The sequence below is a fragment of the Phacochoerus africanus genome, chromosome 2 (genome assembly GCF_016906955.1).
Source record: "Phacochoerus africanus isolate WHEZ1 chromosome 2, ROS_Pafr_v1, whole genome shotgun sequence".
In the NCBI taxonomy this organism is placed as follows: Eukaryota; Metazoa; Chordata; class Mammalia; order Artiodactyla; family Suidae; genus Phacochoerus; species Phacochoerus africanus.
The window spans coordinates 40,072,824-40,144,912 of record NC_062545.1 but is presented as its reverse complement, the minus strand read 5'-3'; the positions used below and the strand labels follow the sequence as shown (position 1 = coordinate 40,144,912).

The window sequence follows — 72,089 nt, the reverse complement described above, 5'->3', positions numbered from 1 at the left end:
AAAAGGAAGAAAGGAAGGAAGGAAGGAAGGAAGGAAGGAAGGAAGGAAGGAAGGAAGGAAGGAAGGAAGGAAGGAAGGAAGGAAGGAAGGAAGGAAAGAAAGAAAAAAAGAAAGAAGGAAGGAAGGAAGGAAGGAAGGAAGAAGGAAGGAAGGAAGGAAGGAAGGAAGGAAGAAAGGAAGAAAGGAAGAAAGAGAGAGAGGAGGGAGGGAGAGAGGAAGGAAGGAAGGAAGGAAAGAAGGAAGGAGAAAGGAAGAGAGAAAGAGAAAAGACAAGAAAAAAAATACAGCTCAAATACATTTTCACCTTAGTGATGTTCTTGGAGAATTGCTACCATCAAGGAGAAGTTTCAAGGGTTTTTGGAAGAAGTTAGAAATTTAAGATTTCCCAGGAGCACAGAACTAATTCAGTTGTAAAGTACTGATTCAGTACTATTTCAAAAGAATAATTCCCCATTCTAAACCGCCAACATTAATGCTCTAACAAGCTGAAACTCATTTTGTGTACAGACTTCAATTCCATTTAAAGATAAATTAAACAAGCAACAATAAATGCTATAACCCAGCACTGATTGTTGCTACAAAAAAGCCAAAAAAAAAAGATAAAAGTCATAGTAGAATTCCAGAGTCTCAAATGTACATCTTGTTCCAGCAACAACCCACATGAATTTTGTCCTTCCCCACTGAAAACCAAAACACTAATTTAAGTGTTTCAAAGCTAGCATGGTTTTGTGCAAAAGAGCTATTGGATGCTTGACAGGGCAATAAATCAAGAGATATTTTTTTAAAAATGTTTTGCATGAAAGAGTAAGGATTCAAAATCCAGGTCAATGTATTCTTTTTCTTTCCCTTTTCTATTTTCCATAGCAAATCCCAGAGGAAAAGACTAGGCATAAATAATAAGATGGGAAGAATAAAAATTTGAACATCTAACCTCTCAAACCCTCAACAGAGATATATCAATTGAAAAGAAAATTAAAAGCTGAGGCTTGCTTGTTTCTCTCAGGAATGGGTGCTCCTTTTTGCATAAACCTTTTTATGTGTGTATCTTTAATAAGGAAAATAGAAATAGAAAGAACAAATCTTCTAATAAAATGCCTTTATAAAATTAACATCAACTTCAATCAGAAGAATTATTAGCTTCCTTTGCTTTGAGGATTATAGATACTATACAGACTTCTGAGCTAATGAAAGGTAAGAAGATATTTCATATGTATGTCCAACTTCAGAAATGACTGTGTCTCTGTTGGATGTTTTCTCCATCAGGAAGTTAGAGTGGCATGGGTGGTCTTTTATCTTAGTTTTAGTCACTCAAATATTCACAGTAATGGTAAAAAGCCCTAGCATAAGTCATCCCTCTTGCAACATTTTTGAAGATCTCAGGAGGAAAAGTAACCCAATTAACTGAACAACTACAATGTTCCTGTTTTGATGCTGAGTTCATTAAACACAATATTTATGGTAACTTTAGGAAGCAGATATTATTGACCTTCTGTTAAAGACTATTGTTACTCAGACTGAGCCAAAGGGGGAACGAGAATTCAAATCTAAATTTTTTTGACTCCGAAACTCACTCTCTCTCCACAGCACTGTGCTGCTTACTAATAACTGCAGGTGATCGACCAAATATGTTAAATTAGACAATGATTTATTGTATATACTGCAGAGACCATATAAGCTCCTTTAACTGCATTTACTGATAACTGCATACAAATACTTATGTAATTATTTTAACTGTAGGCTATCCAGTGCAAACAGTGTAATTATTGTTTTCTTAAAATATCACTGATGCATATACAACTAATAAATTCTTCTAAGTAATTTAGAAAAATTCCCCAACTATTCAGTGCATCATATTTCTGAGTATGCATTTAATTGCCCTCTTATTTCCCCCTACACTTCCCTACTAGAAGGAATAATTAGTAATAAGACGATTTCACATATGCAGTTCCAAAGAACTATCACAAAATGCAACTTGAAGTTGATTGCTATTAATAGATGTGTTTGCTCCAACCTTCAGTTTTGAACAAGCATCTAAGGAATACCCAACCAGAAACTTGAATATAGTCTGTGGCTAAGGAACAATGTGTGACACTAACCAGCACATAGAGAGGGCTAAGTTATGTTGACCTCACTGAAATCAATCTGTCATCAAGTAAACTCTCTGGGTAGAATGATCTATGAACTCTTGATGGCCCCTCCAAAAACCCAAGAGTTAACTATATGCCCTAGCTCCAAATATAGTCATACGCCCAGTTACCAAAAACCTCAGTCATGCATAAAAATATTAGGGAAAAAACTTCAAATCTACTTTCCATCCAGATTCACTTTATGATTAAAGGTAAGAGAATGAAAGTATGGGTTGCTCCTTATTCATACTGTTATGGCATAAATCCATATAACATTCAATTATCTGAAATATATTAAAATCAGTTATCCACTCTTTTAAGACTCTGAACTTTGCTTTACTTTAGAAAGAAGTGTTTGGTATTTGGCTCCTCTTGCTCACAGCCACATTACTGCTGAGTGAAATAACAAAACTAGATTATTTAAGCATGGCAACTTGCTCGGAAGCACATTTCTGAGTGGTTATCACAGACCATACCTCAGGTGGCTGTTGTAAGCCCTGAGGCCAAAAGCAAAGTGATTCACAAGAACTGCATACATCAACTAGAAATTATTTTGCTTGGCTTTCCCATTGCCATTGTAAAATGGAATTAATATAGTCTAATAAATTAAAATATGTTAGGTGCTAAATTCATCCTGTGCTTTTTCCTCATGTTCATAACAGCCTTTGTTTTAAAATGTACCAGAAGACAGAAACCATGGATATAATTCTCCAGCTTAAAACAGAAATTCTGCAGCTTGTACCTGGTTTCTGGCCATGTACCAAGTAAACAGGAACCATGTCAAAGTCACACATGTGACAAGTGAGGCAAAGAAACCATGTGGTCAGTGAGGTAAAGAAGGGAAAGGTGTTTTTCATACATTCAGAAGTAAATGTTAGCCTCAAAGAACTTTCAGAGAAGGTTAATCACCAATTTCAACAGGTAATTTTGAGTTACCTGTTTGGGTAGTTCAAGAGAGTTACTCATGACAACTGTACCTATTGCCAAGGAATTTCAGAATTCTGCCTATTCTACTTGAAATTTAGTAAACTTCAACAAAGAATTGAAAAACCTTAGGTATAGGCCAAAATGATATACTGATAATATCATGAGTACTTGTTAAGTGACAAGAACTTAGCATGCATTACCTCATTAAGTCACAGTACCTTTATTTTAGGAAAATTCTACGTTAGATACGAGGAAACTGGAGTTCAGACATCAAATAATGTCTTCATTCACTTGAATGTTATCTCCACCAGGGCAGATATAGTATAATTCACTAATGTACCCTCAGCTCCAAAAACAGTACCAGGCACACAACAGATGATTTCTCAATAATTGTTGGTGGATGGTTTGAACAATTACAAAGTTGAAGGCACTTTCTCTGTCCATGCTACTTCTTTGGAGACAGAGGAAGACAAGAAGAGGAGAGGAGGAGAGGAGAGGAAAAGGGCGAAGAGGAAAGGAGAGAGAAGGAGAGGGAGAGGAGAAGAGAGGGAGGGGAAAGGAGAGAAGGAGCATGGAAGGAAGAGGAGAAGAGAGGAGAGGGGAAGGGAGAAGAGGAGAGGAGAGAAGGAGAGGGGAAGGGAGAGGCAGGGAGAGGTGAGGAGAAGGGAGAGAGAAGAGGGGAAAGAAAAGGAGAGGAGGGGAGAGGAGGGGAGAGGAGAGGAGGGGAGAGGAGAGGAGGGGAGAGGAGAGGAGGAGAGAGGGAAAAAGAAAGAAAAGAGAGACAGAAGAAAAGAAAAGGAATATCATTTTCTTGGTGTGAAAAAAACTACATTTTCAACTATTTAAAACCAATGGGCAATTTTTAATTGAAATGACTTACAATATTATGTTAATTTCAGGTGTCCTGCTTAGTCATTTAACATTTGCATACATTATAAAATGATGACCACAATAAAGCTAGTAACCATGTGTCCCCATACAAAGTTCTTAGAGTAGTATTGACCATATTTCTTATGCTATATATTATATCCCCATGGTTTACTTCTTTTATAATTGGAGTTTTGTACTTCTTAATCCCCTTCACCTATTTCTCCCTACCCATCCCTCCTGCTCTGGCAACCACCTGTTTGTTCTCTGTATCTATGAGTCTGTTTTGATTTTGATTGTTTTGTTTCTTAGATTCCACATATAAGAGAGATCAATGATATTTATCTTTCTCTGTCTGACTTATTTCACTTAGCAAAATACTCTTTAATCCATTCATGGTATCCCAAATGGAAGTATTTCAATTTTTATGGCTGCATAATATTCCATGTATACATATACCCCATCTTCTTTATCCATTCATCTATTGATGGACACTTAGGTTGATTCCACATCTTGGTTATTATAACTAATGCTGCAATGGACAGTATTGTACATGGATCTTTTCAAATCAGTGTTTTTGTTTTATTCAGATAAATACCCAGCAGTGAAATTGCCAGACAATATGGCCATTCTATTTTTAGTTTTTTGCAGAAACTTCATACTGTTTTCCATTGTGGATGCACCAATTAACAATCCTGCCAACAGTGCATGAGGATTCTCTTTTCTCCACATCCTCATAATGGGCAATTATTTTTGTATCCCATCCCTGTCTATCTCATGAACAACTTCTTACTAGTAAATTCAACAAGTTATATGAAATGGATAAATTCCTTTAAAAATATAAATTACTAAAACTCACTTGAAAAGAATTTGATAACCTGAATATCTCGTTATCTTTTAAAGAAATAAAAATTAACTTTCCCACAAAACTAGATTCCTTTGTTACTCTCTTGCTCCCCTACATCTAATCAATAACCCATGCTTATCCATTTTTCTTTACAATTTATTCTTATGTCAATCCCTGTCTTCTACCATCAACTAATCAAAGTCTTTTTCAAGTTTTGCCATAGCTTCTAAGCTGTGACTCTGCTTTCTGTCTTTCCTGGTTCAATCTCTATATTATTTAAAGCATTTCTTTTATTTACCTGCTTAAAACAATCTTAGAATTCCCTTTTGTCCTCAGAAGTGGTTTCAGTTCTGTTCAATTTTCCATAGTTACCACAGGTTCATCATGTGAAGCAAAGTACTAGCTACCCTTTGTTTCAGATTATCTTTTCAAGGACGTCTATATGGAAGATAGAGATAGTCTCTTTTCCGCTGGAGCAAAGGGTAGGCAGGCTACTTTCCAGGATAAAACATCCAGGTCCCCTAAATTCATGAATCCTCTTCTGTAATGACACCTACTGTGTGTAAAGGTGTCACCTGGCCCTCTTTGTATCACCCTATGAGAATCAAGGCTCAAGGAACCAGCACCAAAAATGCAGATACTCTGGCTACTGATATCTCTACAAGTAATAAGTTGTCCTTTATCTCTAACTAAGGAATATCATGTTTTAGGCCAGCATCCTTGAAAATGTGGCAGACCAAGTTTTTAGCTAGCAAATAGAGTAAAATTTCAGACCCCTCACTGTTCTTGAGAATTAGAATCATCTTGAGAAGACATTTTAAAAAATACAATGTCCAGTCTCCATCAAATAAATTAGCTCAAAATCTCTGGAAATGAGCCCTCACTTTTGGCTTATTTAAAGCTCCTCAAGAAATTCTAATATGTAGCCACATTAGAGTAATCTATAGCCCAGAGTTTGCATTCAAGTCCCTCTAAAATTTGACTCAAATTTGCCTTTTCAAACTCATTTTCCAAGAGGAAAATTGGACATAAAAGAAAAGACTAAGCTAGAGCAAGAGAGACATTTTCATGAGAAACTTGAAATATAGAAGAAAGGATAAACAAATGCAACAAAAAATGAGATTATGAAAGCCAGAATAGAAACATATAAAAAGGAAAAAGAGATCTACCCAGGATTGTCTGCTGTTAAAGAAGTCATTAGAAAATAGATGATTAGTGAGAACCTACTATATAGCACAGGAAAATCTACTCAATATTTTATAATAACCTATATGGGAAAAAAGAATGGATACGTTTTTATGTGTGACTGATTGTCTTTGCTGTACACCTGAACCTAATAAAACATTGTAAATCAGCTGTACTCCAATAAAATTAAATTTAGGAGTTCCCATCATGGCACAGTGGTTAACGAATCTGACTAGGAAACATGAGGTTGCAGATTCGATCCCTGCCTTGCTCAGTGGGTTAGGGATCTGGCGTTGCCGTGAACTGTGGTGTAGGTCGCAGACGCAGCTCGGATCACGCGTTGCTGTGGCTCTGGCGTAGGCCGGTGGCTACAGCTCCGATTTGACCCCTAGCCTGGGAACCTCCATGTGCCGCAAGAGCAGCCCAAGAAATGGCAAAAAGACAAAAAAATAAAATAAATAAATTTAAAATAAAATATTGCAGAGTTTAAAAAAGAAAGAAAGAGAGCTTATGGCAACTAGAGCCCAATAACATCTAATATGCCATACAGTAGAAAAAAAATTGTATTGGGGAAATAACTATTAAAAATAATAATAATAAAAAGATATTTTAAAAAATAACATCTAGTAGAAGAGAGAGGTAAAATCTCAGAAAAGAAAAAAAAAGGCCAGGATCCTGGAAACTATTAAGAAGTGATTTCTTAAGCTAGAAATGCAGGCTCCATTGTAAAAGTAATTGGGGAACAAAGTCTTAAGTTTAAGACAGCAATACTAAATTGCAAAAGAAAATAAAATCTGCCTAAATTTGATGGGAGAATGTCAGGATTATCACGGTAAAATACTTCAAGAATTAGTAGGTGAATTTCAGAGTGATACCCTGGAAGCACATGGGTGAAATTAAGACTCTAAGTGATGGCAAGCAAAGAGACACATTAAAGTGGAGCCAGGCAGGACGAACGCAGATGGAGTCTGAGTTAGATGTTGGATCCTAAAACATAAATTGGGCAAGATAACATTTGACAAGTTCAGGTTTTGGCAATCCCAGGATCTCGCTGTACCACTAACAGCATCTACATGTAATCTGAAGGAATAGTGTAGAAATAGAAAGAATAACTTAAAGGAGGAAAAGTAAATAGATCAAGCAAACAGTGTTAGAGAAGAAAAGGAAACAACCTAAGAAGCTGATTAAAAATTCAGTTGAGCTTCTCTGAAGACGTAGTGAACAGTAGGGATAACTGAAACTAGAGACAAATATTCTACAGCTACAGAAAAAGATTTGGGAGAAAATAATGTTACTCAAGACCTGGACATTTAAAAAATTTGTGCAATGCCTTAAATAGCAGCCCCCTGGAAGTACAGATTTTAGAATTATCAAAAGGGTCTTCAGTTGAAAAATCTATTAAGAGTGATTCTCAGGTAGGTACCAGGGACAATCTTCCCTAGTAGCAGTTTCTAGGATTAGGCAGTTGATGTAAAAGAGGAAGAACAGGTACAGGTCTGACAATTCCTGCTGACAAGACATTGGATGACCCGATCTCTAGACAGAGTCCACATTCATTAAGCTCTTGTGTCAGAAGCGTAAGATTCAGAAATAAAAAATGGAAATTGAAAGGGTTTAAATACCCAAAAGGAAAAGAAAAACACATCAAATAAGACCCATGGGCCAAATTTACCACCATAACTTCTAAGCTTGGAAGAAAAAATATACAGTACATGGGTACATTTCCCTGCACAATTCTGGCCATGGGATTGTGCTAAAATTACCTCTTGCTGGGAGGGATCTCAGACATTCAAGTTCCCTGGTTGTGGATTTGAAAGAACTGACCATAGACGGGAATTGCAGCAAGTCTGAGAAGAGGAGAATCTAACTTTTCACTTTCAAATGCAGCTTGGACTTGGGCAAGACTAAGTGAAAGGCCCTGGAGACAGACCATTGCTTGGGGTCAAGGAAATGGGAACTGGCCCATTTTCTAAGTTGGGTGAGAAAGAGATCAATGCTCAGATGATATTTTTGTTCTGTTAACTACTTGGACACTTTTTTAAAGACAATGATGTGAAAGATTTAACTCTTACAACTGAAGGAACTACATGTATTTTGGTGAAAAACCCTAGCCACAGATGCTCAAGAAAACCTAACTCCACCCAGACACCAGAAAGAGAATAAGAAATTGGGGAAGACTCGAAGTCCTTTGATTTTAATTTAACCTAAGCAATGTAATGTGATGCGAGACTCTCAATCTTTGGAGTCTCCCTGGAAATGTTATGGGTAAAAGGCACTTGTATTCAGATTTGGGACATCTCTATGTTGATAGCAGTTACTTACCAGGGTATCTTAATGTTTGCATTTGCTCTCACTGAAAAGCTCTGCCAAGTGATTGTGGATACTATAATGGTCAGGTTTGGTCACAAAATGTTTATTGAATTAGTATACTGTTCTCTCTCTCTCTCCCTCTTTTTTTTTTTTTGCTTTTTTTTAGTGCTGTACCCACGGCATATGGAAGTTCCCAGGCTAGGGGTTGAATCAGAGCTACAGCTGCTGGCCTACACCATAGCCACCAACAACGAGGGATCCGAGCCTCATCTGCAACCCACACCACAGCTCACTGCAACACCGGATTCCTGATCCACTGAGCAAGGCCAGGGATTGAACCTGCATCCTCATGGATACTAGTTGGATTCATTTCTGCTGTGCCATAACAGGAACTCCAGTATATTGTTCTGACTTATTTCAGAGACTTCTTATTGCTACATCTTATACTGACAACCAGTGGTCACAGAAGGCTTAGTAACAGGTAGGAGGGCAGTGACCTCATGAAAAGGGACATTGTCACAAGAGTTCATCACCTCCCAAAAAAGGGAGAGCCACACACCTGATGGACCGTAGTCTTCATGGTTGAACCCAATAGTTTAAAAACAACAAAAACAGTAACTCCATGGAATGTGGCAAACAGAGGATGGGGAAAACTCAGTATATTCAACTGACAAATTTGGGAACAAGAACCAGACAAGCAGAGCCGAAATCCTTCCCCTCCTCTCCTCCTTTTAGGGAACAATTTGCTAACAGAGAGTACACATTATCCTCTATCCTTAATACAACAGAAACGTTACCATCTCTGCCCTGGGGAAGGAGGTCTGCTGGAATCCAGACAGGCTTGTGGGCTGGAAAGTCTGGATATTTATGGGATTCAGTATTTATGGGGTTTGGTATCTTTGCCACATACCCAACACAAGTGTCCCAGCAGCTCTGGCAATAATACAGCTAACATTTGGATTCTCCTCAGCTAGATTTCTTTGTCTAGCTGAGGATTTGAATTACAGTTAAGAGGAACAGGAGTTCTCGTCGAGGCTCAGTGGTTGATGAATCCAACTAGGAACCATGAGGTTGTGGGTTCAATCCCTGGCCTCGCTCAGTGGGTTAAGGATCCGGCATTGCCATGAGCTGTGGTGTAGGTTGCAGATGTGGCTCGGATCCTGCTTTGCTGTGGCTATGGCATAGCCCCACGGCTACAGCTCCAATTAGACCCCTAACCTGGGAATCTCCATGTGCCACGGGTGTGGCCCTCACAAAAACAGGGGAAAAAAAAGAGAGAGAGAGAGAGAATTAAGAGGAATGATTCAGATGGATGATATGCACTGCTGCTCTCCAAACCCAAATCTTTCTCATTCTAAAAGCTAAACCAACACCATATTGCCTCACCCCAGATAACTCTGGTACTCATCTGACCCAAGTGGATATTTGATTGTGACCCCTGAAAGAGCATAATCATAACAGGAGCAAAAGAAAGTTTACTGAATAAATATGGATGGATTTGGTGATAGATTGGTACCAGTTTGGTAAAAGGAAGGTAACTTTATAGATGACGCCAAATGTTTTATTTTGAGGAGCAGAAAGGAACCTGGACGTCGACAGTGCTGCTGTTAAAAGAAATGAGAAAGCAGAGTGCAGCCTGATATCACTACTCTTAGCACATCCATGCACCAGGCACTGTGTATGAGTTAGTGCACACAGATGACAGGCAAGAAGGAAGCTCTTTGCCAATCACCTCATTGTCTCTGCCTGGTAGACCCAGCAGCAGCCTCAGTAGCACACAACACACAGTGGAATGTAAGCTTCCTGACCCAACATTTTACTTTCATTCATCAAACAACATAAAAAGATCTATATGCATGGTCCACAATAACACAGCAGAATCCCTTTTTTCTCCTCAATTATCTGCTTCCCCTGAGGCTTCCAGAAACTCTCAGTTCCCAAATCCTCAATTTTTTAACCCAGAGGGTTTTTTTTTTTTTTGCTGCCTCCTCTTGAGTTTGATTCTTCTCTCTTTGTTTACCTTCACACTTGATACTCCTAAAACAGATTATAACTTTCTAAAGGATGTCATCTTATATGTCCCTGAATTTTCTCCCTAAGAATCAGCTCACTGACTTTATGCTGTCCATATCTGTACCTGTTCTCATCACCTGGCATCACAAACAACCTAAAATCCTTCCTGGAAATGTCAGAAGCCTTTTGAAGGTAGCTGAAGGGACGAGGCTAAGTGAGAACAGCCAGAATCCTCTTCAGGGGAAATTAGAGGGGTAGAATGGAAAACACTCATGCAATGTTATCCAACTATAATAATAAACATAATTAATTAATTAATTGATTTACTATATGCTGGGATCTATGCTAAGCACTCTTACATGAACTATTTCATTTGATGTGCCTGTTCTTTGAGATAATTGCTATTATTATTTCTGTTTTAGAGAGAAGGGTCTTAGCTTAGGAGTTAAATATTGCCCAAGGTCACAAAACTAGAAAGAAGCAAAGCTAGAACTGGGAGCTGGGTCCGCCTGACTTGGAAACCTTAAACCTTCTTATTCCTTGTTTAGTTTCAGACGGTCATAGCTTGCCTTTTTCTTCCCATCGCTCTCTCAAAAAATTCTGATTGTTTTCAACACTTTTTAGTGCAAATTTCCAAGAATCTTAAAGTGCTTGGAGCATTACAGTGTATAAAATCATAGACATGGCTCCAGCATGTTGTCAGCACTCTGGTAATGTTTGTCCATTTGACTTATAATCTCTAAAACAAAATCACATACATCCACCCAATTCTTAGCCTCCAAATGAGTTGCCCCAAATTTTCTTTCTTCTATAAATTATATCATTTCCCAAATCCCCCTGCGCCCAGGAAATAACATTAATCTGGAGTCCACTCTCACAGAATCTGTTCAGTCAGTCTCTCCTATTCATCCTTTTTTAAGAATGCCACTCTCATCGATGTTTTCAAAATCACTATCGTGCATAGCCTAGTCTCTCATTAGTTTAGATCATAAGGCGCCGCAATACTACCTTAATTGGATCCCTGTTTCTAGTTCCCCAATTATAGGAGATTTGACACACTACATATTAACTTTATACCAATCCTTCAATGGCTCACCGTCTTTAGACTAAATTTCACATTATCTTATCACAGTCTGCCCCCTACATTTTGAATCTAATATCCTACTGACCCCCAGATCAAAGACTCAACTCCAAAGATACTGCCCTGCTCATTGTTCCCTGAATATATGCTTACATTTCCTTCTCCTAAGTGAAATGCAAACCAATAATATACAAAAAATAGTTCATCATTACTCACAATCAAAGATATACTAGTTAAAACAATGAAATACAAATTTAATCCAGAAAATAGATGTGGAATCTAATAAAAATGATAAAAGAGAACTTACAAAACAGAAACAGACTCAAAGATTTCAAAACCAAACTTAGTTTACCAAAGGAGAAATGTGCAGGGGGATAAATTAGATGGTTGGTATTGATCTATACACACTATTATGTATAAAATAGTTGAGTGTCAAGGACCTACTGTATAGCACAGGGTAATTCACTCAATACTGAGTAGTAACCTATATGGTAAAAGAATCTGAAAAGGAATGGATATGTGTGTGTGTGTGTGTGTGTGTGTGTGTGTAACTGATTTACTTTGCTGTATGCCTAAAATTTACACAACTTTGTCAGTCAACTATATTCAAATAATTTTTGTAAAAAATCCAGTAAATAGACAAAGACAAAATTAAAAAGATTCAGTATTAATGATAAGGTAGGAAAATAGGCATTCTGATTTATTGACAACACAAATTATTTGAGTGTTTGAAGGGCTATTTCAAAAATTTTGAGGGCATCCTTATAACTTTACTGTAAATAACATCAAGTACACAAATTCATTTACTAAACATTATTGAACTATTAAAAATACTACCTAGGAAAAATCACAAAGGTCAAATAATAAATAAGTAAGCAGTTAAATAAATTATGAGGCATCTGTACAATGGCACACTGCACTTTTGGGAATTAACAAATATATATGGTTGATCTATATTTGCTAATGTAAAAAGATATTTATGATATGTTGTTAAGTGAAACGAACAAATTGCTGCAATAATATTAATGTATCTCAAAGGAATTATGCTGAGTTTTTTAAAAAGGCAAATTATGCCAAGTTTTTTAAAATGGCAATCTCAAAAGGCTATAAGCTATACACTTCCATTTATAGGCCATTCATGGAATGACAAAAATCACAGAAATGAACAGGTTAGTAATTGCCAGGGGTTAGGGGCTGACAATGTAACTGTAACAGAGTAGCACAAGGGAGCCTTGTGGTGAGGGAACAGTTCTGCACTGTAATTCTAGGGTTAACTATAGGAAACTGCCTTTATGATAAAGTTACACTGAAGTATACACACACACACAAACACCCTCACACACACAAATGGTGTATATATCACTGGTAAAGTCTGAATAGCTCTGCAAATTGTACCAATGTCAATTTCCTGGCTTTGATACTATACTACAGATGTTAATACTGGGGAAGGGGAAGGGAAGGGTGAATGGGACCTCTGAGTATATATCTTTGCCACATCCTGGGAATATATAATTATGTCAAAATTAAAAAAATTTTAATATATATGCATTTTTCTTGTTCACAGAAAATATAACACATGCAAGTCTTACCAGAACAGGAGGCTGAATATTGTTAGTACATTAAGAGGGAGATAGCTCTTGAATAAAGAAGGTTAGAATTATAAAGCCTGTATAATCCTGTATTAATAAATTTTTTCTGTAAACAAAAAATAAAAAGAACAAGTTGTAAAATAGGCAAGTGGTTATATCTCACTGGTGTAAAGCATAGAAATATTTATGTATTAAAATATCAGGGAATAGCCACACAAGTATTAACAATGACTAGCTCTAGGGAATGTGTTAGGGAAATGTGGGAACAAGAAGGGGAATTACTTTTGACACTATACACTTCCATATTATTTAACTTTCTTTTCTATTAGCATGTATTTCTTTCATAATTTAAAACTGATCAGGAGGATGAGGAGGAGGAAGAAACTGAAGGGGAAAAGATAGAAAGAATTTCTTCCTCTGAATCTCTGCTTATCTTATTTCCTCAAGGCCCATTTTAAAACTTTCTTTCCTCCATGAGATCTCAATAGAATTCTGAACTCCAGAGGTATTTTGCTTATTGTCTACACTATGTATTTGGGATTTAGAAATGTCTTTCTTGGAGTTCCTGCAGTGGCTCAGCAGTTAACGACCCCGAAGAGCATCCATGAGGATGTGGGTTCCATCCCTTGCCTCACTCAGTGGGTTAAGGATCCAGCATTGCCGTGAGCTGTGGTGTAGGTCGTAGATGTGGCTTGGATCCCAAGTTGCTATGGCCCTGGCGTAGGCCAGCGGCTACAGCTCCAATTGGACCCCAGCCTAGGAATCTCCATATGCCCGGGTGCAGCCCTAAAAAGACAGAAACGCCCCCCCCCCCCGGAAAAAAAAGGAAAGAAAGAAAGAAAAAAGGGGGAAAAAAGTCTTTCTTGAAATACAAGACCCTGAAATAGGAGAGTTCCAAAGAAAGATTCGTCGGGTAATAGTAATACTTTATATTCATTAAAAATGGATTGTCCACAAAATATCTGCACCACATTGTGCACCACCACAAAAAATAAAGAAGATGCTAATTTGAAAAGCACAGACCTGAATTAAGTACCTTAATCTTAAACTTCTGTTGATTAGTCATTGAGAAAAAAAAATTCAACCTTAAAGAATTATTCAGGAATTGCCATCGTGTCTTAGTGGTTAATGAACCCGACTAATATCTGTGAGGACATGGGTTCCATCCCTGGCCTCACTCAGTGGGTTAAGGATCTGGTGTTGCCATGAGCTGTGGTGTAGGTCAAAGACACAGCTCAGATCCCGCGTTGCTGTGGCTATGGTATGGCAGGCAACTGTGGTTCTGATTTGACCCCTAGCCTGGGAACCTTCATATGCCAAGGGTATGGCCCTAAAAAGACACACACAAAAAAGAATTATTCAGATTTAATAAACAAGAATTTAGGGTTATAGGAATACTGCTCCTTCATTTAGAAAAACAACCCAGGTTTTTAAAAATTATTAAAATTCAGATTAACACCTGAAAAGGATTCTATCCAGCCCTACCAGTCCAGTGTTCACCAATCCTCTCCTGTATCATGTCTTGTAAAAGCCTGCCCTGCACTCTTGTGGTGGCTTTTGTCCTATGCAACAAACATGGAAGAAAAACAACCCAAACTTCATTCAGACTTCCTATATCTTTCAGTGATGTTAGGAAAAAGATGGGAATTGCTTCATATATATGAAGTCAAGGCAGCAGTACACACCTTCAAGAGCTAAGATGAAGTACTTGAAGGTAGAGCTATATTTCATTCTACATTGATAGTTGTATGGCAGATGATGGTGACAATATTTGGATATTTATCAATCACTTGAAATAACTGAAAGAAATAGGTATGATATATTAAAATTCTTCTTCACTGAGAGCTAGAAATTAATTTTACCAAGAAAAAAATTATATCTGCATTTTATACTCCAAGGAATTATTGTATGCAGGCCACTATCTCAAAGGTATGATATATAATGTCATCTCAATTATTAAATTATAGTAGATAGAGGAGATTTGCCTTTATCCAGATGCAGGATAAAATATAGAAAGGCTTTAGGTATTTCCTATTGGTTTTCAAACAAAAAAACTGTGCTTTGTGCACCATCTAGAGGATATATATAAAATTTATATTAAATGTAAGCCATTGTATTGGTTATAGAGACTAAGTGAACAATCTCATCATTAGAGATATAAAATAGAAACTATTGTTATCTGCCTGAGATGATGTTCATACAGCTCTGCTGAAATATGACTTCCAATCTTATCTAGATGAAGTAGATGCCAGTTGGTTGGAATCTAGCATAAATTGCTATAGCTGCAATCACTAAAAATCTGTTCTTAAGCATAATTTAAACTCTAATTTCCTTTAGTAAATTGGAAAGCCTACAGCTAGATTTTCTTCTAACATTAACTCAAAGACCATGTATTTACAATTAAACATAATACTTGTGTTACCAACAAATAGTTTAAACAGCAAGGAAAAACGTCTCTCTTTTATTCTCCATACCAAAAAACAAAACAAACAAACAAACAAAAAAAACTATATCACTGACAGGGAAACTGTAATTTAGATTATAAAAACTTTCAAACCTAAATATGTTATTACCAAAAAAGAGAAGTAAAAAAATTGAATTTTATCACCAAACATTTTTACCAAATACCTTTCTGGACCTCATAGCATCTACGTAGCAAAGGGTGTTAAATTAATACTCAACACTACTTTCTATGAGTAAACATTTTTGGGGGCCACACCCACAGCATACAGAAGTTCCCAGGCCAGGGATCAAACCAGAGCCACAGCAGCAACAGCAAGCCACAGCAGTGACAATGCTGAATCCTTAACTGATAGGCCACCAGATAACTCCTATGAGTAAGCAGTTTCAATAGGCAACTATGTCTTTATGGCATAGTTGTTCCACTTATTTTCTAGAAAAATTATTAATGTTACTTATAAACACAATTTTTTAATGAGAAGAGTTTCCTTACTCTTATTATACTATATTCAAAATAGTTAATCTGGACAAAAACTGTGTGCCTTTATCCCTTCTCTCTATATGCTCTCTCTTCCCAACTAGTCTAATTCAAAAATAAAGTCTTAGTTAATAATTCTATGCCATTGACTCCAAATTATTATCGGTAATACAGATCTATGTCTACATATCAAAAGCCAACTCAGCATCTCCATTTGTATATCTCAAGAACAGTTCAACTCAACTTGCTCAGACCCATTTTATTCCTTCCCCCAAGCTTCTTTCTCTTGCAAAATCTGTTCCCTCTTGCCCATGTCCTATGCTCAGTTCACCACACAACAGCCAGGCCATCCTCCTCACATTGCTCCCGCCCCTGAAACCCTCTTATAGTCTTCAGTGGCTTCCCAGTGCTCCTTGGGGTCAACACTCCAGTTCTGAATCTACCTAAGAAATCCCGCTGCACTGACTTCATCTGGCCAGTACCTGCCTCACCCATCTCACATCACATTGCTTTTCCCTTTGATGTCCATGTGGAGTCACCAGGATTCTTTCAGTTCCTCTAGGCACTCTTCTGTTTCCCTGGCCTGGAATTTTCTAAATACTTTAGCTTTTTCCTGGAACACACCTCCTCCTACCCTATTTTAATATAATCACCATATTCTCAGTTATTCCTCAGATCTCAATTCAAATTCACTTCCTTGGGGAACCTGCCCCCTGAGGTTAGGCCAGGCCCCATCTCTTACCTTCCCCCTTTGGTATGCCTGCAAGCATAGAAAAACTCTGGTTTTGCTTATCATTATTTTGTCAGTACATGGTATAGAGTTAGTAAGCACTTAATGAATATTCTTTGAATGGGAGTTCCCACCATGGTTCAGTGGTAACGAACCTGACAAGTAACCATGAGGATGCAGGTTCAATCCCTGATCTCCCTCAGTGGATTAAAGATCTGGCATTGCCATGGGCTGTGGTGCAGGTCACAGAAGTGGCTCAGATCCAGCGTTGTTGTGGCTGTGGTGTAGGCCAGCAGCTTTAGCTTCCATTCATCCCCTACCCTGGGAACCTCCATGTGCTATGAGTGTGGCCCCAAAATGACACAAAAAAAATATTCTTGAACAAACACATAAATACATGAATGACAAAGGCCATATTTTCTTCAAGAAAAAAAATTAAGATGAAAGATAGAGTACCTATGTTTATCTCCTCTATTTATCAAGACTCAATGAAGATAACACAGAGGTATATACAAAAAGTGTGTAAACAGACAATGAGAAAGAGAATAGAAAGTGGGGTACTCAGCAAATGATTTCAACAAATGTTGGGAAGACTGGAAGCAGATGATGATGAGCTACTGCCTGTAAAGTAAGGCAAAGAAGATAATTATGCACAAAGTGGGCTGTAGTGCAAAACAAATCTGCCCAGTGGAGTCCAGAGGACTGAGAACTTTGAAGTGGCAACTACAGTGGCGAGCAGAAGGGAGGCCTGGGCAAAACGCAAAGAGATTCACTGAGACATCAGAGAAAACATGTTAACCCCCCCCCCCCCCACACACACACACACACCCTCTCTCTCAACCAACATCTTTCTCACAAGGTCCAATTACCGAGCATTCGCTCTCATCCCAATGCTAAGTGAAAGGAGGTAGGAAAGGAGGGAGGAAGGAAGGGAGGGAGGAAGGGGGGAAGGGGGGAAGGAAAGGAGGAAGGTAGGAAAGAAGAAAGGAAAGAGTAAAAGTTGCCATTCTTCTGTATAAAAATCGAATACTCTGATTGAGAAGAAGCATGGCAGCTTGCATGGGAGTTTTAAGAGTCTCAAATTATAATGTGCAGCTCCCCACCCACACACTTTAAAACAAAGCTTGCCAGTGCAATAACCACCTTTGATAAAAACTCATTCAGCTTTTCTGTTATCTCTTTCTAAAGTATAAATTGACAAGCAAGAACCACCAAATATCTGGGGGAAAATATGAAATGAGAAAGATTAAAATAAGCTAAATGACTCTAGGAAAAACAGAAGTGATTCATCAACAAGGAGATTTTTAAAAAATACTTCTTATTGAATCCTCAGATGTATTCAAGAAGATATCATATCTATTGCCTGCATAAAACTCAACAAAAAACAAGAACAGGATGCTATTAAAAATTAAATATCAGAAATCAAATATACTATATGTCAAATTAAAATGAGTACTAAATCTGTCAAAATATGAATACTAAGAATCTTCCAGAGTAATAAAATGAAAACACAAGAAATAGAAGTTATAAGAGAAAACAAGACATATATGATTACTCCAAGATGTCCAGTATTAGAATGGAGATCATAGAGAAGAGGTGGTAATAATAATAAATACTAATAAACATCCTAGAAGAAATCTCTTACAGCTAAAGTACTTTAATGAAAGTCTGCAGATTGAAAGAATCTGCAATATGTCTTGCTCACTGACTAAAAGGAAGACATTTACTGAGTCATATCATTTTAAAACCTCAAAACAATAGGCAAGGAGAAAATATAGCTAAAATTTCCAATGTGGAAATAAAAACAAATTCCTTAAAAGGGAACAAAACACAGACTGTCATAGGAATTATCAGCAGTACCAGATGATGGAAAACAGTGGACGAATGTTACAAGATTCTGAGGAAAAATGATCTCCCGCCTAGAAGTCTATATATAGCAAAACCACCTATTAAACATGAGGGCAGAAAAAAAGACATATGTTCAGATATGTAAGCAATCAGAAAATTTAGCTACCATGGTGCCTTCTGATGAAATTCTTTTTAGGATATACTCCAATAAAAAGAAGGAATAAGCCAAGAAGAAGTCAAATGCCAGAGAAGAGTGGCTCCTACTCAGAAAGGCAGTAAAAGAAAGCCCCAGGATGTCAGTGGGGCACCAGAACAACAAGTCATGCTGGCTAGACCAGGAGGATGATGGAGGGCTGCAGGCAGAAGAAATTAGTGGGAAAAATAGTCCACAATATCATAGACTGCATGATATGCAGTTTGAACAAAATGTAAAATATAATAAAGGGAGTTCCCACTGTGGTGCTGTGGGTTAAGGAATCCAACTACAGTGGCTCAGGTCTCTGTGGAGGTGAGGTTCAATCCCCACCCCAGCACAAGGCGTTATGGTCCAGTATTGCTGCAGCTGCAGTACAGGTCGCAGCTGTGGCTAGGATTCAGTCCCTAGCCTGGGAACTTCCATATGTCACAGGTACAGCCAAAAAAAAAGAATAAAACTGATAAATCTAGGAATACATATATAAGCATATTTGAGAGGTATCTTTCACAACTGTGTGAAAGCTAAATTAATTTAACCCCATTGTGCCTATCTCCTCATTTGTAAAATAAGAGCAATAATAGCATATGCTTCATGATTTTATTGTGAGGGTTAAATGAGTTAGTATATTTAAATTTCTTATCATCTCACAGTGTCTTGGGGTATTAGTTCAGGAACCTCCTGGGGTATCAAAATCCATGGATACTCAAGTCCCTTATATAAATGACATGATATTTGTATATTACCTACCACATCATGTATACTTTAAATTATCTGTACATTACTTATAATATCTAATACAATATAAACACCAATGTAAATAATTGCCTATGTGTGGCAACTTCGTTTTGTCTTTTGGAACTTTCTTGATAATTTTTCAAATATTTTTTATCTAAAGTTGATTGAGTCCACAGATTGCAATATGTGGATACACAGGGCCAACTGTACTTCCTGGTATGTGGTAAGCTCAACATACAAATACACACATATGTGTGTATGTATTTGATGCCTCTTGATGAGGTATAGTGGTGGGAATGGGGGGAAGGAAGCCACAGGACTTTTAATTTTCATTATTTACCCTCTTATTTTTTATAAAAGAAAAAGTATTGCTCTGATAATAAAAAAGTACTTGTTTAAAATAACTTTCAAAACCATGTTTTACTATTGATTAAAGTCCATTCCAAAGCTTAGAGATGACATATTTAAATTTATATGATATATTTTTAAGCTTTACTGTAACAGTAGTGAAAATCTCTATAAAGTCAGATTGAATTAAAGGATTGAAATGAGTACAAGTAAGCCAAATTCTCACCCTTCTATGATCTTCCAGGCAAAGGTGTTTGGATGCTCTGTTTATCTTCATGTACATTGATGGTTCTGTTCCTTTGCCCCTTCGCTTCTCTTCATTCTCCCTCCCCCGACCCATCCCTTTTTGTCTTTCATTGTCTTCTCTCCCTCTATACTGATTGCCTTGCCTAACTTTAGGTTGTTAGTGGCCTATCTTACAGAGCTTGCTTATCCCTGATCAGAGTTAGCTTGTGACCATGGAAATAGTTTTTTAAGAAATTAAAATTTATTGATCTCTGTAACACAGTCATTGTATCACATAAGTGCAATTTATTCTTTATTATAATGCTGGAATGGTTTCCTAAGATCTCAGAAATCACCACACTTTTAAAATTTAGGAAAATAACCTTTAAAAATGTTTGAATAAACATGAGCCATACTTTAAGAGTATTACAAAATTCTATTGTTCTAATGAACCAGTGAAATATTTGTGCCTTTAACACATTTAGACACTTTAAAAAAATACCAAAAAATAGAATCACTTCCTATGCATTTATGTCCTATCACTAGTTAAAATAAAACTTATTCTAGCTAAGGGGAGAAAAATCAGATCCTAGGGAATACAGCTCTCTGAAGTACTATATTCAGTGATGTAGCTTTGCAAAGAATAAACGATTCTAGTGCTGGGAGAATAGAACTTAGGAAATTAATCATATTAAATACAATCTGGGGGCTTTTAAAAGGAGATTCAGGGTTGGTTTGTTTGTTTTTGTCTTTTGTCTCTTTAGGACCACACCGCAGCATATGGAGGTTCCCAGGCTAGGGGTCTAATCAGAGCTACAGCCGCTGGCCTAGGCCAGAGCCACAGCAAGAGCTGCATCTGCCACCTACACCACAGCTCACAGCAATGCAGAATCCTTAACCCACGAGCAAGGCCAGGGATCAAACCTACAACCTCATGGTTCCTAGTTGGATTCGTTTCCAATGGGCCACAAAGGGAACTCCAGGATTCTTTAAGAGACTTTTTCTTTTCTTCTAAGTAGCCTTTCTCTGCTGCATTTATTTTTAATTCAGCGACCAAAAATAACCCATGAATTAATTTATACCTCGCAGCAGTAACCTAGCCTGAACAGCAGAGGGAGCAAGAGGTACAGGCCAGTTTGTGAATGTCAGGCACCTAGTATCTCACCACTACTGCTGAACTCCTGGGAGGCATGCATACATCCAACTCTGCACTGAGAGGGCAAATAAGCATATTGATGGCAGTAATTGGAGATTTCTTTATTCTCAAAAATAGAATGAAAATTTCAAACTACCCTTAATGGAACTCATTCTTGCCAAATATTATTTCTTGGGTAAATATAATCAGGAAAATGTCTTTATTTTTTAAATATTTTACAAACACCGTTCACAAATATTTCACCACCTCCATGATCGTCATTGTGCCACCAATCAGTGCAGAGTCTAGGATCCTTTTATGAAGGTTTGCCACTCTGGGTATGGAGTTAAGGCAAAACAAATCATCTTCTCATGATTTCTTCTAAAAAGGACTTGCTAGGGTAGCCTGGTTTCTGTCTTATTCCCACAAGTGAAGCATTATAAAAACCTAAATGTCCATCAACAGATGAATGGATTAAGAAGGTGTGGTACATATATACAGTGGAATACTACTCAGCCATAAAAAGAAAGAAATAATACCACTCTCAGCAACATGGATGCAACTTGAGATTATCATACTAAGTCAGAGAGAGGACAAATACCATATGATATCAATAATATGTGGAATCTAAAATATGGCACAAATAAACCTATCTACAAAATAAAAACACACCCACAGACATGGAAAACATACCTGTGGTTGCCAAAGGGAAGTGGGAAGGAGTGGGATGGACTGGGAGTTTGGGGTTAGTAGATGCAAACTATTACATTTAGAATGGATAAGCAATAAGGTCCTACTGTATAGCACAGGGAACTAGATCCAATCTCCTGGGATAGATCATGATGGAATATATTTTTTAAAAGAATATATATATATATGGCTGTGTCACTTTGCTGTACAGCAGAAATTGGCACAACACTGTAAATCAACTATAATTTTTAAAAATTCCTATTCACTACTCCCTTCTCTATTGCCTCATGGTTTTCCCGCTTGTTTTTGTCATCTATTTCTTTTCCTTTGTATTTTACTTCTTTTATTTTTTCTTTCATTTCCATAACTCCTTTTCTCCAAATGACTCATTGTGTTCTTTCCTATTTTTATCTTTTTTTCTATCACATTTTATTTCAACCCGTGTTTTTTGGTTTTTTTTGCTTTTTAGGGCTTCACCTGCAGCATATGGAAGTTCCCAAGCTAGGGGCCGAATCGGAGCTGTAACTGTTGGCCTACCACCACAACCACAATGATGTGGGATCCTAGCCACATCTGCGACCTACACCACAGTTCATGGCAATGGATATACTTAATTCATTGAGCAAAGCCAAGGATTGAACCCATGTCCTCATAGATACTAGTCAGGTTTTTAACCCACTGAGCCATAATGGAAACTCCCACATCCTCTGTTTTTTATTTGCTCTCTAGTTTCTTTTTCATAATTTATTCCTTTTTTTAATTCATCCTTTTCTTCCATCTGTAAGTTTCCCCTCTTTTATACCATTGTTTCAAAATTTTTCTTTTGATCATTCTCTTTTCACATTTTTTTTGAAAAAGCTACCTCTTTTCCACTTTTGTAAAGTAAGCAATATCTGCTTCTGTAATCACTAACTTACTTACTTTATAAAGGCTTAAGGCATGTCTATAGTATGAAAAATATGTACTAGGCACCAGGGTTGGGGGGATAGCAAGAAGGAATGAATGAAGAAAATAAGAATGAAAAAGACATCATTCCTTTCCTCTGTTGCTCATAATATAATAAGAAATAGGGAGTTCCCGTCATGGCTCAGCGGAAACCAATCTGACTAGCCTCCATGAGGATGCAGGCTTGATCCCTGGCCCTGCTCATTGTGTTAAGAATCTGGCATTGTCATGAGCTGTAGTGTAGGTTGCAGATGCAGCTCAGATCTGGCATTGCTGTGGCTGTGGTGTAGGACAGCTGCTACAACTCCAATTCAACCCCTTGCCTGGGAACTTCCATATGCCATAAGTGTGACCCTAAAAAAAAAAGAAAGAAAATAGATACAAATAAAATATGAAAGCAGTGTAATATCAGAACTACAAGAAAAATATGATATTTTTCTCTAGGGATGTGAGGGATTCACGTGAGAACTTTCTAAGGACATAATCTCTGAGAGGAATGTTGAGGGAGGGATATCAATGAGTGTAAATGGGGAAAACAAAATGAGTAATAACACAAAGTGAAAGGGAAAAGTTTGTGTTAAAGCGTGGCGTCCACTTGAAAGAATCACTAGGACTTTTTAACGTATTTGTCAAAACAATGAGGATGGTCCAGGTACAGTATTCATAATAGACTCTGCCTTTTGGTAAAACCTCTTCCACCTTTCATGGGAAAGACTGAACCTCACAATTCCTAATCCTCCCCCTTCCTTTGCTACTTTCCCCTTTTGTAAAATGGGATAAAATAGTACTTAATTCATAGGGATGTGTTGAGAATTAAGTGAGTTAATAAATGTAAGGTACTTTAACTGTTCCTGGAATATATTAAGTGCTGTAAAAGTATTCCTTTTTGCTGGTGTTTTGTTAAGGGTTAATTCAGGTCAATTCAAATAGTACACTACACTCTTTCCATACAGTTGTTTTTCTAATCTCTCCAATCTTTGATGCCTTTTCTTTTTTTCTCTTTTGGCCTCCCCATGACATATGGAGTTCCCCAGCCAGGAATCAGATCTGAGCCACAGTTTGCAACCTACACTATAGCCGAGGCAATACTGTAACCCACTGCACCGCCCAGGTATTGAACCTGTCTCCTGGTGCTCCAGAGATACCTTCAATCCTGTTGTGCCACAGAAGGAACTCCTAACCTATGATGACTTTTAATTTCACTATACTCCTAGTCAGGGTTACCCAAATAATATTATTCTCTATTTTATGTCTCTTCGTTTTGTGTCTTCATTAGATCATACATTCCTTTTGGTAGGTCCCACAAAATATTGCATACTTGCTTGATTTGTCCATGAAACTAATATAATTGAGCACATCTAAGAGACATTCAAAGAAGCATCAGCTAAATTAATCAATGTATTCTATGTCTTAGAAGTAAAACGTGACTGAGTATGGCATTTAAGTCTGCACATGCATTAGTGGGAAGCGAAAATTATCAAAAGCGCAGAAGAAACCCGAAAACTGCTCAAATAAATAAACAGTATTTCACTGTTTCAGGGTTATTTGACAGTCTCAGAGAACATTTATCAAATATTTACTATTACATATCTCTTTATCCGCAATAAGTTCATCAGCTAAATTTTCATGACCACTCTATGAGATTTAGTAAGTGGGTGAAGTTCAGAAAGGTTTACAGTCACATTGTCATTAATAAGGACAGAGCTATGGAATTTCCACTGTGGTGCAGTGGTTTAAGAATCTGACTACAGCAGCTGAGATGGCTGTGGAGGCTTGGGTTCAATTCCTGGCCTGGTGCAGTGGGTTAAAGGATCTGGCATATTTCTGGAGTTACCCAATACAATTTAGCAAGAATTAGTAAATGTCAAAAACTAATGAATACAAAAGAATAAAATTTTGTAAATTAATTGTAAAATCTCAAATCATTACTATTCAATTTTTTTTAAAAGGTGAAACTTTTTTTTTACAAGTGGTATGGGAAATCTTGGATAAATGTTTCTTGAGAGAACAAAGATAATAACAATAAAATATTTTGATTTTCATTTCGTGTTTTTAAGGGTCAGCCTTACCTCTTCATTGGCCACATGAGTGGGTCATTTCTTTGATAACTTGTAATAGGATTAATACATTATTAAATGGAGCCTGCCTTATGCCAGTTCCATTTTTTTCTTTTTATTTATCAAGTATTGCTTATTCCTTAAACCTTTTCCAGTTAATGACAAATATCACAGATTAAATTTTAATTTTAACATAGGGAAATAATTTTCTATTCACCAAGGCTTAGAATAATGCCTTAATATGTCACCATAAACTTTTGATTTATAAATAAAATATTAACAACCATGAAAATTTTCTTATCAGTTTACCGAATCATTATAAATCAACTAGGTTAGTAACTATTTTGGTTACGTTTGCTTAATATGAAGAGTGGTTGGACTTTGGAGATGATGTCAGGTTTTGGTGTAGTTGAAGGTCATGGACCTCCTGCAGAGAGTACATTAGCAATCTCAGAATCTGGGCTTCTGGCAATGCCAGTTTGCAAGGGAGGAAGAATGAATCAGTAAAACCTGGGTAGGAGAGGGAGCTGGGCTTCAGGCCAGATGGGAAAGGATGGCCAGCAGATCCCATCACAGGTGAACTTCTTCCTGATCTGGGCCAGTACTGTTGCCCATGAAAGGGACCCCAAGGAATAGCTGGGCTGCTGTGATGCTGACTTAAGGTATAGTTTGCTAAAACTGTCATAACAAAATATCACAAACTAGGTCTTACACAACAGAAATTTATTTTCCCACTATTCTGTAGGCTAGAAGTCCCAGATCAATGTATTGGCTGATTTGGTTTCTTCTGAGGCATCTCTCCTTGGGTTGCAGATGGTCACCTTTTCTTTATGTCCTCACATAATTGTCCCTTGGCATGTGTGTTGTCTGTGTCCTAATCTCCTCTTCTTATAAGGACACCAGTCATATTAGATTAGGGCCCATCCATCTGACCCTTTTAGTTACCTCTTCAAGGGCCTTACCGTCCAACGGTCACATTCTGAGGTCCTGGTAGTTAGAATTTCCACAATGAGGGGGTTGGGGTGGGGGAGGACACAATCCAACCCATAGCACCCAGTATCAAGATCTGAGTCATCTATGGAGTTCCGGTTGTGGCTCAGTGGTTAACAAACCCAACTACTATCCATGAGGATGTGGGTTCAATCCCTGGCCTCAATCAGTGGGTTAAGGGTCCGACGTTGCCATGAGCTGTGGTGTAAGTACAGACGCAGATCAGATCCCACATTGCTGTGGCTGTGGTGTAGGCAGGTGGCTACAGCTCCGATTGGACCCCTAGCCTGGGAACTTTCATGTGCTGATGGTGGGGTCTTAAAAAAAAAGATTAAAAAAAAATCCAAAGATCTGAATCATCTATCTGGTTGAAGCAAGGCTGCAGCACCCAATTACCTAACTAAGCATTGGGCAAAGCAGGTGAACCAAAACATGTTTTTTGTGTGGGTTTGGAGTTCTTTCATTTTTGAATATTTCGATATTTTTAAAAAACATCAAAGCAATCATCATAGAAAAAGCAGAACTTTATTGAACTTTCTTATACTTATCATTATAACAGTTTTGTTAATTGGCCTCTAGGGGTCTTGGCTGATCTGTGGCTAAGCAAGAAACCCAGGGAAATAGATAGGTCAAGGCAGGGCTCTAAGCTAGCATGGGAGTTAGAATGCAAATCAGAAAACTGTGACTGGATTACAGTTATAGGGTCCAGAGGAGTAAAGCAAGTTGAAAGGGAAGGCTGCCATTATGGCCTGGAAAAGCCACACATTCACTCCAGGCACATCCGATAGGAGACCTGGGGTACCAGGTTTGATTTGGATTTCTTCATTCCTTGAAAGGTAAGTCCTAAACGAAGTGATGGAAAGGCATCAGTTTTAAAGTGAAAAAGTTCTGAATCAAAACACTACACATATGTCACACTGGTTGTGAATCTATGAGAACGCAATCAAAATTCTCTGGGTCTTAATTTCAATAAATATCTCTGCAAACACTAGGTTGTTTTTTTTTTCTTTACTGTTTTTGCATAGCTGAATAGATATTGAGGAGATAATTACCAATAATTATAAATCTAATTTAGTGAACAGCAAACCAGAACTAAATAGGACCAGTAGTAACATATAATATACCTTTAACCACCAGGGTTTGCAGACACTTGTAATAAGTATGCAGTTCCCTGGCTTTGCATGAATATGTAATGAAAATATCTAAGGACAAAGGTATCTCCTTTAATTTCTATCTAATAGTCAAAACTTGCCTGAACACCAGATATAAGAGTCTTCCCTATCAAGCTTAAACATTTGCTTATTGCCATAGAAGCATGATGTTGACATTTCTGGTTGCTAGGAGCGTCATGTGTTGGATACGTATACAATAGCATTCTGTCAGCTCAATTGTGGAGCTTTTTAATCAGCAGGAGTTTCTTTTTATACGCCGGTACAATAATCAAACATACAGATTTACCATGCAAATTATACATGAATATTTGAATTCACTAATCTAAAGAAATAAAAGCACCAGTTTTTAATGACTCATGTTTAAGGATTTTTTTTTTTTTTGCTAGCATCTTTCAGAGTGAAATAAATAAATAAACAGAAGCCTTGAAACAAAGCCGATGCCCACCAGTAACAGAACGGCTGAATATATTGTGCTGAACACACACCACAGAATACCATGGAGTCATTAAGAGAAGTAAATTATAGCTATGCCAGTTGACTTAAAAGAATTTCCACCATGTGTTGTCAAGTGAGAAAAGCAAAATGCATAACACTATGTATATACAGCAACGTTCCTAGAGACGTTAGTCACAACAGCTAAAAGGGGGACACACTTAAAATTTGATTACATAATTCTTAATATTTTATAACTTAAAAATATATTAACATAATCAAGTGAGAAAAGCAAAATGCATAACACTATGTATATACAGCAACGTTCCTAGAGACGTTAGTCACAACAGCTAAAAGGGGGACACACTTAAAATTTGATTACATAATTCTTAATATTTTATAACTTAAAAATATATTAACATAATCCTCGTTTTTAATATTTTACATTTATTTTAAAACACATTTTATTAAATATATTCAAATTTGGATTTTAAATGCCGTAATGCTTTGAATATAATTACATTTTTAATACTCTGATGGTTACCATTTGAACACAAATTATGTAAAAATCTTTATGACAACCTAATTATTTTGCTGAAATAAAGGCAAAAAGAAACAATTTTATGAAATAAATATATAATGATTATGAATTTTATATGTATTTTATTAATCATCTGAAACACTTCTCATCCAACAGATACCAGACAGTAATAATTAAATTTGATCTTTTGGATATTTTACCAACTTAGCATCTTTAAAAAATACAGTTTTAGGAGTTCCCGTTGTGGCTCAGTGGTTAACCAACCCAGCTAGCATCCATGAGATGCAAGTTTGACCCCTAGCCTTGCTCAGTGGGTTAAGGATCCTGCTTTGTAGTGAGCTGTGGTATAGGTCACAGACAGGGCTTGGATCCTGCGTTGCTGTGGCTCTAGTGTAGGCCGGTTGCCACAGTTCCAATTGGAACCCTAGCTGGGAACCTCCATATGCCACGGGTGCAGCCCTAAAAAGACAAAAAGACAATAAAATAAAATACAGATTAACATATATCTTTCAACTGTTCATTATGAATATGTATTTGTCAAGGTAGGAAAACAACTTATTTTTACAATTTATTAACTTGATTTGTGATTGTCAAAGACTCTAAAATATGTATGTGATTCTAAAATATGTACGTGAGTCTCTATTTTTCCTCTTAACCCAGGCTACCCAAATTTCCTGAATGGGCCTGGGAAGGACTCTGAAATCAGGATTTATTAGAGTCCTAAGGTTAGGGCACTTAAGGAAGGGCATAGGCTATAGGCTCAAGATATCTTGTTGCCAGATTTAGTCAAGAGTAGAGAAAACTAATACACTATTTCTGGTTCATACCCATATCCTGAACTTCTTTCATCTTGCTAAGGAAAAATCATTTCCACATCCATTTTCTCAGTTAACAAATCTTTCTGTGTTTATAAATTTTTTTTTTTTGATAAAATTAAGATTAAAGCCTTCAGAGAGTGGGCTATTCCTTAGTCTTTCAAGTGCTAACTAACCACTCCTGGAGTATGCATAGTTACTTAGGGTAATTCAAATGTTAACTAACTGCCCTTAGAGTGTAAATTACAATAAACTATCACACTACATACCACTGTTTAAATAGCAGTATTTTCAAGTAAATTAGAACAAACCTAACATTCATCATATATTAAGGGCTTTATAATCCAAAGTTCTGCCATTACTTAGCAGTTCTTTAATATGATCTTGCATTCAAACAATGCCAGACTTTTCTCTGAAAGGTCAGAAGTCATTGAATTCTACCCTGGCAGGCTCAATTTGGTCTCTACTGTCCAAACCTGCGCTGTGAGCCCATAGACTAGAATGGACATTTACCTTTCCAGCTAGTCCCCCAATACTGCTTCAAACAGGTTAGAAGTGGTTGCCACCTCCCTACACACTTCTCAGATCATGGCACACATCTACCTAAAGCCACTCAAGTCAATTTTTCCAGTTTAATCTTATGTTTAAGGTATGGGTAAATTTCCTTAAACAAGCTGTGTAACTCAACTTATTAAGAGGGCTCAGATGTCCATCAAATGATTTGAATGAAATGATCATTTAAACCCCACTATTTAGAAAGATGAAGTTCAAACACCTTCTATCTTGGCCATCACCTCCACTTGGAGCAGAACCAGTCCCAGGGAACTGACACTGAAAACCTAGCATGATGCTATTCTATCGGAATGCTTATTTACATCTGTGAAAAAATACTTCCACCTCACTTCCAGAAAAGCTAAAAACTGCATTAAAGTTTTATATTTCTCATTTGCAGTAGCTGCTATAAAAGTCACCTGGCTTAGCTTGAGTTCCTGCTTCCTGTCCAACATGAAGAGGCTGCAGTTAGGGTGACCAACCATCCTGGTTTGCCTGGGACCAAAGTTGTACCTGGGGCATAGGACTTGCAGTACTAAAATGAGAAAGTTCTGCGCAAATCTGGACCAGTTTGTCACCCTGGTTGGGGGGCTGACTGGATTCTAGCACATTTGGCATACAGTGGGAGTTTCACATAGAGCAGTGCCAGCCCAAGTCTGGTACAAGAAGTATTAACACATTTCCTACTTTAAAAGCTCCTCTGGCCAATCCCTTTAACATCCAAGGTGTAGCCTTAGGAAAAAAGTTTCTTTCACCTTTTTGAAAATTTTAAGAAATTAACTCTACATAGTCTTCTACCCTCCACTTATTTTGTCACTATTGACAAAGTTTCATTTGTTTCCAAAGTGACCTCAAGCCTGAGACTCTCTGACATTCCAGGATTCTGATTATTTCCTACACTCATAGTTCCTCAACCACATGCTTCTCAGTTGAGTTATCCTTAAGCTACCCTTCTCTTCATTTTCTTTTCAGAAACTAAAAAGTTTACATGGACTGAGCCCTAATAAGTTGTAAGGTGTTTCCTTATTATTAGGTAGAGTACATTTTATCCAAAAGGTTCACTTAGGAGTTCCTGTCATGGCCCCGTGGTTAACAAACCTCATGGACAAGGATCCATGAGGACGAGGGTTCAATCCCTGGCCTCGTTCAGTGGGTTAAGGATCTGGCATGGCCATGAGCTGTGATGTAGGTTCCAGACATGGCTTGGATCCTGCGTTGCTGTGGCTGTGGTGTAGGCTGGCAGCTGTAGCTCGGATTTGACCCCTAGCCTGGGAATCTCCATATGCCGCAGGTGCAGTCCTAAAAAGACAAAAAAAAAAATTATTCATTTAAGAAATATTTATTGAGCAGTTCTATATTATAGCAGTGTTTACTGCTAAGAATACAAGAGTGAACAATAGAAGCACAAACTGCCAGGCTGGGGAGAATTACTGAAAAGTAAATGAGCAACTGCTGTGTGGTAAACACCACAAGGGTCAAGTTCCACACACTACAGAAGCACAGGGCAGGAAAAAGTAACCCAAATTTGAGGGTCATGGAAGAGTAGACGATCGTTAGCACTTTTCTGTTTGTGTATGCATTGATGAAGTCAACAAATATTTATTGAGAATCTTTTGTGTACCAGTACTGCCATAGCCATTTTGGATGAGAACGAATGTAAATATGACTTAGTCTTTATGTTGAAATTGTATCATTGTCTAGCATGAAAAAATGTATCTAAATAAATCCCTACAATATGATGTAACAAGTGCTATAATATAGGTCTCCTGGGAGAGTTTGACCAAAAGAAGTGACTTCTGCATGGAAGTGTATAGAATCGAACTTGCCCTTGAAGGAGGAACTTTTGGGATAATGGGGAAGATGAAGGGCTCTCCACACAGGGGCAACAGAGCTGTGCGGAGAGGTGTGAAAGAAGATGATCAGTAAGGTAACTAGAAGAATTGGGTATGGCTAAGGGTAAGGTGTTTGTAAAGACAATGGCTGAATTGGTAGAGGGCATCAGATCACAGAAAGTCATTTTACACTGTCTTAAAAGGTTTGGATTTATTTTGAAAATTATGGGAAGCCACTGAACCATTTTAAGTCAGGAAGAGAACTTTTCAGATTTGTGTCTTAAAAAGATATCTGTAAAGATTGTTAAGAGTAGACTAGAAAATTGAAAAAAAAAAAGGAGTTCCCCTCGTGGTGCAGCGGAAACAAATCCGACTAGGAACCATGAGGTTTCTGGTTCGATCCCTGGCCTCACTCAGTGGGTTAAGGATCTGGTGTTGCCGTGAGCTGTGGTATAGATTGCAGACATGGCTCAGATCTGGTGTTGCTGTGGCTGTGGCGTAGGCTGGCGGCTAAAGCTCCTATTAGACCCTAGCCTGGGAACTTCCATATGCTGTGGGTGTGGCCCTAAAAAGACGAAAAGACAATAAAATAAAATAGAATAGATAGGAGAAAGAAGCAACTTATTTGATCCTCAAAACCACTCTGAAGTGAGTATAACAGGTATTTTTACTCACATTTTACACATACAAATCTAGGACTTGGAGGTGTCAAGTGATTTGCTGAAGGCCCCATAGGTCATTGCAAATTGAAGAAAATCAACACTTTGTCCGGACAGAAAGGTAGATGGAAACCTCTATGCACTTCTTCACCTTTGGTTTCAGTCTTGCTATCCTTGAAAGTAATAATTACGAGCTAGTCTGATTGCACTGCTGATTCCCCCTTGTTTTGCATAATTGATTAGAGAGAATTTATACAGTCTGAATCGGACACTTTAAAGCATCAAAGTACAATAAAATATGCTTTTCTATTTGCTAGGGAAAGGCTTGGTTCACTCATATTTTCCAATGTTATTCTAAATCTTCTAAATCTTACACTCCAGGCTGCAAATGAGTCATGGAAATATTCCAACTTTCCTAATTTGTAGTCAACAGGAGGCAGTTCAGTTTAAGAAAATAATGTTTTTATCCTCTAACATCATAAACATTTCAAAATTGTTGACTTTGGCTCAAATATGTTTCTTCTAATATTTGTGGGATATTATAGGTGGCAAATACTTGTGAATTAGCTTGATTTGGTCTTCTTCCCTTCTCAGTTTCAGATTTAAGTGCAAATGAGCCAATAAGGATTTTCTTTTCCCCAAAAATATCTCTAGTACATTCTTAAAGTTTTCAAAAAGTTTATTAATTACAATAAATATTAAGGATTATGTTATAAAGAAAACATAGTACTTTAAATTATTCCTGGAAATTCTGGATTTTGTTGAGGAGAAGTGCGAACAGCAACAAGCCTGTGAAAAATCGTACTTGCCCTTGAAGGAGGAAGGGAATGTCAGATTACTAATTTTTCTTTTACAATTGTGGTGCTCAAATTCTGGACCCAGGGCCAGCAGCATCTGTGTTACCTGGGAACCTTTCAGAAATACAAAATCTTGGCCTGAACCCCAGATCTACTGAGTGGAGCAGGGGATGGGGAAAAGAAGCAGCAGTTTGTTTTTCAGAAGCTCTCCAGATGATTCTGATATAGGCTAAAACTTGAGGCACATTGGTAAAAAGGAAAAAAAAGCATATGTTTCAGACTGCAAAAGGCATGGTTTCCATTCCAAACACAGCCATTTGATTTTAGACGCACCACCTATTTCCTGGTGTCATCATCATATTAGCTGCTTAATAACTTAACCCTGTGGCTGACCTAATGAGTATTATAAGTAATACCTGCTCATTTGTTACATTGATAGTCTCCTGCCTCCAAGTGATTTGGATACAGGATAAAGTTTGAGAGGCACTGATCTATATGTGTAATATATTGGAAGCAGATCAGCTATATCATTTGAGGGACCCAATGCAAAGTGAAAATGCAGGGTCCTTTGTACAAAAATTAAGAATTTCAAGATGGTGATGTGCAGAGCATTAAACCAAGCATGGGGCCCCTATTAAGTATAGGCCTACAACTGCACAGGATGAATGCCCAAAGAGGAGTTTTTGCTTGTATCAAACCACACCACTTAGTTTTGTTTTCAGATAGAAGTAATACAATGCCATGAAAGTAGGCCACATTTCCTCCTCAGACATGATCTCCTGTGCTGTCAGTCAAACAGATTGTGCTTATTAATTTTCCCATCTTTGCTCAGTGTTATGGGATAGTTTTTAGCTATTGAAATGCATTTTTACTTCAAGACCCAACTTAAGTTACCATCTTCTAAGAAGTCTTCCCTTACTACCTTAACTCATTTAACTCTGTCTTTCTAAACTTTTCAGTACTTGTTTTATGATATAAATTTAGATCTTTTAAAAAATATTAGTAACTGCTGGTCATTGTGTTCCTCTTGTTTCTTAAGTCAGAGTATAAACATCTGAAGTAGAGATGGGCTTTTGACGATGCAGTGTCATCATCATACAATGAAAAGAGGATGGGCTTTTGAACTCAATAAAGCCTGGGTTTACACACTCTCTCTTGTTTACTACCTGTAATATAGGTAAATTCACTTTGAGTCTCAGAATTTTCATTGGGAAAATGAAGTAAGACCTACTGCACTGGGTTGTTAGGAGGATTAAGGAGGATTAAATTATATATGTAAATCCCTGGGCATATAGAAATGCTCAACAAATATTAATTAATTTGTGGAATGTCTCCCTCCATACATTTGATTTTATTTCAGCAAACATATCATTTATGAACACAAAGTTAGTATTCAATATTAGCTCTTTGGAAATCGTGTGTATTTTATTTTTTATTGTATTATGTTAGATGTACCTAGGAAATAAATCTATTCTATGTTGAATTTCATATAAACTGTAATTGTTACCTCTAACTTGTTTGTAAATTCTCTTTTTTTAAGGCCACACCCATGGTATATGGAAATTCCCAGGCCAGGAATTGAATCCAAGCTGGCAGTGACCGGAGCAGAAGCAGTCATACTCTTTGCCCACTGCCCTGCGATGGGAACTCAGTTTGTAAACTCTTATACATTACATTCTGACTTTTGCAAAAAAAAATTTTCTGTACATTTATTTTGTACAATTTTTTGTACAATTCTTTATATATTCAAAGTATTCTCACACCTACTATGTAATTAATGTTATCTCACAGGGGTAAAAGAGTTTTACTCCTAATAAAGAGATGGTAAATATTGGCACAGACAGATTAAGGGATTTCTCTAAATTACATACTACCAGTGAAATCTAATATCCACTAATGTGTCCTAAATCAGATATGCTGACTCCTTCTGTAATATTTTCTCCACTATACCAAATCTGTAAAGGACATAACACAAAAAGGACAATTATTTTAAGAATATACCTGTAAATTATCTAACGGAACAGTTATTTTGATTGAGACGCTTTCTTTTCACGCTGACCACATAGTGAGCATTCTGTGTCTGTCAAATTAAATAGCATGCAAGGTGCCTATTACAATTCTTGATTCACTGTAGTATGTGTTCAGTAAAGAGTGAGTTATTAAATTCCTCTTTTTGATAAACTCATTCTAAAGGAACAATTTTTTTCCCAATGAAAATTAAAAGACAAGGTTCATTATTTTCAAGACCGTTTCAACTCGGGCCTAGCAAATCACGCTTAAAAGCTGTTTTTCCCGCATGTGAATTATTACTCTCCTTCCCCCTGCCTGACCGAGGCAACCACACTTTGCCTACCAAACTTATGACTCAAAGGCCCCTGAGGACTTTTTGTAGCCTTCCAGCCAAAACCCAAGCACCCAAAGCCGCTTCCACGTGAAACAACCAAACACACTCCCCTGCCCCTAAGGTCAGCTACAGCGAGAGCTTCTGTATAAAAGGCGAATGAAAAGGCAGCGCCCCCCTTTTAATCCCACCCCAAAGTCTGCAGTATCCAATCACTTTTCTTTGTCGTGAGTTCAGCGCCTGGGATTGGCTGCGAACGGAACCGGCGCGGGACCAGTGCGCACAGGCCGAGCGGGGAAACTTGTCCATCACGTGCGGCCGCCCGGCCACCCCGCCTCACTGCACGCCTGGCGGGGCCGGGGGGGCGGGGCCCGGGAGCTGCTGCGCCTGCGTTGTGGGCGTTCTCGGGGAGCAGCTGCCGCCGCCGCCACCGCCGCCGTCGCTATCGCCGCGTTCGGGTGTAGAATTTGGAATCCCTGCTCCTCGTTAACAATGAAGCAGAGTTCGAACGTGCCAGCTTTCCTCAGCAAGCTGTGGACGCTTGTGGAGGAAACCCACACCAACGAGTTCATCACCTGGAGTCAGGTAAGGGTGAGGGCACGGCGGCCTCCGAACCCCCTGGCTAACCTCCTCTCTCGCTTGCTCCAGCGGGGTTGTCTCTCGCGGCCTGCGGCTCGACTCTCTCTGCGAGGCCCGCGGCGCGGGGGATGGCGGGGTGGCGCGGGCCTCGGCGTGCGGCCTCGCGGGGCACCCCGGTATTGTTCGCTCGGGTAGCTGCCGGGGTCCGGACCGGCGCCGCTGGCTCAGGCCGCGGTGGGGGAGGGGCGGCCCGCGCGGGGCGCCGCTGCCCGGGAGACCCCGTAACGGTCCGGCCAGGCGGCGTTCGGAACCCGGCCTGCTGAACGCGGGCGGCCGATGAGACGCGGGGGCCACGTTACTGCACACTCATCCTCCGTCCTCCCGCCCGGCTCGCGGGCTGTAGCTCAATGAGGGCACCGGCAGCTCTGCCCGAGATCTTCACCGCGGGGTTTTTCTGAGGCGGTCGTTACCAACGCGACCTGATTCTTGCCCCCCAAACAGACACTCAGCGCGCCTCGCGCCTCGGCTCTTTAGGACAGCAGTCAGAGAAGGAGGCAATTGTGTAAACGCAGGTTCCTGCTTATCAGGAGGTTTAAAAATATTATATAGAAAATGGTACATTATTCACGGGAGATCCCGAGCCATTGATATAAGCGCATTTTTAGGATTATTTTAATAAAAGTGTCCACAGACAGGTGTTCAGTAACAGAGTGAAGAGCTAAATTTCACCGAACGGTTGCCAGCAGTGTGGTGTATAGATGCCGTGATCATTGGTTAGATCCTAATTGTGCCACTAAACAAGGATGACCTTAATCAAGATCCCTGTCTTGTCTGGCCCAAGTGTCATCCTCCGTAAGATGAACGGGTTGCTTAGGTGATCCAAGACCCCCTTTAGTTCCAAATGCTAAGATTCTAATTAGAGTGATTATTACATAAACTGCGCTTACGTTAGAATACACTCTTAAGCTCTTGGAATCATTTTGTGAAGGGGAGTGGAGTTTTCTTACTGTAGATGATCATCCGTTTGGGATATTATCTTGTTTAGAGGTCTGGAAAAAAGTGAAAACTACCTGCACAATGCCTAGCACCTGTTAAGTGCTGAGTAAATGTTTCCTTTTCTTCTCCCTTTCTTTTCTGTTCCTTTCCTATTATAGGAACCTTAAGTTTTATTACTTAACTTTTATGGTAATAGGAAGCACTATATTGAGTATGTGAAGTTTTGACTACTATAACAGCATATTCTGCCTTATATTGCTGTCAGTTTTTAATTTTCTTTATCTCCCTCTAGGACTCAGTTTTCTTGAAGGTCAGTATCATCGATTGAATGTTGTTTGTTAAACATTCGATGAATTCTGTAAAGTTGTACTAAGAATGGTGAAAATAAGGAATCCAGTCACCAGTATACACTTAAAAATAAAAAATGTCTCATGCTCTTCATCAGTCATAAGGATTAAAAGTTGACAAGGATGGATCAGCACAGATTGCTATTACTCAGCAGAGTTAGGGTTTGGACTAAGAGTCTCCCCACTCCCAAGCTGACTTTTATCATACCTATCTTGTTTTTATTGCCTAGGAATGGTCCCTAAATATATTTGTAATTGGTTTTAATTAAGGGATATTTTGTCAGTGGCAGGTCTAACAAGTTCTGATTAGCCAAAATATTTTAAAAATATTCTTCTTTAATGGGCAATATCAAATGTGGAGAGTTTCATACTAATCCATAAGTGCATCACTTTATGAATTCTAACTGAAATAAGCCACTTAAAATCACTCTTACTTTTCCCATTTTTTGTCTAAACTTATGTTTTAGCTATTTATTTTGTAAAATATAATAGGACAATTAAAGTATAAATTCAGTGAAGGCAGGGAATGTATTTGTGCCAAGAGACCCAGTAGGTACTTAATAAATGTTTGATGAAGCAGTGAAATTCTTGGAATAAGTAATGGAAATGAGGAATGATAAAGTTAGAATTAGGCTTGAAAAGAATCTCCAAGATCATCTGGTTTGGTCTTAGCCTTATGTGGATGAGGATTTGAGGCTTAGACAGGTTAGATTATTTATCTATAATTACAAAGCTGTCCATTATTGGAGATGGGACTCTAACATAGATTTCTGACCTCTCAAATCATTCTTCCACCAGTAGCAGTACACTTAATACAGGTTATCACAGTATTTAGTTTTATACCAAAAGGTTTCCCCTCCACAAGTCAGTGGACAGTTCTAGATTAATTTTGTCTAGGGCTAAGCTTAGTTGTGTAGGGAAACTGTTTTACTCTCCCACAGATTTTTCCAAAAACAGGGTTAACAATGAAAGGTAAAACTTTAGTTGAACAATGATGTTAGATGGAAAAACCAAAATAATTTACTCTCATCTCTTTTAAGATGCTACTTACAGTTGTTTCTGGTTTCTTTCATACTTGTTTTGCTGGACTTCTGTTGAGGTAATTTAGCATTTATACTATCTGAGTGAAAATCATATTAAGACCTTTAAGAAGTAGCAGATGTTTTGGAAACCAGGCAGTCTTTTATGCAATTATTTTCACTTATGAAAAATAATTTATTTCTCTAGCTTTAATATAAGGAAAGGGGAGAAAAGTCCTACCAACTGCAATTTGAAAAGCTTAGTTTAATATTCCTGAAGAATTATATTTGTAATAGGACAAAAATGAAACAGTACCCCTATCCACATCATTGATTACAGAATTATAATCTTCTGAACAATCAAAATTATACTGTTATGGACTTTTGTGTATGTGTGGGTGTGTTTTTAGGGCTGCACCCGCGGCATATGGAAATTCCCAGGCTAGGGGTCGAATGTCAGAGCTACAGCAACACAGGATCCAGCAACACAGGATCCAGGCCACGTCTGTTACCTGCACCACAGCTCATGGCAAATCCAGATCCCCGACCCACTGAGCAAGGCCAGGGATGGAACCCGCATCCTCATGGATACTATGGATTCGTTTCCACTTTGCCACAAAGGGAACTCCCTGTTACAGACTTAAATAATAAAAATTTCTTTATATTGAGAGTCTTTAAACCTATTGTACATCCCTTAAATTTCCACCATTGATGTTTCTTTTTCTTTTCTTTTTGTTTTTACATGCCCTATTACTTCAAAATTTTGTATAGCTATTTTGACTCTGGTAGGCAGTCTGTTATCAGAGTCAAGGACAGAGTACTGTCAGACTACCTAAACCTGTTTTAAATGTAACAGAGTCCTAAACAGAGGGCACAGGTTTAGCTTGGAAGCAACTGGGGAAACTTGATATTCAGGGACAAGAGGTTGTGGAAGTTGAATGGAAGTTCTCACCATTGATAGTGAGGAACAGCCTTTACCATTACTGGTATATGATAATTAGTGTATATTGAAATCAAGCAATATGAAAAAAGGAAAGTCTTTGTTTTGCCAGTGTTACTATCTTTGTCCCAGTTCCTCAGGTTGCTTCACAAAACCAAGAAGTGATTTTCACTAAGGACCTCATACCTGTCTGTTCCATCTTTTGGGGTCCTATGGCAATCTCAGCTTCCCTGTCTATCTCAAATCAGCAGAGGCAAATCAGGAAATAGAGAAAGGGGGTAAAACCAGAATTTGTCCAGTGTTTTCTAGCTGTTTTGGATGAATTTGAACAGTAGATCCTTAGACTTCCTACTGTTATGATATTGTTTTGAGGTTTCCAACAACCATTGCTTTATTACAGTATTCTCAAGTGAGAATAACAAAGGCCATAAATGTGGTGGCAGAGTAGGGGTAAAATCCACTTTAGATGGGCCTACAGAAAAGATCGATTCGTTGACAGGTACTTTTTACTTGTATACATAAGAGAGAATAAGCTAGAGACTCAGAAGGAATGGTTAGTAAGCATTAAGAAATTATAGACTAGTTGTTTAAAAAAGTGTTAGAGATTTCTGTTTTGGAAAGTGTTTTTAAGTAATGAGCCTGAAGTATTATATTATTATTGAGTATTTTGGACATATTTAACCAAGAATGCAAATTTGAGCAGAAACAACTGTTACTACTCTTTGGAAGTTTGCCAGTATTTATGAGTAAGACCTAAAGAAAAGCTATCATCCTTCCCACCCTACTGAGTAGTAGTGGCTTTTTTGTCCCTTAAAAAATGTAAATTGAGTGTTCTGTGTTATATTGTTTAAGCTTCACAGGTTTAAACAACAGTAAGGTGGAATATTTGCTCTCAGAGATTATTTTTAGGAATACCATAAGCAGAGACACAGAATGATGTGAATGAATGAGTTAGGGTTGTTTGTGTTTGAGAGAGCGGATATAAACAAGAGGCATAAAGCTCTTCATTTAATATAATCCAAGAATTGAAATTCTAAAAATATAGTATGGTTCACTGTGACTAAAGAGTCATCTATTTAGTAACTCACAAATGCTTGTTGTGACTCTTGTTAAAACCAGACAGTGTGCTAGATAATAGGAATTCATTCAGGAGTGAACAAAATAGCTGCCTTCATAGACCTTACATTTTAGTGAAAGATATTGGTAATTAAAAAGTCAGCAAACACAAATGATATAATTTCAGTTAGTGAAAAGTACCATAAAGAAAATAAAGCAGGATAGAGAGAGTATCAGTTAAGAGTCCAATTAGGAGGCAGAAATCACAGTATTTTGAACAGAGAAAGTTTAATAGAATTATTAACTATATCAGGAGAATTGGAGTAAAGAAAACTCTAAAGAATGTAAGATGCATTCATCACTGATAGGTCTGAGGTAGAGTGCTCAAGTAAGAGCCCTTTCTCCCAAGTCTAAGACTTGTTGGAGAGAGAATGACCATACCTTATTGAATGGCCGAGAAGTCACTGATGCCACACTAGTGGGACCTAGTGGAAATCTGTCCTTCAGAACTTGCTGAAACTATGCCTTCTAGGGCAGGGGTTGGCAGATTTTATGGCCCATGGGCCAATCATCTGTTTTATAAATAAATTTTATTAGGAATATAGCCACACTTAGTATATTTACGTATTATCTATAGTTGTTTTCTTGCTAGAAGGGCAGAGTATGACCTTATGACCTGCAAGCCTAAAATATTTACTGTCTTGCCTTTTAAGAACATATTGATCAGCCTATGCTCTAGAGTACCCTAGAAAGGTGTTCATGGGAGATATTAGGCAGATGCTTCAATTTGAAACATCCCAAGGGAGAGGGAGTGTTGGGGGAAGCTGCTGGCCTTAAAGTGCTGCTGCCTCCCATGCACTGCAAGAGCTGGGTACTGGAGAACCTGCCTGCCCAGCAGGAATGTGCCAAGGAGACACTGGAACCAGGAAGGTAATATCTCTAGTATCTTCTATGACAAAGCTTAACATCATGCTAGAAAAAAGATATTTAAGGCTCAGCTCCATATTTGCAGAGTAGACACTGAAGAATGAATTTGGAGCAGTAGCTTGATCAGTAGCATGTAAAATGACTGGAATTTGTTGGTATTTTAAGAGTGATGAGGAAAGCCTCTTTGAGGAGGTGATATATGAGCAGAGATCTGAATGATTAGAATGGATGGGCCAGACAAAGGGGAATGGCAAATGTAAAGGCCTTGAGCCTGGCATGTTCTTCGGATTGCAGAAGGCTCATGTGGTTAGATTATCTTTAGATAACATGAGTGTGAGGTCAGAGAGGTAGGTAGGAGCAGATGGTGCAGGGCCTTGGGCCATGGGAAGGAGATTGTAAATGAGGGATCTAGTTAGAAGACTATCATAGTTTTCTATGATGGTATTGAAAATAGTGTGGTTTAGGCTAGGGTAGTAGCAGTGGAGGTGATGAGAAGCAGTCAGTTATGGTAACTACTTTGAAGGCAGAGCTGCATTAGTGGTACATTGGCTGGAGTTGGAGGAAGGACAGAAAAAATTAGAATGACTCATAGATTTGGATGATGGTACCATTTACTGAGATGGGGAAAATTCAGAGAAATGCAGGTGGGGATTCTGTTTGGTCATGTTAACTTTGAGGTTCAAATGGATCACTAGTATTATTTGAAAATCATTTTGTTTTTCTTACATTTCATTGACCACACTTGGTCAAATGGCCATACCTTATTTCAGAGGAGGTGAAGAAGTACAGTGCTGGGAAAAAGGAGAGCATGAATGACTTCGTACCAAGACTTTCAAGTGACCACGTTAAATACGATGCTTAGGTAATGTAAGTTTCTGGCGTTCAAGGTGGAGTTTGGAGCTTGTGAGTGGTAAAGCCGTGGGACTGGATGAGATCATCTAGGGAGACAAATGAAGATAGAAGGACCTGAAAGATAAAGTACTTCAATATTTAGGGAATATGAGGACAAGAAATAGTCAGCAGAGGAGATTGAGATGGAACATTGAGAAGGGAAAAACGAGAGTAGAAGAAACTGGTTCAAGGAGATGATTAACCATGTTAAATCTTGTTGTGCATGTTCCTATATACCTCTTGTGTATATAAGCAAAAATTTCTCTAGTTTCTCTACCTACATTGAAGGGTGAAATTTCTAGAAAATAGGTGTGAAATGTGCAGCCTCAATATCAAATTATTTTCTGAGGAAATCAAACAAGTCTGTACTCCTGTTAGGTATGCATGAGATTTTTCTAGTAGTCCATATCTTCACAACTTGTTATTCTCATTCTTACTAATTTTTACCCATCTGGTAGATATAAAATGTTATCTCAGAGAGGTCTTGATTTATATTTCCCTGACAAGTGATATGTTCAAGCACTTTTCATATATATTGGCCATTTGTTTCCTATTCTATGAAATGTTTGACCATTTTCCTATTTGATGGTTTACCTTTTTATTATTTGTAGGAATTCTTTATATATTCTCTGTATTGGGGGGATATGCCTTCCCCTATTTGTGGCTTGTCTTTTTTACTTTCTTTTGATGAGTATAAGTTCTTAATTTTAGTATAATTTATCATCCTTTTTTTGTGGTTCATTTTTTTGTTTCTTCAGAGTTTTTTTGCTTACCTACTCCAAGGAAAAAAAAAAACTTTTCCATCTTTCTTCTGAAAGTTTTAGAGGTTTGCATTTTATATCTAAATCTAGCTCACATGGAATTGATTTGTGTGTGTGTGTGGTATAAGGGATCCAATTTTTCAGTTATTTCCAGTTATTTTCCATATAGATATTTAGTTGTTTTAGCTCCTTTATTGAATAGTTTCTTCCTCTACTGATTTGTGTTGCTACCTCTGTCTTTCAGCAAAATTATAGACAGCTACTGTGATTTTGTGTTTAGGTTCTCTGTTCTGCTCCATTGGATGTTACCCCCTTTTTTTTTCCCCACATATCACACGTTTTAATTACTGTAGCTCTATAAAAAGTCTTGCTTTTGGGAAGGCAGGCTGTTCCTCAGGAGTGTCTTGACTACAATTTGTCTTTGCTCTTCCATATATGTTTTAAAATCAAGTTCCATTAAAAAAAAACAGCGGGAGTTCCCATTGTGGCTCAGCGGATTAAGAATCCGACATAGTGTCTGTGAGGATTTGGGTTCAACCCTAGCCTTGCTCATTGGGTTAAGGATCTGGCCTTGCCACAGGCTATGGCACAGGTCACAGATGTGGCTTGAATCTGGTGTTAATATGGCTGTGATATAGGCTCTGATTCAACTCCTAGCCTGGGAGCTTCTGTATGCTGCAGGTGCAGACCTAGAAAAAAAAAAAAGAAAACAAAACACCTCTTGGGGTTGTTTGTTTGTTTGTTTTTTTAAATTGGAATTGTATTGAAACTGTAAATCAGATTAGAAAAAAATCCTTATGATATTGAGTGTTCCTTGTAATATTGAGTGTTCCTATGAACAAGGCATATTTGTAAATTCGTTTTGTTTAATAAAGTTTTATATTTTTGCAATTAGATTTTGCTCATCTTTGTTAGATTTTATAGATATTTTAAGTGATATCCTTTAATGAAAAGTAAATAGAGCTGTTGCTGGTAATTAGAAATGCAAGTAAGATTTATATATTGATAATAAACTAGTGAGATAATCATTTTACTGATTTGGATTCTCTAAGTGTACATCCATAAGTGTCTGGATAAAACAGTTTTTATTCTTTCAGAACCTCATACCTTCAGTTTGTTTCCTTTTTTGCGCTGGCTAAGACCTCAGGGTGTCAAATAGAAGCAGCCATTATGGAATCTCTTTCTCTTATTTTTAAAAGGAATGTTTCAAATATTTCCCCTTTAAGTTACTAGCTGTTAAAATTGAGAGTCTTTAATTTGCCTTTTTGTTACTGATGTGGGAATTAATAGGATAACTTAAAGGGAACAGGGCATGCCAGGATGGAGAATACAGGAAAAAGCTGACTTTGAGAGAGTAGGAAGATGGGCTTGAAATAGACAATAGATTGAGAACATAGTGAGTTAAAGGACATAGAGTAAAAATGATTGAAAATTCAGGTGGTAAATTTGAGATGGTCAGGGGCAGAGGCATAGATGTGATAATCATCGTACATAATAAAGTCAGTAATTAGATACATTAGATTGCCTAAGGAAAGCGTGTAAAAGGAATCATGATCAAGGATAGAAATCTAAAAAACTCACTGCCTCTTGATAGATGGAAGACAATTGAAAAAAAATATGAGGTAGGAGACCCAATAATGTATGGTTTCAACACCATAAAAGGAGAACATTTAAAGAGGGAACTGTCAGTAGCCAAATGAAATGCCACAGAGAGGTGTAGGAAGATGAGGACTGAAAAGAGGGCATTGAACATTTGACATTCTAGAAAAAAAAGTTTCATAGAATGAGAAAACCAAAGCCAGTTTTTAGAGTAAGTGGATGGTCTGAATTGGAGAAAGGGGCTTTACAATATTTTTTGTTAAATTTTACAGTGAACAAAAGATACATGGGGTGGGTAGATTGAGAGGAATTAAGGTAGAGGGAAAGCCCTTTTAAGAGAAAAAGATGTATGCATTTTTAAATTTTAGTATCTATTACCTAACAACTGACACTAGTTATTGTCCAATTTTTAAAATTTTGTCAATCTAATTAGTGAAAATCATTTGTTTTGCTGTATATTCTGTTGTGAATGAGACCCAACCTTTTTCTGAATTTCACATTGGGTTTTTCATCTTAATGGTTTGTTAGAAAAATTTTAATTAGTGAATGCAGTTAATTTTCTGTCATAAATATTAGAAATAATTTTTATGTTAATAATCTGTAAACTTCATTGACTTTTTAAATAGCTGTATTATCAGTGAAGTTTAAGTCCAGAAACAAGTAATAGAAATCCAAATGCCAGTGGCTTAAACAAAATGGAGATATATTTTTCTCTTACATCTGAAGATACTGAGTCATCTCTTTTCAGCCATACTTAGTTCCTCTGTTTCAGTGATTGATGGAGATCTAGCCATTGGCTTCAAATTCCAAGCAGAAATACGGAATGTAGAGATTTGACACTTTGAATTTATTGCTTTTTAAGAAGCTTTTGTGAAAGCCCTACTCAGTCCATCCTGTGCTTGTATCTTATTTGCCAGGTATGTTATTTGGTCACCTCTGTTTGTAAGGAGAGCTGAGAAATGTAGTTACAGCATCAAACAAAATTGTGCTGTTACTTAGAATTTAGAGGATTATGTTGTAAATGGTAGGATCTCCCTCTTTTTAAGGCTGAATAATGTTTCATTGTGTATGTATGTACATGTATATAAAATTATGTGTTTATATGTATATAAAATTATATATGTATATAAAATTATATATATGTATATATACATCACAATTTCTTTATCCATTCTTCCTTTGAGAGACACTTGATTGTTTCTGTCTTGGTTATTGTGAATGATCTGCAGTAAATACACAACCCTTTGGATATATATCCAAAAGAGGTTTGCTAGGTCATATGGTAGTTCTATTTTTAATTTTTTCAGGAACCTTCATAATGTTTTCCATAATGACTTGACCTTTTTTTTTTTTTAAAGGACTGCACCTGCGGCATATGGAGGTTCCCAGGCTAGGGGTCCAATCAGAGCTGTAGCTGCTGGCCTACACCACAGCCACAGCAACATGGGATCTGAACCATGTCTGTGACCTACACCACACAGCAATGCGGAATCCTTAACCCACTGAGTGAAGCCAGGGATCGAACCTGCATCCTCATGGATACAGGTCAGATTCATTTGTACTGAGCCACGATGGAAACTCCCATAAAGACTAAATTGTAAGTTGTACTAATTTACAATCCTGCCAACAATATACAAGGGTTCCCTTTTCTCTACCACCTCACCAACACTTGTCACCTTTTTTTTTTTTTTAGTAGCCATCCTAACAAGTATGAAGTGATAATCCCATTCACTTCATACTTGGTTTTGGTTTGCGTTTCCCTGATGATTAATGAAATTGAGCACTTTTTCTTTCGCATAACTGTTGTCCATTTGTATGTCTTCTTTGGAAAATGTCTAATCAGATGCTTTGCCAGTTTTTTAATTGGGTTATGTTCTTTTTGCCATTGAGTTGTGAAAGTTCCTTATATATTTTAGATTTTAATCCTTTATCAGGTATGTATTTGCAAATATTTTCTCTCATTCCATTAAATTCTCTTTTTGTTTATAGTTCTTTATGGTGTAGAAGCTTTTTAGTTTGATGTAGGTGTTATGTTATTTAGCTTGTCTGTAGTAGTCATTTCATTGCGTTTGTGAATGTATGTCACATCATCATGTACATCTTAAATGTATACAATTTTAGTTTTTTAAAATTAAGAAAGTAGAGAAATCTGATGTTTCCTTATGTTTTCTTCTAAGATTTTTATAGTTTTAGCCCTTATGTTTAGGCCTTCAGACTATTTTGAGTTAATTTTTTTGTATATGGTATAAGTTGGAGTCAAGGTCATTCTTTTGCATGTGATTATACAGTTTTACCAGAATTGTTTGTTGAAAAGACTATTGTTTCTCCATTGAATTTTCTTGGCACCCTTGTCAAAAATCCTTGGACTGTATATATATATATATGAGGGTTTATTTCTGGGTTCTCTGTTGTGTTCCATTGATTGATCTGTCTTTATGCCAGTAGCCATGCTCTTTTGATTATTGTAGAAAAAGTTTCAAATTATTTTTTATATGGAATAACACTAGTGACTTTAAATATAATTAGTAACTGGATATTACTGAGTTCTCTTGTGGTTTTTCAGTTGATTGTATTAAAGATACAAATGTGTCTGTTGATAAAAATACAGCTTCCTTTCAAATTTTATCTTATTTTTTGTCTTAATTGCATTGACTTAAATAGTTATGCTGGCTGTATACTGTATTTCTTTTTCTTGTTTTTGATAGAAGAATGGAAATCCTAATGTTTTACCATAGAATATGAAGCAGCTTTTGTTTTGAGACATATTCTAAACGTTTGAGGCTGATGTCTTAAAGCTTAATTGCAATTTGGAGCTTGATTGCAGTTTGGAACTTCGTTGCAGTTTGTTTTTGTTGCTGTTAACAGGAATAAAATGATCTGAAGGTGGAAAGACTGCCAAGTTTGGGGATTTGTATGTTGGGGATTTGTATGTATCACCTAATGTCAGAGGATCTTTCTTTTCTTTTCTTTTGCTTTTTTCTTTTTTGGGCCACATCTGGGGCATGTGGAAGTTCCTAGGCTAGGAGTCGAATCAGAGCTGCGGCTGCCAGCCTGTGCCACAGCCATAGCAACACTGGATCCAAGTTGCATCTGTGACCTATGCCAGATCCTTAATTCACTGAGTGAGGCCAGAGATGGAACCTGCGTCCTCACGGACACTATGTTAGGTTCTAAACCCACTGAACCACAACAGGAATATCTGTCAGAGGATCTTAACTAACTGTCTTTTTCAAATTTTTTTTAATTTCAGAATGGCCAGAGTTTTCTGGTTTTGGATGAACAAAGATTTGCAAAAGAAATTCTTCCCAAATACTTCAAGCACAATAATATGGCAAGCTTTGTGAGGCAGCTGAATATGTGTGAGTATGTACAGTGGTTTATTTGGACTGTTGTCATCAGCTGCTGATAAAACCATTTCCCCCACTGGGATGATAAAGGAAAATATATTCCATAGATACACCATTAATTTTTTACTTTTGTGTATTTTAGCCACCTGAATTTTGAATCTTTTTCAGATGGTTTTCGAAAAGTAGTACATATTGACTCTGGAATTGTGAAGCAGGAACGAGATGGTCCTGTTGAATTTCAGCATCCTTACTTCAAACAAGGCCAGGATGACTTGTTGGAGAACATTAAAAGGAAGGTGAGCTATTGTTTATATGCTTTAATTAGGGCATTACCATATAGTATGCTTGTCCAAGATTAATATTTCAGTTGTTGAAATTAAGAATATACTGAAATACACAGATGCTTCTTATTGGGATTTCTTAAACTAATAAAACTTTAATTATTTCTGTTTCATTTTTCTCTGCACTCAACTATATGGAGGGCTCAGTCTTTAAACACTTTTTAGATAGAAAGAAATGTTTACATTTTGACTTAGAATAAGGAGTCATCTAGATTGGGATGACTCATTCCTTCTAATTTAGCCTAAAAAATGTAAGCTCCTATGAGAAAGCCGCCTGGAGGGCCTTTTTCTGTAGTTCACTGCTGAATATCCAGTGCCCAAAAGAAATCCCTTATATGTAGTAGACAATTAACAGTACTTTTTTTTTTTCTTTTTGTCTTTTTGCCTTTTCTAGGGCTGCTCCCATGGCATATGGAGGTTCCCAAGCTAGGGGTCTAATCGGAGCTGTAGCTGCCAGCCTACACCACAGCCACAGCAACGTGGGATCCAGGCTGTGTCTGTGACCTGCACCAGAGCTCACAGCAACACCAGATCCTTAACCCACTGAGCAAGGCCAGGGATCGAACCCGAAATCTCATGGTTCTTAGTCGGATTTGTTAACTACTGAGCCATGACAGGAACTCCTAATAATGCATTTTTTGAATGGGTGATATGTTTTGCTGAAATAAGTATGTTGACTAAATCCACAGAAGGAAGGGGTAGGGATACAGGGTAGTGGACCATGAAAGAAAAATGGCCTATTACTGCATAATTTTAATTAAATATGGAATGTGTTAATAAAAGGCTTGGGGAAATTAGAGGGAATTTTAGCAGAAAGAAATGACAAAAAAAAAAAAAAAAGATGTTCCAGCTCATGGAAACTTTTCCACATTAAAAATAAATAAACTGATTATGCCTTATCCTCTCTATGAGCTGTGAAGTCTGTTCTTTTCCTGGGCTTTTGGAACTAGATCTCACTTCCTTGAATAGGCTATAAAAACGTCTTATAACAGGGAAGCCTTGAATTATAACGCTAGTATTTAGTATTTGTTTAATTTCCTAAATTTACTTTTTAAAAGGTTTCATCTTCAAAACCAGAAGAAAATAAAATTCGTCAGGAAGATTTAACAAAAATTATAAGTAGTGCTCAGAAGGTTCAAATAAAACAAGAAACTATTGAGTCTAGGCTTTCTGAATTGAAAAGGTAAAGTATTATTTTCAAATATAATCCTGATATGAGGTTTGGTATGTCTGTGTGTGTGTTTGGATTGGAGGTTGATGCTTTAAGTACTTAGGTTATGTTGTTGAGCCAAGATTAAAAGCCATTTTTAAGTGTTGATTCCCTTTACTTTTTTATTTGTAGCTATATATAGACTTTACCGCAATAGTATATTTTTATGATTGTGATTAAAAGAAAGTATAAACCTGGACAGTCAAAACAATTTGCACAAGTTTTACTGATGAAATAATAGATCACTAATTTGGTGTAGGAAATAGGATTCTGCTTTCATATGTTTACATATGAGGACACACAAGTCATAAAAAATACTGTATATATAACTCATCCTTATAGCAGTGTAAGATATTTTCTGTGTGGCCTATCTTTTAAGACACAAAAATAGGGAAAAAAGGACACAAGAGACTTTCCCTACTTGATAGTTACATAGACTTGAGAAAATATTACTCAAACCTTTTATCTGCAGAAGATGCTTTATTTTGCTTCAGTACGTTTTTTGGCACCATTATCCTAATGCCACAGTAACAATTCATATATAGAGTAGATGTGTATTTTTATCCTTAGTAAGTAGCTAGAAATTTTCTTTTAGCGTAGTAGGTGCCAAGGTCTTGAGAGTAGTTCTTTTATGTATTGTCCCTTTCATGTCAAATGGGGGGCATTAGTTTAGCTATTCTTTTTTTTTTTTTTTTGTCTTTTTGCCATTTCTTGGGCCGCTCCTGCGGCATATGGAGGTTCCCAGGCTAGGGGTCCAATCGGAGCTGTAGCCACCAGCCTATGCCAGAGCTACAGCAACGGGGGATCCGAGCCGTGTCTGCAACCTACACCACAGGTCACGGCAACGCCGGATCCTTTAACCCACTGAGCAAGGGCAGGGACCGAACCCGCAACCTCATGGTTCCTAGTCGGATTCGTTAACCACTGTGCCACGACGGGAACTCCAGTTTAGCTATTCGTAAGTATTTTCATTAAGAGAATAACCTTGGGCTTTGATTCTCTTTTTGAATAAGCCTTAATTTTAAGCTTGCCCCTTTTGCATGTTTTATTTAAGCACTTGTATTGGTTTACTGTATGTATCTTGTGTTTTCTGAAGTGCCTTTTGACCCAATTCCTTGAATTTCAGGTTTAGCCCTTAAGGAATGGGATCCAAAATTCATTCTAAGTCTCAGTGGTAACCATTCTCTTACTTATCTGTAGTAGGCAGGTGACAGTATCTTTACATTTCTGAGTCAGAAAAAAGTACAGTAGTTATTCAGTAAGTATTAAAGTCTTATTTTCTGTGCCCTCTATAACTAAATCCAGTCCCTTTTGTAATGGTCTGGACTGAGAAGGTTGGCTTTTGTGGAAATTAATAAAAGAACAAAAATAAAATCATTTAATAGATAAATTATCTCTCATGCCTTCTCAGCTTTATCATTGCTGACATTTAGTAACCGCAATTCAATAAAAATGGTGAATGGAAGGAGAAAACTTACTACTGGGCACATAGTTTGTTATGTATTTGGATATGCTTAAAAAACACGCTTTTAATATGCTTTAAAAAATTTATATGCTTGTGTTTGAGACAGACAGTTTTAGAGTCTGATAGACTTTAGTTCAACATCAACACTTACCACATTGTGTGATCTTGGGTAAGTCTTTTCAGTTCTCTGAGTCTCAGTCTCCTCAGCTATAAAATAGTTATATAATTCCTTTCTGGACAGATTTTAGAAACATTTAAATGAGTAATATGCATAAAATGCTTATAAATAGTGTCTGGCATGGCAAGTGTTGGTTAAATGTTACTTCCCTTTAAGAATTGTTTCCTAAGCACAAGTTCTGAATTCACATGATTGAAAGTTAGCTTATTTTTGTATTTATTTTTTGCCTCTCTACAGCATATGGAGTTCCTGGTCCGAGCCACATTTGGGACCTCTGCCCCAGGTGTGGCAATGCTGGATCCTTTAGCCCACTGTACCGGGTCAGGGTTCAAACCTGCATCCTGGCCCGTCAGAGATGCCGCCAATTCCATTACGCTACAGCGGGATCTCCAAAAAGTTAGCTTGTTTCTTAAACAAGAAGTGATTAACCACATTGTCAGAGGAGTATATGGCCTATTAAGTGTTTGTATATATACTGCCATGAGTAGAAGATACTATAGTTATAAAGGAAAGATTCTGGAGTTGTGTCAAAATAGTTGTCATTCTGTGTAATTGAACCACAGTTTTCCTAGTCTCATGAAGATATGTAGTAAAAACTAGTTCTGTTTTATGGTATTCTTAAAAATGTTGAGGCCTGGTTTTTCTGACTAAATTTATTAATTTTTATTTTTAATAAATGATAACATAGTGAGAATGAGTCCCTTTGGAAGGAGGTGTCAGAATTAAGAGCAAAACATGCACAACAACAGCAAGTTATTCGAAAGGTAAGCTTTTTTTCCCTGTGACCATAATCTGCGTTTATTTGAGTACTATTTGTGACCTTTGAGAAACCTCTATTAAATAGTGATTGATCTTAGTTTTTTTAATATATTGGATACACAGAAGTAAACCTATGAAATCAAACAAGCCAATGTTATATATTTTTTTAATTAAAAAAATTCTCATTAGCTAAATACAGTCATTGCATACTTGCAACTAATGTTTCATTAGCTTTTAGTAAAATCTTTTTCCTGATATAACAACTTTAGTATACTTCATTCTTAGGAGCATAATTAATACACTACCAATTTCTTAACATATTTTATATAAAAGACATAGCCTTACTATGTAGGATGTTTTTGTTTTACTCTAAAAGGTATAGATTCAGTCTCAGATAAATGACTAATATTTTCAAGTTAACTGATCAGATTATATGCTCAGAAGAGTTATTAGTGTGTGCTGTTATTAGTCTGTGTAGAAAAGCAGTGAATGCAGTGTAATAAAATGTATCTGAGCTGAAAATTACTAGGGGAACCAAAAAAAACTCTCGGCCACATAGTGTCCTTGTACTTTAATCTTCTCATATCAGCTTTCATATGTTAATAAGAGGTGAAACATAAAAGTAATTAAGGCAGCTATTTTTTGCTCATGAGTAAACTGGACTCTTAAGTTTAAGCAACAGGTTTTTTTGGGGGGAGGGAGGGTGGGCGAGCTTCAGTTTGTTCCTACCCAGAGGCCTTTTGCTAAAAATAGGGTTATGACTGAAAAGATGTGGGTCTGATGGAGCAGGCTTAGAATACAGAGATGAATGGTAGTTGCAGCCTTTCCCCTATAATTAATATAGGTATACTGATTTTTAAAAATCACTATGAAAATGGAGGTTGAATGTAGCATTCAGTTCTAGGTGTTTAGTCCAAGTTTTATGTATTTTCAGAACTTCCATAGTTGATTCCAACTTGAAGCTATGTTTAAGAATACCCAACTTAGGAGTTCCCATGTGACTCAGTGGGTTAATCATCTGGCGTTATCACTGCAGTGGCTCAGATTGCTGCTTTGGTGCGGGTTCAATCCCTGGCTGCCATGAGCGCAGCCCCCCCAAAAAAGTATACCTGATTTAAAATGATAAGTGTACCTTAACCTGTATTTTATTTTAAAAATTTGCTTCCCCCTGCCCTGGAAAACAGTGTTTGGGTTAAATATTAACTCACAGTACTCCATAATTTGAAGTTTTTTTTTTTTTTTTTTCCTGAAAGCAGTGGTAGTTAGTAAAATATTTATTTAACATTTCAGTTTTACATGAAAGCTAACATTCTTTCTGCTCAAATTTGAGTTTGCATCTATATTTTAGTGAGGTTAGGGTGTTTACATAATGCATGATGACAGCTGATAAATTTTTTCTCTATTCCTGGAATTTGTTTCTAACTCTGCCACCTTTTTGGCCTTGGAATAATATATGGGAGGTATCTTTATAGAATTTGTTAGGTACAGAGCTGATAAGATAGGTAGATATATGGGTAGATGGATGTCCTAGGCTTCTCTATATTTTAGGCAGCAACTTTATCACAGATTTTTCTTCTGCCTGGAAGCTGGTATGTTTCTTTAGATACTGTAAGATGCACCCACATTTATATTATGTTAATTTTCAAGAAATTATGTGACTTAGAGGACATATACTATGTGAGTTAATTTTATAAGACTTGTAATATGGACTAAAGAATTAGGAATCTGTAATGGAACATCTTTAAATTTTCCTTTTAGATTGTCCAGTTTATTGTTACATTGGTTCAGAATAACCAACTTGTGAGTTTAAAACGTAAAAGGTAAGCTTTTATACTACATCTTGACCTAGTCATAGACAACCAGACATGTTAAGAGTTTAACCATGAATTGCCTACATTTGTTGAGTGTATGCCTCTTGTCCAAGATGAACAGTCCCCCCTTGTTAAATTATACTTTCAACATTTTAAGAGTGATGTTGTGGAGTTCCTGTCATGGCGCAGCGGAAATGAATCTATCTGGGAACGATGAGGTTGCGGGTTCGATCCCCGGCCTTGCTCAGTGGGTTAAGGATCTGGCGTTGCCGTGAGCTGTGATGTAGGTCGCAGATGTGGCTTGGATCTGGCGTTGCTGTGGCTGTGGCATAGGCCAGCAGCTGTAGCTCTGATAAGACCCCTAGCCTGGGAATCTCCATATGCCGCGTTGTGGGTGTGGCCCTAAAAAGACAAAAAACAAACAAACAAACAAACAAACAAAAAGAGTGATGTTTCCTACTATGTCATCTTGCTGTTTTTGAGAGCTAAGGATATCCTAAATGGTAACTTTATATATATATACATGTATAGTTAATAAAGAATCAACTTTTCATCACAGTATCAAATTATTGCAGCATTAGAAGGCCCCAGTGGGAGAAATTCTTAAAAAGAGGATGCATGCTGAGAAAAACATCAGAATTTTTACTTGATATCTCTTGTGTTTAGTCTACTCACAAGTGTATTTAAAAACCTGTATATCGACCATGGGTTGTGATGCCCATAAATGTCAGTAACTATCTTTGTCACAACTAAATCGTAAGACTAGTGGACGAAGGAGTAGGTAGAAGGAGAAAAGTATTGTCTTGTAATGCTAAGGATTTTAGCAAAACTTGGTTATATTCACAGCTTATGTTATAGTATATTCTTTATATTACCTATTTCTTACTAGTTATTTATACCATAAACTTACATAGTTCAGTCTAATGAAGTACATTTGGAGAGAATAATTTATAATACAGAAGAATGGAGAAATAAAAATCCTGGACACGCTCATCTGCCAGTTTCTGTTTCTAAGATTAATCATTTTTAAGAATTTCTTATGTATCCTCCTTGGAATTTTTTTATTCATTATTAAAGTGAGTGTGTTTATATGTGGGTCAGTTACTAGAAGTAATTTAAATTCCTTGTATGTTTGCTTCACTGAACTTCATAGACATCTTCTGATTTTTTCAGGCCTCTTCTTCTAAACACTAATGGAGCCCAAAAGAAGAATTTGTTTCAGCACATAGTAAAAGAGCCAGCTGATAATCACCATCATAAAGTAATTTTTAAAGTTCTATTTTATGTTTGTTATGTCAAACTAAATGTTATTACATCAGTATTTCATGCATTTTAAAAAGTTTTTTTTTTTTTGTCTTTTTGTCTGTCTTTTCTAGGGCCTCACCCTCGGCATATGGAGATTCCCAGGCTAGGGGTCCAGTCGGAGCTGTAGCCTACACCACAGCCACAGCAACGGGGGATCTGAACCACATCTGTGACCTACACCACAGCTCACAGCAACGCCGAATCCTTGACCCACTGAGCAAGGCTAGGGATCGAACCCGCAACCTCATGGTTCATAGTCAAATTTGTTAACTACTGAGCCACAATGGGAACTCAGCATTTTAAAAAGTTTACTGAATTATGCATCTGCTTACCCTTTAGCTTTTTAAAATCATGACTTTTTATTATTTGCCTTAGTTATTTTAAGAAATAAACCATTATAAATATAGTTGTCTCAATTGCCTGTTCCCAAGTTCATTTTTCTCTTCCTTTCCTGTCTCCCCTCTCATGCAGAGATAAAACTATCTTGAGTTAATATTTATCATTCCCATGGCAATTTCATTATGTGTGACACGATGGACAATACTTTGTGTTATTTGGCATATATATGACTTTATATAAATGATATTATTTTGTATATAATCATTTTGCAATGTGGCTTTTTTCACTTGGTTGTATTTTTAAGATTTTTTTTTAATTTTTATTTTTTTCCATTACAGCTGGTTTTCTGCTGTATAGCAAGGTGACCCAGTCACACATACATATCTACATTATTGAGTTTATTAAATGTAGAGATTTAGTTTATCTTAACTACAATATGAGGTTATTATGATAATGTAATTATGTACTTGTCTGTTGGATATTTTAAGTTGTTTTAAACATTTATTATAAATGTGCACAATTTTACTATAGCAATTTTAAAAAAACATATTTATCTTAATTTTTTTATATAAGCTCTCTGGATAAATTGTCAAACTTATACCCAGTGGCAAAGTAGTTGAGTCCACACTCCTTTTAATAACAATTTATTATTATTACTTTCAAATCTTAGTTATTACTGCTTTCAAATCTTATAGAGTTTTTAAATACTGCTTTATATTTATTATTAAAGTACTGCTTTATATTTATTATTAAAGTGTTGCATTTTTTGTTCTTAGGCAAATCAGAGTTAACATCTGGTTTCCCCTTCCCATCGTTTCTAAATAGTCAAGGACATCTAACAGTTTTTAGGATTGAAGACTAATGTAAATGGATAAAGATTTCTTAATTGATTTATTGATTAATTGATTTATGTCTTTTGCCCTCTATTATCTGGTGTTGAAATTTATAGAATTTTGCATTATAATAATGACTTTAGTTTGCTTTAGAGAATTGAACACTTCATTATTAATGTACCTATGGTCCTAATGTTATCTATAGCTGAATTTTAAAAAAAGCAAATAATTGCTGGAGTTTTCTATTGGCCTAGTGACTTAAGATACAACATTGTCACTGCTGTGGCTTGGGTCAGTCCTGTGGGGCAGGTTTGATTCTTGGCCCAGGAACTTCCACATGCCACAGGCATGACCAAAAAAATGCAACAAAACAAAAAAGCATTGTTACGAAGACAGACTGACATTTAGCTGTGGGATAGTTGAAGTGTTTTCCCCCTATTAATGAAACCATTTAATAGGTAAGAATAAAACGTGTTAAGCAGAGTAGCTTGAATTGAAGTAATCCCCATCAGCCCAGTGGCCATTTGATTATGCTTGAGATTTCTGATGAAATCCTAAAACTTAGGAGTTTCCTTCGTGGCTCAGCAGTCGATGAACCTGACTAGGATCCGGGAGGATGGGGGTTTGATCCCTAGCCTCACTCAGTGGGTTAAGGATCCGACATTGCCATGAGCTGTGGTGTAGGTCTCAGACGTGGCTCAGATCCTGAGTTTCTATGGCTGTGGCATTAAAAAGTTGCAGGTGCAACACTAAAAAGCAAAAAAAAAAAGCAAAAAAAAAAAGAAAAGAAATCTTAAATTTTTACTCTCTGGATGTAAATACTTGAGATTTGAAGGTCTTGGAGTTCCCATCATGGCACAGTGTTTAGCGAACCCGACTAGGAGCCATGAGGTTGCGGGTTCAATCCCTGGCCTCGCTCAGTGGGTTAAGGATCCAGTGTTGCTGTGAGATGTGGTGAGGGTCGCAGACATGGCTCGGATCCTGCGTTGCTATGGCTCTGGCGTAGGCCGGCAGCTACAGCTCTGATGGGACCCCTAGCCTGGGAACCTCTGTATGCCGCGAATGCGGCCCTAAAAAGACCAAAAAAAAAAAAAAAAATTGAAGATCTTTTCTAGAAACATTCTGAGGCATGTCATCTTTAAGGTCCCTTAGAGTGAAAGAAATAGTTACTATAAATACAATGCAGCTAGCACACCTCATACCTCTCATACCAATTCAGTGTACAAGTCCCATAGGTTAGAGAGCACAATCTGTTTTTCTTATTGTGTCTCTAACATGTAGTTAAATAGTAGGTTCCCAATTAGCATTTTTTAAATGGTATGTTGTTTGGTAGTCAAAATAATTTCAGTTTTTTGATATATTTTCTGCCTGACATTTTAGGTTCCTCATAGTAGGAGTGAAGGTTTAAAGCCAAGGGAGCGGATTTCAGATGATATCATTATTTATGATGTTACTGATGATAATGCAGATGAAGAAAATATCCCAGTTATTCCAGAAACTAATGAGGATGTTATATCTGATCCTTCCAAGTAAGTAGCTTTGTAAAATTAAACTTACGAAAATATTAGTTAACTTTTTAAAAACAAGATCTAAATTTAAAACTATTTGTTAAATTAATATCTAACTCATATTTTTATTATTGAACTGAAAAATTAAGCCAAAGTGTTAAACCAAATACCTCTCTCTGTCCAGTGGAAAGACTACCGAGAAAAAAATGAGAATTCTTATTTTTAAAGTTTGGAGTTAAAAGACCTTTAATTGATTCTTTGTAGTCTTATATTGTATGAAGTATCAATATTTATCATTAAGCTACAGGCCTAAGAAAATTAATAATAAGTGGTTTGAGGAGAGAGTTTCCTTGGGGAATGGATGGATAGAATAAATTTATTGAATTAGTGAAGTTATAATTTGTTCTTTCTCATATTGCTGATCTAGCTGTAGCCAATACCCTGATATTGTCATTGTTGAAGATGACAATGAAGATGAATATGCTCCTGTCATTCAAAGTGGAGATCAAAGTGAACCAGCCAGAGAATCCTTAAGTTCAGGCAGTGATGGCACCAGCCCTCTCATGTCTAGCGCCATCCAGCTAAATGGCTCATCTAGTCTGACCACAGAAGATCCTGTGACCATGATGGATTCCATTTTAAATGATAACATCAATCTTTTGGGAAAGTGAGTGCTCATCTCATTGTTATCTAAATGTATTTGCTTTCTTTGTTTACTTCGCATGTTCTGTTTCTCTTTGAGTGATTTTCCTTTCACACTATGAACCTGTTGTAGTCAGCCTTTCTCTACTTCTGTCAGTGCTGAACTCTGAAAATGGTATTTTGAGAAAGATTTAATTATGCTCAGAGCAGTCTTGGAATTTTCTTGTCAAGACCTCAGGTTTCTTTTTTCTTTCTTTTTCTTTTTTAAAATTTTATTTTATTCCTCAGGTTTCTTAATGAAATAACTTACTTTCGAATGTCCACAAAGTGTGATTATGTGTATTTATGTTTTTATCAGAACTGTGGAATAGTATAATCTTTATTATGGAACTTATTTGTAGTAGAAATTAGCAGTAACCTGTAATAAGAGGTTAAACATTTTGTAATTTGTTGTATAGAGGAAAAAGATAAATAAGACTGTTACTACAGGAATTCCTATTGTGCCTCAGTAGGTTAAGAACCCAGCTAATATCCATGAGGATGTGGGTTCGATCCCTGGCCTCGCTCAGTGGGTTAAGGATCTGACATTGCCTAGAGCTGTGCTGTAGACTCTGCTCAGATCTGGCTTTGCTGTGGCTGTGGTGTAGGCTGGCAGCTATAGCTCCAGTTTCACCCTAGCCTGAGAACTTACATATGCTGAGGGTGTGACCCCAAAAGACCAAAGGAAAAAAAAAAAAAAGACTTATTGCAGAGCTTTTTTCTCTAAATACTGAAGTTTTGTGTAAAGGCTGTGGGTTCTCATTAACCAGTTTTTTTGGAATCCTGAATACTGATTATGATCTCTTAAGGTTAAGAATTGGTAAGAATTCAGCAGTTGCTAGGTATATTTTGCCTAGAAAACTGCAGTGTGATTTTAAACATAAAAACAAGGAAACCTAATACTCCATTTTTTTTAATCTTTTTTTCCTTAGGGTTGAGCTGTTGGATTATCTTGACAGTATTGATTGCAGTTTAGAGGACTTCCAAGCCATGCTCTCAGGAAGACAGTTTAGCATAGACCCAGATCTCCTGGTTGATGTAGGTACTTTGAATATTCTTTGTTGTACTGGCAGTTTGTTTATCAGAGAAGATGAACAGATGGGTTCAGGACAGCAGAGGAGAGTGATCATTATTTGTTTCTAAGTAGAAGTTCAGTTAATCCCCCTGTAACAACATATCAACTCTGTTCAACAGTACTATTAAATCCAGGTCTTGTCTGGACTTGTTGCTGTGTTATGTTTTGCTCTAGAAAAAATTATTGTGGAATAGAAATCAGTGGAAATTAGTAGAAATGATTAGCCAGGAAACAGCATGTAAACACTTCTTAATACCTGCGAATTAATGTTTTTCAATGAAATGCATTATTATATGTTACTATATTTGCTACATTTTGAAAATTTTTCTATCTTGAGTCCCCTAAGGTTTCCCTACTCCAGTCCTCACCCTACCACCTATGAACCTGATTCCAGTGTTGTTGACTTTGAATCCTTATCTGTTGTTTCTGGCACTACCTACTTTCCTTGCTCTATTTTCTCTTGTTCCTACCACTCTCCTCTCCCTTACCTAATGTTTCCTATGTGACCTAGTCTCATCCAGACGAATCTTCTTTCCCTATTCTCATTTTCTGTTGTGAATGTTTCTTTCTTTATCCTGAAAAGTTGGGTTTTTTTGCCTTAAAATGCAGCTTCAGAAGATTCTTCAGAAGTCATGTATCACATGACCATCATTTTTCCTAAATCATTGCCTCACAGGATGGGTTTCACCACCTATGAAGATTTCCTTTCCATGTTACCCTCTTAAGTGAATTCAACATCCATGTTAATGACCTACTTTGACTTGTTAACGTAACTTGACAGCCCTTAAAGTTTCTGTCAGTCTTTGCTCCCATTCTGAAACCAGAGACACTTTTTAGCTGATCACTAAGAAGGAAATAAATCCTGTAATTCTGATTCTTTAAATCTTCACAGTCTTCAACTCAGTCATTTTAATTTAATGTTGTAACAGTTACCACATTTGTTTGTCTTCAAGACCTTATCAAACCAACTCTTCCATACTCAGAGTGATTCACCATGCCCTGGTCTTCTTATAGGCTGTGGAATCTCATATCCTTTCTTCTTAGAGGAAGTACTTAATTCCTCTTTAAAACCAGTTTTTACACCTGCCCTCTGCCTCTCTTTTTTTCTATTTCTATCTCTGAGTTTTCCCATCTGTGTTGAGTAGGTACTAAAACATTTTGATTTGTTGTTCTTCTCATTTACCATTCTATATATCTCTCATCCTTTCGCTACAAAACTTTAGAAATGAATGGTTGTGTTTAACTTCTGTTTTACCCTCTATTTCTTTTGAAACCTTGGATTGTCTTGCTAATTTACTCAAAGCCTGTGCTGTCTTGGCTTATCCATTTTAAGTAGGCTGAAATTTTTTTTTTTTTTCAGATTAGACTGCTAGGCTAGTAGATGAAGGTTTGTTTTGAATTGGACAGATTTGGGTTCCACTTTGGCTCATGTTACTTACTACCTTTGTTATTAATCCTGAGAAAGTTTACCTCTCTTACTCAGTTTTCCCATCTAGTAAATGTAGCTAATGCCTGACATGAAGGATTTTGGTAAAGACTGTAAGTAATCAATACTGTTATTATTTAACTATTGATTTTCTACAACAGAACTTTTTCTCTGGGTTTTAAAGGCACTGGACTTTGTTCTCTTCTTGTGTCCATAACCATTCTGTTTCTTCTAAGAGCTTTTCTTTTTTTTGCTGTCTTCAACTTGTAGATATTACCCAAGGTACCCAGTCTTTTATCCTATTTTTCCTACAAGTCTACTATTTTTTTTTTCTTTTTTGGCTACATTGCAGTATATGGAGCTCCTGGGCTGGGGATCAGGTCCAAGCCACAGTTGTGACCTATGCTGTACCTGTTGATCCTTAAGCCACCATGTGGGGCTGGGAATTGAACCTGCATCCCAGTGCTACAGAGATGCTGCCAATCCTATTGCACCACAGTAGAAACTCCTCTCTTTTTTTAAATCCTGCCTGCTGGAGGGATTTTGGCTTACAGGATTGCTCTCAAATGTATATCTCCAGCTCTTAATATTTTTTTAAGGTAAACTTGGAGGAGTTCCTGTCGTGGCTCAGTGGAAACAAATCTGACTAGTATCCATTAGGATGTAGGTTCGATCCTTGGCCTCCCTCAGTGGGTTAAGAATCTGGCGTTGCCATGAGCTGTGGTATAGGTCGCAGACATGGCTCGGATCCTAAGTTGCTATGGCTGTGGCATAGCTCCAATTTGATCCCTAGCCTAGGAGGCTCCATATGCCTCAAGTACGGCCCTAAAAAGATAAACAAAAACAAACCATTGAATTCTGATTTCATTCCTTTGGGATCATCAGATCTTAAATTATTTGTGTTTAACACTAAGCTTAAGTTTATTCTCTAAATTAGCTACTTCTTTAGCTTTATTTTATGTAGTGGTATCAGACCTCTCTTTACTCACACAGGATAGTGATCACAGTTGTCTTGGTTTATCTCCTCGTTCATTAAGTCCTGTGTTTTTTCCAAAATAGCATTCACAAACCACTCCTACTTTATATTTCCATTGTTGCCTCTCTCATTTGATACTTCATTGTTTCATCCTTGAATTATGCTTTATTGTTGTGAATAGAAATTATACTCGTAGGTTGTCTTGTTCTCTGAGATGGCAGAGATGTTAAGGACATGAGTAATAAGTGTGTTCAGGAGGAGTTCATGGGCTCTCACTGCAGAGTTCAGTACTGAATGATTCAATGTGGAATCAGCAGGAGAGACCTGGCCTTAAAATTCAGCTCTGTCAGCTCCTCATATGATCTACTTTTTCCTACTTCAGACCATGTGTTTGTTGGGAGTACTTGAAAGTATCCTGAGTCAGTAGGTAGGGGGAATGAGGCAAAGAAGTGAGGAGTTTCACTGCTGATCTTCCTCAGATGCCTCTCTCAGTAGGGACAAAATTTGCTCAGGCCTCTGAGGCAAGGACAGGCTGAACTGGCAGAGATTGGCAGTGATGTGTACTTAACTCTTAAGAAACTCTTCTTCTTCATGGATCAGTAGGTGGTATGAAAGGAGGAAAAATTAATGAAAGGAAAAGAAGAACTGTAGATATTTTTAGGGCTTCCATGAATGTGGAACTTTACGGAGAAAAATCAGTGTCAAGAGAGGGTGGAGGAGCCTCTCTGCATTTCATTCTATCCTGCAAACCATTTGATGTGCTCATTCTCTTAAAATGCTTTAATCAATGTATTTCATTGCTAAGGCCATTCCCAGCTCTTTTGTTGTTGACAGAATGTCCTTTCCATAGATTGGCCTTGCCTTACTTTTTGAACCTTAGGTATACAACTTGCTGTTCAACTCAGAACTTCTCTATTATTTGTACTAGTCATCTTATTTCTAGAACTTCCCCCACAACCATTCCTTCTCTGTTGTTGCTAATGTTATAACAGTGTACTCCTTCATCCTCTCCCTTCTAAGTCCTAATCATTCTCCAGAAACTGATACATGTCACATAGCTTTATCAAGATTTAGACTTTTCGTTTCATCCTGTGTATGTGTATATCTGTGCCAGCGTTTTCCTTTCCCTTTTTCTTAGCTCCTTAATACTTTTGGGCTCCCCCATCCATTATTTTTATAATACTGAATTGTATCTGATCATATGCTGCTATTTGATGTTGTTCTTATCTTGTCTTATAGATTGTAAGCTCCTGGAGAGCAGGAATAGTGTCTTCATCTTGTGTTCTTCATAATGTCGATTATTTCTTAGATGCTCAATAAATCCCTGTGGAATGGATGACTTTGAGGCTTATAACGTAAACGAAAGTTATGTCTGTTAACTGGTTGGTCTGAGGAGTGCAGTAAACAGTGGTCTTAGCTTTATGACTTCCTTTGCTAGGTGAGATGAAAAGAACCACCAGAATTATGCATTTGGTCAGAGGGCTCCGCTTGAGAAGTAATTTAGGAGCCACTCTCATAGAGCAGATTTTATAAATTTATCGCATAATGAGCAGGTAGTCATTGAAGGCTCAGCGTCAAGGCAGGGAACTCTGGGTACCTTTTAAGACCAAAGGCATTTAGGGAGGGAAAAAAATGAAGGAAATGAAGGAGAGGGGAGGTGATTTGTCTCAAGTGATTTACCCTTTTGTTTTATAGAATAGAAATTCTTACAACATCTAATGCATGGGCTAGCTTGCTCTGCTTTTGTTTGTTTTTCTTTCAGCTTTCCTGCTTTTCTCTTCAAACTTGTTTTACTATATGGAGACTTCCTAGTGCAGGAGCTTACATCTCTTCACCCAACATGGCTGTATAAAAATTTTGAACACACAGTTAATTTTTTAAAAATATTTTTTAAACTTATCTTTCTTGTTTGGTCTTTCAGCTTTTCACTAGTTCTGTGCAGATGAACCCCACAGATTACATCAATAATACAAAAGTAAGTTTTAATTCATGTTGCTCAGGACCCATAGCTGTAAGAATTTGAAAAAAGTCCTAGTAAGTAGAGAGCAATATCACGCCCAGTTACAAAAAGCATTTATATTCTTATCTAATATATGTGATCAAGATAGTAAAATTCTAGATGAAAAATTAGCTTTTGGTTATGGAGTGAATCATTACCAAATTCTTCTGTGCCTTGTGCTATTAACTTTCAGTATTAAATCAGCCTTCAACCTGCTAGGAAATTAACTAAATTTGGCATGTACAGGTATATCACTGGAAAAACTTACTAAAATATTATTTCTTCATGTTTTATGTCTTTATTTTACATTCTTATTCCTTCTATAAACAACTTCTCAGCATTTTTTTATTGAAAATTTATTGGTACTCATTTTTTAAAATAAGTTCCTTAATTTCGTTAGCATACAGTAAAAGTACAGGAATTTGTATTATTTGTAAGGTGAGTTGAGCAGTGAAGGCTGGATTTTGGACTTTAAGTAATGGTTTTATTTGCATAAACATATAGGAACTACAGTTGGGATTAGCAAGTGCTAACAAATTCTTTAGAACTGGCTTTTAATGAGTAATAAGGACAATATAAAGTTGTTAGAGCAGACATTTAGAAATTATTCTGTTACTTTGTTTAGTTTATTGTCTCAAATAGGTATTATATGTTTCATTGATCTTGGATTTACAACAAATTGTTCAGTAATCCCTATTTTTCCTTGAATAAAAATGTAAATCGGGCCATCTGAAATTTGTACAAATTCTAGATTAGTGGAATCAAAATTTAATTTTTGGAGTTCCCATTGTGGCTCAGTGGAAATGAACCCAGCTAGTAACCATGAGGATGAGGGTTAAATCCCTAGCCTTGCCTAGTGACTTAAGGATCTGGTGTTGCTGTGAGCTGTGGTGTAGGTTGCAGATGCAGCTCAGATCCTGCGTTACTGTGTGTGTGGAGTAGACCGGCAGATGTACCATCAATTTGACCCCTAGCCTGGGAATTTCCATGTGCTGCACATGTGGCCTAAAAAGCAAAAAAAAAAAAAAATTAAGAATTTAATTTTTATTCTTGTTCTTTATAGTCAAAAATAGGCACATATCAAATATAATAATGCATTATTAGAGTGAGAAGGTAGAATTCTTCTGACTATTGTTATGTGTAAAGTTAGCCTACATTTTCAAAGTAGTAGCCTGGGCAATTTAAAATTGAAGAAGGAGTTTCCATTGTGGCTCAGTGGAAACGAATCTGACTGTTGTCCATCTGACTATTGTCCGTGAGGGTGCAGATTCGATCCCTGGCCTCACTCAGTGGGTTAAGGATCTGGTGTTGCTGTGATCTGTGGTGTAAGCTAGCAGCTACAGCTCTAATTTGACCCCTAGCCTGGGAACCTACGTATGCCATGGGTTCAGCCCTAAAACAAACAAACAAACAAAAAGAAATTCGTGAATTTTTGAACCAGAAAGTTGAAAGTTGTTTATACATTCAGTATTTGGATGATTTATATCAAGGGTTGGCATACTTTTTCTATTAATACTAGTTAGTAAATATTTTTGGTTTTGCAGGAGGCCAAGTGTTCTCTGTCACAACTACTCAACTCTGCAATTGCAGTGCAAAAGCAGCCATAGACAATATGTAAAAGAATGAATGTGGCTATATTTCAGTAAAGCCTTACTCACAGAAACAGGGAGCATGCTGAAGTTGGCATGTGGACATAGTTTGCCTAGGTTTATATTATAAAAATCGATGGACTATGGAAGTGCCGTCTTTCAGTAAATAATGATATTATTGAATGTTAGACCTTAAGTTGAATGAACCCTTATCATGCATTCATTTAGTGAATGTGCTCTGCTGTTTGTTTTTTGCTAGACATCGAGTCATTCTGTGTTCTTGAATTATCCTCATATTCCCAGAAGCTTTCAAAAATAACACTTAAATAGCAAGTTGCACATTACTTTACAATGCTATAGAAAAATTGAGTGTGACTTTTTATTATAGTTCTAGAATCTAGATTATTTTCAAATAATGGGCACATCAGCTCTCATTCCCTTGCACATGACAGGTATTATATGACATGGATTATTACAATACTCTTTCCTAATGACTCAGAATACCTTATACTCCTCAGCATAGTGATCTAAGTGGCCACTGCTAATAAGCAAAAATTTGCATGGGAGATGAAACCCATTTGTCATCTTGGTTCTCATATGCTTTTGAATTACTACAGTGGCAGCCTTGGAAAATACCTTTTTTGGGAAGTAGAAAAATAAGGTATTACTGCATTAATGTTTATTGTGAATGCTAAATAAAAAATTATATAATTTTTTTGAAAAGTTTAAGTAGTTTTTATTATGTCTTAGGGTCATTATCTATGAATCCTGGAAACTTGTACTGCTTCATTTTATGATGAATATCAGGGGAATTATAGGAATTAATACGTTTGTTACACCATATATACTTAAGCATGCAGGTATCTGGGACTTAACAGCTATTCAGGAAAAATGGTGAACCTCAGCACCTCAGTTTGAACATCGTTGAAAAGAGCACTGTGAAGAACTTAACATTAAAGATTTAATCCCCTTACAATCAGATGTAAGGAGAGAAGACAGTTTCTGAAAGAAGCAATTTTAAATGACAGAAAAGAACTGAAAGAGCCACAAAAAGGAAATGAAGAAACACCACCTCAGCTTTGAGGCTTCCAAACATAGGGATAAATAGTTTTTAGGTTGTTACCGTGTCATCCTGAGTTACTGTAAATGTGTTTTTTACTTATGCTAAATATTCTGTTCGTGAGCCAAAAAAAAAAAAACATGTAATACATTTTAAATCAAAATTGTTTAATGGTTTAAAGAATTATCTCTTCATTAACACTTTGAAACTAGCCATCTTTTATTCATTCCCATCTTCTAACCTTGACAGATTCTGTCTATTCTGTTGAAATGCCCCCTCCTTTTTGTACTTACTGTCATCCTAGTTCAGGTTCTTTGTTTCATCCACTTGATGACAGCAATAGTTTTCTTAGCCAGTCTTATTACCTCTAATGAAATTTCTTCCTTTCCTAGTTCATCTTTCCTGATGCTCCCTTTTTCCATATATTTTCAGATAATATACCAGTGTTAATATGCTATATTAGCTTTTAATTTTTTGCTATTTTTCAGGAACATATAAAGTATGACAAGTACTTTTATGTATTTTTTTCTCTTTTAGTCTGAAAATAAAGGATTAGAAACTACCAAGAGCAGTGTAGTTCAACCAGTTTCAGAAGAGGGAAGAAAATCTAAACCCAAAACAGGTAGGTTATAAATGTAGTATTATCTTCTGTAGATTTTTTTTTTAAGTAAGATTTCTGTGTAGTTGGAGTTCCCATTGTGGCTCAGCAGAAACAAATCTGGCTAGTATCCATGAGGATGCAGGTTCCATCCCTGGCCTCTTTCAGTGGATTAAGGATCCAGTGTTGCCATGAGCTATGGTGTAGGTCACAGATGCGGCTCATATTTGAAGTTGCCGTGACTATAGCATAGGCCGGCAGCTACAGCTCCTATTTGAACCTTAACCTGGGAACCTCCATATGCTGCTGGTGCGGCCCTAAAAAAAGATTTTTGTGTAGAAATTAATGTGAGCCAAGGTGAAGGTCTTTTTATGCTTAACAGTTGAATACAGATTTGTACTAGTCTCAGTTCTAGGCATAATGTGTCAAGGTTGCAGCATGTAAAGGAAATTGAATTGATGTGGTAGTAGTTCTTAAAGTCTCCTGTTTTGTTTTATTTTCCCGTTTAGAAGAAATTGAAAGAACCCTGATTTCTTAATTGTTGAATAAAAGACTACATTTTCTGACTTGTGTGTTTTTAAATTTATTGATACAAAGAATCATAATTCTTATTTGGTTATATAAGAATAGTGATTGCACATCTGCATCTGTTTTTTAAATCTTCAGCTTAAACTCTATATAAGCTGGTGATAAAAGATCACTTTTCTAATCTTCATTACAGATAAGCAGCTTATCCAGTACACTGCCTTTCCACTTCTTGCATTCCTTGATGGGAACCCTGCATCTGCTGTTGAACAGGGGAATACGGCATCATCAGAAGTTATGTCCTCTGTAGATAAACCTATAGAAGTTGATGAGCTTCTAGATAGCAGCCTGGACCCAGAACCAACCCAGAGTAAGCTTGTTCGTCTGGAGCCATTGACTGAAGCTGAAGCTAGTGAAGCCACACTGTTTTATTTATGTGAACTTGCTCCTGCACCTCTGGATAGTGATATGCCACTTTTAGATAGCTAAATCCCTAAGAAGTGGACTCTATATGTATATATTCATCAAAATGATGAACTATTTATTTTAAAGTATCATTTGGTACTTTTTTTTTGTAAATTGCTCTGTTTGGTTTAATCAGATACTGTGGAATTGTAAAGCACCTTTTGCTTTTCTCACTAACTACACACTCTTGCAAAGCTTTCAGATGTTACTCAGCTATGTGGGTGCATAATATGTGTTCAATCACATTATTGGCATATCTTTAAGTTGGATTCAAATGGCCATTTTTCTCCAGTTATGGTAAATTGGATTTCTTTTTTGCACATATGCTCATTAACTCCAGTTAAACTTTTTGTTTGTTTGTTTTACTTGTTTAATGCTATCTCTTTGCATTGAGTGTTAAGTCACTATAACTAATGGTAGGACTCCTAAAGCTTTCTCTGTTGCAGTTGCTTTTAATAAGTATTTTTCACTTGGCTTCTTTTTAAAACTGGGAACATAAAGTGCCTGTATCTTGTAAAATTTCATTTGTCTTTCTCAGTTCAGAGAAGTTCGTTCATGTTCAAAAAGAAAGGCAACGTATACTTGAGTGCTTACTGTCTGATTCAGTTTCAGCTCCATATACATAGAAGAAGGGGATGGGATGATGCAACCTGTCCACCTTATTGGACTAGTTCTAAGTAAAAGTTTCTGGTTCGTTTCTGTTTTTTTGAAGCATACTATTTAGTAAAATAAATATAATGAATGTTGCGTACCATTGTCTTATGTGTCGTCTTTGGAGGTGATTTCCACATGTAACAGTTTTTCCTTTTCATAGGAAGTAGATAAACAATAAATTTTGCCTGTTGTCCATTATTCTTAATATAAGTCATACCAAGATCTTTGTGCCTCCTCTCAGAAGATAGAGTGTGTATTACAACAAGGAATATAATATAATGCCTCCAAATTTAATGTGTTTTTAAATTCTTCATTTAAAAATTATACTGGCTTGCATTCTATGTTTCTGATAAAGAACCGAGAGAAATATCCTCTGATTGTCTCAAATGAGGTAAGAACATTATCTCTGGATGCCAAAGGCCTGTAATTTTTGCCCTGAGAGAAGCTAAGAGACACAAGTCAAATCACTTCTTCCCTCTTGAACACTTGCTCAGGATTAGAGAGACTTAACGGCAAGGCTAGGGCACTCTCACTTGAAGAATTCCACCTTCAAGCAGAGGGCTGGAAACATTGAGCTAGTATCTGAGTATTTTACAGGGCTGTTAGATGAGGAATTACAAAGATAGACCTTCTATTGGCTATTTCTATTGTCTCTTAATACCTTAGAATTTTAAATCATCTCTTACTATGATTTAAAAATTCAAATAAAGCCTAGCACAGAGAGGTAAAAAACTTGCTTAACAGATCCCAAAATACTTGACTCTGACAGTGAGATCTTGGTGAACTAAATCAAGACCTCAGAACTTTTTCTGCATAAACTTTAGAGGTCACTTTCCTAGAAAAGTGTGAAGAGTTTGGAGACAGAATTTCAGACTTTTTCATTTCCCCTTCCCTTCCTTTCTGTGGGATACGATCAAGCTTTTTCGTTGGGGCTATTTTGGAGCTCTAGAAGTATTTTTTAAATAATTTTGAAGACTTTATACTTCCTAGTACTTTGAAGGTGACATTTAAAATTTTTCATCTTATGTTTAAGTTGTTGGGAGGAATTTAGAATATTGTTAATACTGCCATTTTAAAAAATAGAGTTGTTACATGCTTTTAAATGTATCTAAAAGAATCTAAATACCATAGTGATTTGATATCCATCATCCGTTACACTTTGTCCAAAGAATTTTATCCATTTATTATGTGTGAGTTATACATTGAAGATAACTGCCACACTTCTCCACAACTGAATTTCAAATAGTTTCCTGTAACCTAAAATTCTGAGCATCAAAGTTTGTCTTCAGTTGATCAAAACAGGATAAAGGTATGTAACAGAGGCTGTTAACTGATTGCTGAATGATTTCCTATCATGCAATTGGATAATTTCTACCTCTGTAAGCAGGATAGCTCTGTAACTGAGTTCTCATGAATCAGGAAAAGTGATGTTCAGAACTTATAGGTCTGGTCTGTGAAAACCTCCCCCATGCAACCCTCCTTGCCTTTTACCTGTCTCTAGCTTGATGCCAAGGAGTATGTGGCTTCCAAGGATACACATGAGAAGGAAGAAACTGGCTTCCCGTATAACTGCTTATAGGAAAACCACCTGTCAATCCTGGAAATTCATTTTAGACTTCAGGTGAGGGGGGAACAAACTTATGTTCCATCTCTGAATTTTTTGGGGGTTGATCTGTTAGGAGTTTTTAGTGTTCACTGATACAGTGCGGTTCAAATTTTGATGAACCATTATTAAAGGTAAAATTTTACCAGAAATACATCTTTTAATGGGGTGAACAGGTATCAGGGTTTTATTTCCCAAATGTCTCATTATCTGGGTAAGTTTCTATCAGTGTAATGAGAGGTAGCATCAATTTTTTGTTTTTATATGGTGCTGAGTAACAAAAGGATGAGAATAGAAGGAATGGTTTTACAGCAGTGTGGCTTAATTCTTTCAAGTCCTTCAGAATTATATACCAGAATTCACTATTAAGTATTTTTAAAAATGTATTAGCTGGTGACTTAATTAGCTCATACTGATTCAATTTTATTGAAATCAAAATAGAAATCATCTGAATTGCAAAGGATTTTTAAACCCAGTGTCATTCTCTTACTGATATTTGAATTTCTCTCTTCTGAGTATTCAGCGGTTTTACCAAAGTGTTTTGGTATTAAGATTCAGAATTCATTAAAAGATAGATCCTTTGTTTTGTCATGTGTGAAAAGAGTAATTGTTAGAGGGTTGATGCCTTTTTCTGAGGCATCTTTTCAGGCATATCAGCTTTAGGAAGGTGTACACATGGAAATTGATGCTCTGGAAACTGGTTCTTTTAAAAATAATCTAGCTTGTGTTTTATGCAGAAAGTTCCTTTGTACTATGAGGAAAACAAACAGCATAGTATCAAGAATTTAGAGGGTGCCCCCGATCTTCATCCCACCGCCAGGTTTCTTTTGCCTCAGGGAGCTAAAAGTAGGCCCATTAGGAGAGCTTGTCACTTAGAGCTAAGTGTTCTAGGGTGGTCACTATGTGTTTCATAGGAATGGTAAACTCAGGAGTTTAGAGGCTGAAGTGTGAGAACAAATGGTATACAGACTGGGGAAGTGACCACATGACACTCATGATGAACATATATAAAATGCTACACTTGAGAATTGGAGCCTACATAAAATATTAAACATACATGAAATATTTTCAAGGATTTAATAATAAATAAGCTAGATCTTAACAATTTTGAGATTGGCCTGGACTGATACTTTGTAGTGTCCTTCAAATTGGGGTACCTGATGTTTCTTCCCATAATTAGACTGGAATTACAGCTTTAGGAAATGATCATAGAGGTTAAGTGCCGTTTTCAACACAGTTACGTGCTATGTGGAGTTCCCGTTGTGGCTCAGTGGAAGTGAACCTAACTAGTATACACGAGGATGTGGGTTCAATCCCTGGCCTTGCTCAGTAGGTTAAGTATCCTGTGTTGCTGTGAACTGTGGTGTAGGTTGCAGACGTGGCTTGGATCTGGCTGTGGCTGCAGCTGTGGCATAGGCCAGCAGCTACAGCTCCAATTCATCCCCTAGCCTTGGAACCTCCAAATGCTGCAGGTATGACCCTAAAACAAAAAGAAAAAACAAACAACAAAAGTTACGTGCTATCAACTTGATTTTTCAGTTGATGCTAACCTTGATTTAGTAGATTGGACTTTCAAAAGGAACATTTATATGAGTCCAAAGCTTTTATAATACTTCCCGTGCAACTGCCAGCCCACAACTTTGGACTTGTCAGCATCTGTAATTGGTGAGCCAGTCATATAAGTGTCTTTGTATTATATGTGTGTGTTTGTGTGTGTGTGCGTGTGCATGTCTTGTGAATGTATAAAAGCACACACCCTATTGGTTCTATTTCTCTGGAGAGCTCTAGTAGACTCACTAAAAAAGGAATAAAACTTACCCTCGTTCTGTATCTTAGAGCACAGAAAATCAAGGGTAGAAGAATAAAACATCTTTGGCCCAGTAAGTGGCTTTCAGAGCTGCCATAGGACAGTACTAAAAAGGGTGTAACACTGGCCAAATAGTGACAAATTGAACATAGAAGGACAGCAAGACAGGTAATTGAAACAATATAAGTTCCTAAAAATTTGATAAAGCTAATCAAAATAAAAACACTTTTGCTCTGCAAAAGACCCTGTTAAGAAGATGGAGAAACAAAGCTATGGACTGGGAGAAAAAATTTGTAAACCATGTCTTGACAAAAGACAAGTATCTAGAATATGTGAAAGTCTCAACAGTAATCAAAATAATCCAATTACCAATGGCAAAAGACATGATGAATAGACATTTCACCAAAGGAAATAACAAATTGCAAACAAGCACATAAAAGTATATTCAACATCACTGGCCATTTGGACAAGGCAAATTAAAACCACATGGCAAATTA

At 37.0% G+C, this 72,089-nt stretch overlaps 1 protein-coding gene across 2 annotated transcripts; it reads left to right on the top strand.

The window, feature by feature from the left end:
* The first annotated feature begins 35,222 nt into the window (after positions 1 to 35,222).
* HSF2 (heat shock transcription factor 2) lies at positions 35,223 to 68,279 on the top strand. Of its 2 annotated transcripts, XM_047759509.1 has the most exons (13): positions 35,306 to 35,508; positions 47,289 to 47,397; positions 47,554 to 47,681; positions 48,785 to 48,909; positions 51,268 to 51,343; positions 53,097 to 53,158; positions 54,323 to 54,410; positions 57,007 to 57,155; positions 57,562 to 57,801; positions 58,748 to 58,853; positions 63,214 to 63,267; positions 66,478 to 66,562; positions 67,260 to 68,279. In XM_047759509.1, exons 1-13 carry the CDS (start codon positions 35,416 to 35,418, stop codon positions 67,550 to 67,552), a joined length of 1,608 nt encoding a protein of 535 aa, XP_047615465.1. In that variant the 5' UTR covers positions 35,306 to 35,415; the 3' UTR covers positions 67,553 to 68,279. The 2 variants fall into 2 exon arrangements, with proteins under 2 accessions (XP_047615476.1, XP_047615465.1); XM_047759520.1 differs by lacking the exon at positions 63,214 to 63,267 and having other exon boundaries at positions 35,223 to 35,508.
* Positions 68,280 to 72,089: the final 3,810 nt, after the last annotated feature.

Bases quoted from the DNA above. Each gene is read 5' to 3' on its own strand.
- HSF2 (XM_047759509.1), top strand. From the start codon at position 35,416: ATGAAGCAGAGTTCGAACGTGCCAGCTTTCCTCAGCAAGCTGTGGACG. The intron at 47,398-47,553 runs GTGAGTATGTAC...AATCTTTTTCAG, and splicing joins TGTGAGGCAGCTGAATATGT to ATGGTTTTCGAAAAGTAGTA. The intron at 54,411-57,006 runs GTAATTTTTAAA...CTGACATTTTAG, and splicing joins CTGATAATCACCATCATAAA to GTTCCTCATAGTAGGAGTGA.